The sequence below is a fragment of the Cucumis melo genome, chromosome 9 (genome assembly GCF_025177605.1).
Source record: "Cucumis melo cultivar AY chromosome 9, USDA_Cmelo_AY_1.0, whole genome shotgun sequence".
Classification (NCBI taxonomy): Eukaryota; Viridiplantae; Streptophyta; class Magnoliopsida; order Cucurbitales; family Cucurbitaceae; genus Cucumis; species Cucumis melo.
Window position 1 is genome coordinate 5,707,755 of NC_066865.1, and position 72,089 is coordinate 5,779,843.

At 33.5% G+C, this 72,089-nt stretch overlaps 4 protein-coding genes across 8 annotated transcripts in view; 2 read left to right on the forward strand and 2 right to left on the reverse strand.

The window, feature by feature from the left end:
* Positions 1–21,295: 21,295 nt before the first annotated feature.
* On the reverse strand, positions 21,296–21,928 carry LOC103501634 (dolichyl-diphosphooligosaccharide--protein glycosyltransferase subunit 4A). Of its 2 annotated transcripts, none has more exons than XM_008465245.3 (2): positions 21,810–21,928; positions 21,296–21,579 (listed from the first exon to the last, which is right to left on the reverse strand). In XM_008465245.3, exon 2 carries the CDS (start codon positions 21,577–21,579, stop codon positions 21,466–21,468), a length of 114 nt encoding a protein of 37 aa, XP_008463467.1. In that variant the 5' UTR covers positions 21,810–21,928; the 3' UTR covers positions 21,296–21,465. The 2 variants fall into 2 exon arrangements, with proteins under 2 accessions (XP_008463467.1, XP_008463468.1); XM_008465246.3 differs by having other exon boundaries at positions 21,296–21,584; positions 21,810–21,892.
* A 15,285-nt stretch (positions 21,929–37,213) lies between these two features.
* Positions 37,214–38,350, forward strand: LOC127151018 (uncharacterized). The gene is made up of 3 exons (XM_051090229.1): positions 37,214–37,372; positions 37,461–37,650; positions 37,754–38,350. Exons 1-3 carry the CDS (start codon positions 37,214–37,216, stop codon positions 37,831–37,833), a joined length of 429 nt encoding a protein of 142 aa, XP_050946186.1. The 3' UTR covers positions 37,834–38,350.
* A 25,649-nt stretch (positions 38,351–63,999) lies between these two features.
* LOC103501690 (uncharacterized) lies at positions 64,000–64,676 on the reverse strand. The gene is made up of 2 exons (XM_008465359.1): positions 64,215–64,676; positions 64,000–64,155 (listed from the first exon to the last, which is right to left on the reverse strand). Exons 1-2 carry the CDS (start codon positions 64,674–64,676, stop codon positions 64,000–64,002), a joined length of 618 nt encoding a protein of 205 aa, XP_008463581.1.
* Positions 64,677–70,732: 6,056 nt separating this feature from the next.
* The window catches only part of LOC103501635 (UDP-glucuronic acid decarboxylase 6), a 3,751-nt gene continuing 2,394 nt past the window's right edge, over positions 70,733–72,089 (forward strand). Inside the window, exons 1-2 of one of the 4 annotated variants that reach the window (XM_008465247.3) lie at positions 70,733–70,955; positions 71,535–71,648. In XM_008465247.3, coding sequence (XP_008463469.2) covers positions 71,559–71,648 — 90 coding nt within the window. In that variant the 5' untranslated portion in view covers positions 70,733–70,955; positions 71,535–71,558. Of the gene's footprint in view, positions 71,078–71,101; positions 71,315–71,534; positions 71,649–72,089 lie in introns of those variants that run through there. The other 3 variants (XM_051090372.1, XM_051090371.1, XM_008465248.3) reach the window with 3 other exon arrangements.

Here is a 72,089-nt window from a genome sequence, read left to right on the forward strand (position 1 = left end):
AAGGGAACTAAAAAAGGAGGCAAATCAAATAAAAAGATTTTTTTACTACAAATGCAGAAAAGAAGGACATTATACCAACAAATGTCCCCAAAGAGGAATCCATGAGATAAATGAAGAAGAATATTCTTCAAATTTCGATATTTCTGACTTTAATTTGCAGGAAACTGTAGAATCAGAAGTTTCAAGCCAATCTTCCTCAGATGAAGGGCCAAGAGCATGCGATTGTATCAAAGACCCATGTAAATGTGTTTTAAATGAAATAAATGTTTTAATTTCCGAACATGATTTGTTATTTCAAACTATTAACCAATTTTCAAATGAAGAATTAAAAAGAAATATTTTAGAAACACTTAGAGACTCTCTAACAAATGAGTCATCTTCAAAATCATTTCCAAAAAGGAAAACAATTCCTTAAAAAAGTCTTTCTGAAATTTTAAAAGCTCCAAAAGAAGAAACACAAGTTTCTATTGGTGATTTAAAATATGAAATCAATTGCTTAAAAAGAGAAATTTCTCAACATAAGTACGAAATTTAGAAATAAAAAAAGAAATTTCTCAAATGAAACAAAATGATAATTTAAGAGATTTATTTGTAGGAAAAGATTTCTTAAGTAATTTAAATTATGAAATCAATTTAATTTCAAGAATAAGTTTTCAAAAATGGTATTTTCTAATTACATTAAGAATTGAAGATTTCAAAATTACTTTAAAGGCATTAATAGACTCAGGTGCTGATCAAAATAGTGTTTAAGAAGGTTTAATTCCTACAAAATATTTTGAAAAAACCACAGAGGTTCTTACCGGAGCAAATGGAAAAAGATTAAATATCAAATTTAAACTTTCAAAAGTACATGTTTGTAATAAAGAACATTGTTTCAAAACTTCTTTTCTTTTAGTTAAAGATCTTCGCCAAGAGTTAATTTTTGGAACACCTTTTATTACACAATTATATCCTTTAACAATAACAGAAAAAGGTTTAGTAACAAAGAAATTTGGAGAATAATTAATTTTTTAATTTATCACTCCAATTTTACCTCATAAACTTTTAGAAATTAATGTTTTGAAAAGTGAGAAAATAAATAAAAAAAAACAAAAACAAATTAGTTTTCTAAAAGAAGAAATTGATTACAAAAGAATTGAAGAAAATTTGAAAGAATTTTCAATACAAAATAGAATAAAAGAAATTCAATTAAAAATTGAAAAATAAAATTTTTCCAATTTACCAAATGCATTTTGGGAAAGAAAAAAAAACATATAGTTAATCTTCCATATTCAAAAGAGTTTAAAGAATCAGATATCCCAACAAAAGCTAGACCGATTCAAATGAATTCAGACACACTAACACATTGCAGGAAAGAAATTCAAGATTTATTAGATAAAAATCTAATAAGACATTCAAAGAGTCCATGGTCATGTGCCGCCTTTTATGTGAACAACGTCGCCGAAAAAGAGCATGGAGTTCCAAGGTTAGTAATCAACTACAAACCTTTAAACAAAGTATTGGAATGGATTAGATATCCAATTCCTAATAAACAAGATTTACTCAAAAGAATTGCAAATGCAAAAATATTTAGATAAGGAGATGAGGTGAATGAATAAAGAAAATAGAAGTTTGAAAAATTAAAAGACAACATTACAAACAACAGTGGGGTCGCAAGATGAATATATTAAAGATTTAGAAAGTAGGAAGGAATATTTTCTTGAGCTTGTCAATGATTTGAATACATCAATTGGAAAACGAGAAACACAAATAATGGATTTGGAAGCACACAATCATTCTTTGCGTCAAACTGTTGATAGCCTACATATGAAGATGGTCAAGCGCTCTAAAGAGTATGAGATACTGAAAAATTATGTCGATTCCTTACACTATCAACTTACTGCATTTCAAAATTCAATTGAGAGGATAGTGCAAGAATGTGAGTCATCGAAGACAGATTACATGCAAATGAAGTTTGATTATGATCTGCAAACGAGAGATTTCCAAGTGCTAGTGGAACGTGTAGATTAGACGATTGAATTTCTCAACATGGTGTCCAAAAGAGCAAATGGTTTTGCATAATGGGCAGCTGGTTTGAGGGTTAATTTTTTCTCAATGCAACCTCATGCAGATGATCTAAATAGATTCTTCAAGATGATATGCAAAGAACTCAGACATTTTGGTTGTTTTCATTAATTGTTCATTTTGCTATTGACAATAGGAGCGGTGTTCATTACGTTTTGTTTGTTTCTAGTTTTAGTTTGTTTTCTTTTATTCTGTCAAGTTTATATTACGTTTGTTTGATTTTATTAATGTATTTGAATTTTATATACTAAGATTTCTCTCTCTCTCTCTCTCTCTTTCCCCTATTCTCTTTTACTTTAATTTTTTATTTTATTTTTTATTTTTATTTTTTTAGAAAAAGAAAAATATAGCTCGTCCTACTCCAATTCGCCATCCTTACAATACTAGGTATAAAAGTCGAATCATGGAAGAACAAGATAAGGACATGGATAAAATGAGACAAGAGATTAATAATCTTAGGGAACAAGTTTCAAAAATACTAGAATTGCTTTCAATGGGAAAAGGAAAAGTCGTTGTAGATACAACACAGTCAAGCAATCCAGTTCAAGACACTGATGATCCCATTTATCCTCTAGGATTCACTCTATGCCACATGAATGTTCTGCAGTCTCAAACCACTTAACACTATGTTGCTACGAATCTGTTGTATGCTATTCCACCCCTTTTTCCAGGTATAGAATATTTGAAAGCTCAAGCTAAAATTCAAGACATGGGACAAAACGACAACGCTCCGGCTAAGCAAAAGCTAGATATTTTTTAAGAAAGGTTGCGAGCAATTGAAGGAACTGTCTATGGAAATATAGATGCAACACAGTTGTGCTTGGTGTCAGGATTGATTATTCCAGCAAAGTTTAAAGTTCCTGAATTCGATAAATATGATATCATCGTGTCTAAGGAATCATCTTATAATGTACTGTAGAAAGATGGCGGCGTATACTAATAATGATAAATTGCTAGTCCATTGCTTCCAGGATAGCTTGATTGGTCCAGCTAGTCAATGGTATATTCAATTAGATAATGCACACATTCATGTTTGGAAGGACTTAGCTGATGTATTTCTAAAGCAATACAAACACAACATTGATATGGCTCCAGACCGTTTAGACTTGCAACAGATGGAGAAGAAGAGTTCGGAAAGCTTCAAAGAATATACTCAACAATGGAGAGATATGGCTGCCCAGGTTCAACCACCATTAATAGACAAAGAAATGACATCTATATTTATGAATACCTTGCGGGCTCCATTCTATGATCGAATGAGTGGTAATGCATCAACAAATTTTTCTAACATTATTGTTATTGGCGAAAGAATTGAATATGGTATAAAACACGAGAAGTTAGCAGAAGCTACAACTGAATATGGTGGAAAAGAGAAAGGAACAATATCTAAGAAGAAAGAAGGAGAGGTTCATGCAATTGGTTTTCCTAATTCAGGGAAGTACAAATCAATTTTTGGTCAGAGAAAATATGAGAAAAACTTTCTGTCATGTATAAGCAATGTTTCTCATATCTCTTATAACAGCTATGTATCAACCCATACCTTCTTTGAAACTCCAAAACCCGTTAACTCAAATTCTCCTCAACCATTTGTACAGGGTCAAGGTAGCAAAACCAATTCAGATACATGGCGGTTTGATCCAATTACCATGACTTATACAGAGCTTTTACCTTAGCTAATTTAAAATCGACAGTTAGCTCCTACTCCAATGATTCCTATACAACTTACTTACCCAAAATGTTATGATTCAAATGCTCAATGTGGTTATCATGTTGGAGGAGCAAGACACTCAACTGAAAATTGTTTGGCTTTGAAAAAAAAAGTGCAATCTTTAGTTAATGTTGGATGGTTAAGCTTCAAAAAATCTAGTGAGAAGCCGAATGTCAATGAAAATCCACTACCTAATCATGAAAATCCAAAAGTGAATGTTGTGGATGGCCTTGTTGAAAAGTGCAGAAATGAAGTCCATGACATAATGATGCCTATGGAAGCACTTTTTGAAGGTCTTTTTGAAGCAGGATATGTTAGTCGGGAATATCTAGACCCCGACATAAGATATGAAGGGTATGATCAAAGCAGATATTGTATATTCCATAAAGAAGTTGCAAGCTACGTTGTCTAACAATGCCAAAAATTTAGATCCAAAGTACAATAACTTATGGATTCAAAGATACTCACGGTATATAGAGAACAAGGGATAGACGAGATGAAAGACAATAAAATATGTGCTTTAATGGATGAAGTTTCAAAAAAGGAAGATTCCTTTTCACCAAGACCTTTGACAGTCTTTTATTAAGAAATTTGTTATTATTCAAAACTCATGGTATTATTTGAAACGTTACATCTTTAAATTCCATAGTCTTCACAGATGACGAAAATCCTCCTGAAGGCTTAGGCCATACGAAAGCACTGCATATTCAAGTAAAGTGCAAAGACTACGTCATTACAAGAGTTTTAGTGGATAACAGATCAACTCTCAATATAATGCCTAAATGTACACTATTGAAGCTTCCCGTGGACATGTCACACATAAAATCAAGTACTATGGTTGTGAAAGCTTTTGATGGGTTACGTAGAGAAGTAATGGGTGACATTAAACTACCAATTAAAATTGGCCCATGTATTTTCAATATAGTCTTTCATCATGGAGATAACACCCACACTCATTTTTTTATTTGGACGTCCTTGGATTCACTCTGCAGGAGTGGTGCCATCCACGTTGCATCAAAAATTGAAATTTATTGTTAGGAGTAAGTTGATTTGCGTGATGGGAGAAGAATATTTCTTAATAACAAAATCGATCTCAACCCCATATGTTGAGGCGACAGAGGAAGCATTAGAGTGTTTTTTTCGCTCTTTTGAAATTGCTCATGCAACTATGATTGAAACAACTGTAGGTGAAATGATAAAGCAACACAAGTCTAAAGTTGAAGTTATGACCACTAGGACAATGGGAGGTGGAGGATATTCTTTAAATCAAAACTTAGAGACACTTTTAAAAACACCAAGCAATGATGGCAGGTTTGGTTTGGGCCATAAGTCATCCATATATGACAAGATTAGACTCTATGAGGAAAAGAAGAAAAAGTGTTTGGTAAAGCTGGAGATGAGAGAGTTTGATCCAAGTATAAAACTTATACCAGAATTATATGATACTTTCAAGATTGTTGGTATAAGTTACTCATCACACAACTCTGATTTGAAGGATGGTTTGTTAACGAAGATGGAGAGTTTATCGATTGCAGCAGTGACACAAGAAGCATCATTTGAAGACAACACAATTTACGCATGGCCTGATTTTGAGCTTAACAATTGGGATATTATAGATCTACCTACATTTTCAAGAGATTTCAAGAGTAATTATAAAGCTTTTATTTGTTTAAATTTTTATTTTTCGAATGGTTCTATCCAAGACCATAGTATTTATTGCTTTACAATATTGATGTATTGCTTTCTTGTTATTTAATAAAATTTTCGCATTTTCATTTCATTCATTCTAATTTGTTCTTCCCTCTACTTTCTTTATTGCATTTGCAAATTAAACATAAAAGTCTAAACCCTTTCATGGACAATATTCATAAGAATGAAGATGTTAGTAATTCAAGTTCTACCCTTAATGACTTAATATACACTATGGAATCTGACAAGGAAAGTGACGATGAAGATGTTGTGGGAATATCCTCAGAATTGTTAAGAATGATAGAAGAAGAAGATAAGATTCTAGGTCCTCACCAAGAACTAGTTGAAGTAATCAATTTAGGTTCTCAAGAGGAATCAAAAGAGGTAAAAATTGGCACATCATTGACCAGTGAATCTCGAAAAAAAACTGATCAATTTGTTATGTGAGTACTTAGATATTTTTCTTTGGAGTTATCAGGATATGTCGGGATTAAATACAGATATTATAGTACACCGAGTTCTTTTAAAACCAAAATGCAACCCAGTGAGACAAAAGCTACGTAAAATGAAATCTAATGCACTGATTAAAATAAAGGAGGAAGTACTGAAGCAAAGTGAAGCAGAGTTCCTCACAGTCTCCAAATATCCTGAATGGGTTGCAAACATAGTTCCAGTGCCCAAAAAGACAAAAAAAAGTGAGAATGTGTGTGGATTATAGAGATTTAAATCGAGCTAGTCCAAAAGATGACTTCTCTTTACCTCATATCGACATGCTGGTAGATAACACTGCAGGATACTCAACTTTCATAGACAATATAATCATATCAAAATGGCTGAAGAAGATAGAGAAAAAACGAAATTCATTACCCTTGGGGAACATTCTGCTACAAAGTAATGCCTTTTGGTTTGAAAAATGTTGGGGCGACATATCAACAAGCAATGGTTATACTTTTTCATGATATGATGCATAAGAAAATAGAGGTGTCTGTTGATGATATGATTGCAAAATCCAAGGCAAATGAAGATCATACAACCAAACTCCAAAAATTATTTGATCGGTTAAGAAAATATCAATTGAAATTAAATCCATCCAAATGTATATTTGGGGCAACCTCTGAAAAGCTATTGGGATTCATTGTCAGTGAAGAAGGGATCAAAGTAGACCCAGATAAATTGAGGACTATCATGGAAATGCCATCTCCTAAAACAGAAAAAGAAATTTGAGGTTTTCTTAGAAGATTGAACTACATATCCAGATTTATCTCACATTTAACACCAACATGCGAACCAATCTTCAAGCTCTTACGTAAAAACAACCCAAGAAAATGCAATGAGGATTGTGAAGAAGCTTTCAACAAAATTAAGCAATATTTGCAGAGCCCACCAATACTAATACCTCCAACTCTAGGGCGACCGTTAATCCTGTATTTAACAGTATTAAAAAGTTCCATGGATGGTGTTCTAGGACAACATAATTTATCAGGGAAGAAAGAGCATGTCATTTATTATTTGAGCAAAAAGTTTACCAATTATGAGCCTAGATACTCAATGTTAGAGCGAACTTGTTGTGCTTTGGTATGGACCGCTCATCGTTTGAGACAATATATGTTATACCATACGACATGGCTTATTTCAAAAATGGATCCAATAAAATATATTTTTTAGAAACCATCATTAACTGGAAGGATTGCAAAATGGAAAGTTTTGTTGTTAGAGTATGATATTGTTTATGTTACTAAAAGAGCAATAAAGGGAAGCGCACTTGTTGATCATTTAGCTGCCAAACCAGTAGCAGATTACAAGCCTATAAGGGTTGATTTTCCGGATGAAAACATATTTCAAGTTGAAAAGAATGCTACAGATCATGAGACATGGATTATGCTTTTCGATGGTGCCTCAAATGAGTTGGGACATGGAATTGGAGTTGTACTAATTTCTCTAGAATGAAAGGTTTTCCCCCTAACGACCAAGTTATGTTTTGAATGCACTCACAATATCACTGAATATAATATGAAGCTTGCATTATGGGACTTCAAGCAGCATACGATATGAGTATTAAAAAGTTAAAAGTTTTAGGTGACTCAATGTTAGTGATACACCAAGTCCAGGAAGAATAGGAAACAAGAGATGCTAAATTGGTGCTTACAGCCAATACGTTACAAAATTATCTCAAAATTTTGAGAATATTTCATTTGACCATGTTCCTAAGGAAGACAAACGAATGGCAAACGCATTAGCCACCCTGGCAGTGATGTTTGATTTTAATCTTGAATTTGAACTTCATTCAATTCAAATTACAAAGCGAGATGTGCCAACATATTGCATGAATGTTGGGAATTATAACAAGCCATGGTATTTTGACATTAAGCAATAAATAAAGTGTAGAGAATATCCATATAAAGCTTCAGAGAATGACAAACGCACAATAAGGAGGTTGACCATAAACTTTTTCTTAAGTGGTGAAGTTCTTTATAAAAGAAACCACGATATGGTGCTCTTTTGGTGTGTTGATGAGGATGAAGCAAAACAAATTATGATAGACCTTCATGAAGGAATATGTGGAACACATGCTAATGAACATATGATGGCTAGACAAATACTTAGATCTGGTTATTATTGGACAACGATGGAATCAGACTGCATAAAATATGCAAGGGAATGTAAAAAGTGTCAAATTTATATGGATAAGATCCATGTGGTAGTATCTCTATTGCACGTCTTGTCAACACCCTGGCCATTTTCTTTATGAGGAATGGATGTTATTGGACTCATTGATCCTAAAGCCTCGAATGGCCATCGTTTTATTCTTATGGCCATTGATTACTTCAGTAAATGGATAAAGGCTGCATCTTATTGCAATGTTACAAGGGGAGTAGTGCTCAAGTTTATCAAGAAAGAGTTGATATGTCATTATGGTCTCTTAGAGGGTATTATTACGGATAATGCCAAGAACCTTAATAACAAAATGATGGAAGAAATTTGTGAGTAGTTCAAGATCAATCATCAAAATTAAACTCCATATCGCCCAAAGATGAATGGGGCAGTTGAGGCAGCAAACAAAAATATTAAAAGAATCATTGAGAAAATGACAATAACATACAAAGATTGGCATGAAATGCTACCGTTTGCGTTGCATGGATATCGCACGTGAATTCATACTTCAATAGGGGCAACACCATTTTCTTTAGTTTATGGTATGAAAGTTGTCTTACCTTTAGAAGTTGAGATACCTTCATTGAGAGTTCTCATGGAAGCTAAGTTAGATGAAGTTGAATGGATACGAGGTCGTTATGAGTAGTTGAATTTCATTGAAGAAAAATGGTTGGCACCATTAAATCATGGGCAACTTTACTAAAGAAGACTAATGCGAGCATACAATAAGAAAGTGCACCCTCGAAGTTTTCGAGAGGGAGATTTGGTATTAAAAAGAATACTTCCATTTCAAAAGGATCATTAAGAAAAATGGACTCCTAATTATAAAGATCCATTCATAGTGAAAAAAGTTTATTCAGGAGGAGCTTTACTTTTAACTAATATGGATGTCGTTGAGTTAAAAAATCCTGTGAATTCATATTATGTTCGACGATATTATGCATGAGCCTTTTTCTTAGAGGGTTTTGTAATGTTGAAAGAAGTCAAGGGTTATTTCTAGGAAACTTACATTTAGTTCTTAGAATTTTATTTCCATATGTGTAAACTTTCTCTCACCCCTCTCTTTGTACTCCTATTCCAAGCATCGTTGTCACATATTTTTATTGAACATATGTTTATTTGCAATTCTTTTCTTTTATCCTTTCTAAAAGATTATCAAATTATAGTAAACATTCATGATTCATCAATCTATTATTCTACATTTTGTTAATTAGCAAGGATCCAATACAACTTATTGTATTTGCAAACCAAGTAAAAGCTATGATTTTCTTTTGGTAAGACTTAAGGAAATATAGGTGCCTACAAGTCCAGACAAATTTTGCTATGATTGAAGTTATCGTAATTGGAAGTCTAAATCTTAAAGGGATTCACATTTTGTGATGTCTAAGGAATAAACAATATTGGATCTTTACAACATAGTGCAGTCTTTTGGAGTTTTGATTTGAAGAGTGGCGAATTTGGCAGCTTAAAAGCTTTCATGATATAAGTGTTTTAATCTATCCGATTGCCATGCTAATCAATTGGTAATAGGATTGATGAATGGAGCAGTGAGCTATTTATTTCTTTAAAAATCACAATATTTATTTTCAAAATTAAATCTTTACTCAGTCCAAAAGTAGGACAAGTCCAATTTTTATCAAACCTAGCTCCTAGAGCTAAGGTTGATGACTTTTTGAATTTGGTTAAATCGAGCCCAGATTTGAAGCTGAGGCCAAAGCCTGTCTATCAGGTCCTTTATTTATCAAACCTAGTCCTAGAGCTAAGGTTGATGACTTTCGAGTTTGGTTAAATCGAGCCCAGATCTGAAGCTGAGGTCAAAGCCTGTCTATCAGGTCCATTATTTATCAAACCTAGCCATTGAGCTAAGGTTTATATCTTTTCGAATTTGGTTAAATCGAGCCCAGATCTGAAGCTGAGGCCGAAGCCTGTCTATCAAGTCCTTTATTTGTCAAACCTCTGAAGCTAAGGTTGATGTCTTTTTGGATTTGGTTAAATCGAGCCCAGATCTGAAGTTGAGGCCGAAGCCTGTCTATCTAGTCCTTTATTTATCAAACCTGACCCTAAAGTTAAGGTTGATAATCTTTTTTAGTTCTCTCTAAAAAAATAAAAATTTGGCCCAAATACTTTCTCTATTTTTTTTTTTTTTTTTTTTTTGTCCACCTTTAGATATTTTCAGGAAAGACAAAGGGGGACAAACTGTAGATACCATATTTTGGCCATTTATTTTTATTTTTATATTTACTTTATTTTATTTTATTTCTTCATTTTATTAATTAAATTCAGATGATTTGAATTTAAATTTATTTATTTATTTTAAAAAAAAAAACAATAATTAATTCTCATATCTCCTCCCTGTTTTCTCTCAATCACATTCTCCACAAGTCCACGATTTTCTCCCTCTCCCTTTCCACGATTCTCCCTCTTCACGATTCTTCCCACCTTCCCACTCTCATAAACACGATCCTCACGATCCTGCCTTCTTCTCAGCAGTCTAAAAAAAAAAGCTACCATCTAAGTGCCCTATAAAAACAAATGAGGAGATTTTCTTAGATTTTCTGGGAAGAATGGAAGATCAGTTAAAACGGTTAAAAGAAAAACGAAAACTATTCTGCCAAAAGGTAAGTTTTTGTTTTTTTTTTCTTTCTCTCTTTCCTTCTTTTCCCTTTTGATTATAACGTAGATTGTTTTTCCTTCTTCAAATTTGTTTTGTTTTTAATTCGTTGAATTGATTTTACCATGCCTTTAATTTTGTTAGGTTAGACCAATTGAATCTATTCCTTCATCAAATTTTTGTCTATGTTTTGTTTTAGTTTTGTTAGGTTTATGGTGTTTTAATTTTGTTAGGTTTAGACCAATTGAATCTATTTTTCATTAAATTATGACTCTGCTTTGTGTTTTAGTTTTGTTATGTTTAGGCCATTTGAACATTGTTGCATCAAATTATGTTTGTTGTGTTTTAATTTTGTTAAGTTAAACCAATTGAATATTGTTGCATCAAATTTTTGCCTAGATTGTACTATGTTTAATTTTGTTAGTTTAGGGTGTTCTAATTTTATTAGGTTTAGGTCATTTGAATGTTGTTCCATCAAATTATGCCTCTGCTTTTTAATTTTGTTTTGTTTAGGCCATTTGAATACTATTACATCAAATCTACTTTTGTATTTTAATTTTGTTAGGTTTAGGTCATTTGAAAATTGTTTCATCAAATTACCTATGCATTGTGTTTTAATTTCGTTAGGTTTTTTTTAGGTTTAAGCCATTTGATTTAAATTTGTTAAATTTAGGGTTTAATTTGGTTTCTTTTACTATTTATTAAATATGTTAATATTAATTGATTAGATTTGTTGAATGGCAGAATGTTTATTTCAGCACCTACATATTATTTACTTTCCAAACATTGTTGGTGTTATAATTTACCACATTTGCTAACTGCTTATACTGTATTCTTTTCCAACATGTAATTCTCCTACTTCCTATTATTATTATTATTATTATTATTATTATTATTATTATTATTATTATTATTATTATTATTATTATTATTATTATTATTATTATTATTATTATTATTATTATTATTATTATTATTATTATTATTATTATTATTATTATTATTATTATTATTATTATTATTATTATTATTATTATTATTATTATTATTATTATTATTATTATTATTATTATTATTATTATTATTATTATTATTATTATTATTATTATTATTATTATTATTATTATTATTATTATTATTATTATTATTATTATTATTATTATTATTATTATTATTATTATTATTATTATTATTATTATTATTATTATTATTATTATTATTATTATTATTATTATTATTATTATTATTATTATTATTATTATTATTATTATTATTATTATTATTATTATTATTATTATTATTATTATTATTATTATTATTATTATTATTATTATTATTATTATTATTATTATTATTATTATTATTATTATTATTATTATTATTATTATTATTATTATTATTATTATTATTATTATTATTATTATTATTATTATTATTATTATTATTATTATTATTATTATTATTATTATTATTATTATTATTATTATTATTATTATTATTATTATTATTATTATTATTATTATTATTATTATTATTATTATTATTATTATTATTATTATTATTATTATTATTATTATTATTATTATTATTATTATTATTATTATTATTATTATTATTATTATTATTATTATTATTATTATTATTATTATTATTATTATTATTATTATTATTATTATTATTATTATTATTATTATTATTATTATTATTATTATTATTATTATTATTATTATTATTATTATTATTATTATTATTATTATTATTATTATTATTATTATTATTATTATTATTATTATTATTATTATTATTATTATTATTATTATTATTATTATTATTATTATTATTATTATTATTATTATTATTATTATTATTATTATTATTATTATTATTATTATTATTATTATTATTATTATTATTATTATTATTATTATTATTATTATTATTATTATTATTATTATTATTATTATTATTATTATTATTATTATTATTATTATTATTATTATTATTATTATTATTATTATTATTATTATTATTATTATTATTATTATTATTATTATTATTATTATTATTATTATTATTATTATTATTATTATTATTATTATTATTATTATTATTATTATTATTATTATTATTATTATTATTATTATTATTATTATTATTATTATTATTATTATTATTATTATTATTATTATTATTATTATTATTATTATTATTATTATTATTATTATTATTATTATTATTATTATTATTATTATTATTATTATTAATTTGAGATGGGAAAGAGTATTGTTCATTTATAGATTTTATGGTTAAAATTCCATAAATACATAAAATTTCTCAAATTTTAAAAATTAATTAGTAAATTATTTTTAAACAAAATATATCAACAATTCTATATTTTAAAATGGGAATGAGTAGTGTTTTCTTTAGAATTCATTAATTCTTTAGATACATGAAATTTTCCATTAAAGACCTATGATGGAGATCAAAATATCAAAGTTTAATATTTTAATATTCTTGAGGTAAATAAAAGGCAGAAATGAAGGACATTATGCCAACAAGTATCCACAAAGAGGTATCCATGAGATAAATGAAGAAGAATATTTTTCAAATTCATCCTATATTTCTGACTTTAATTTGTAGGAAATTGCAGATGAAACTAATTCAGAAGTTTCAAGTCAATCTTCCTCAGATGAGGGGCCAAGAGCATGCAGTTGAATCAAAATCACATACAAATGTGTTTTAAATGAAATAAATGTTATAACTTCCAAACATGATTTATTATTTCAAACTATTAATCATGTTTCAAATGAAGAATTAAAAAGAAATATCTTAGAAACACTTAGAGATTTATTAACAAATTAGTCATCTTCAAAACCATTTCCGAAAAGGAAAACAATTCCTGAAAATGTCTTTCTGAAATTTTAAAAACTCCAAAAGAAAAAACACCAGTTTCTATTGATGATTTAAAATTTGAAATCAATTCCTTAAAAGAGAAATTTCTCAACATAAGTATGAAAGTTTAGAAATTAAAAAAGAAATTTCTCAAATGAAACAAAATGATCACTTAAGAGATTTGGATTTAGGAAAAAAAATTTAAGTAATTTAAATCATGAAATTAATTTAATTTCAAGAATAAGTTTTCAATAATGGTATTGTTTAATTACACTAAAAATATAAGATTTCAAAATTACCTTAAAATCACTAATTGACTCAGGTGCTGGTCAAAGTTGTATTAAAAAAATGTTTAATTCCTACAAAATATTTTGTAAAAACCACAGAGGTGCTTACTGGAGCAAATGGAAAAAGATTAAATATCAAGTTTAAACTTTCAAAAGTACATGTTTGTAATAAAGAACATTGTTTCAAAACATCTTTTCTTTTAGTTAAAGATCTTCGCCAAGAATTAATTCTTAGAACACCTTTTATTACTCAATTGTATCATTTAACGATAACAGAAAAATGATTAGTAACAAAGAAATTTGGTGAAGAATTGATTTTTGAATTTATCACTCCAATTTTACCCCATAAACTTATAGAAATTAACATTTTAAAAAGTGAGCAAATAAAAATAAAACAAAAACAAATTAGTTTTCTAAAACAAGAAAAAGAGTACAAAAGGATTGAAGAAAATTTGAAAGAATTTTTAATTCAAAATAGAATAAAAGAAATTCAAGTAAAAATTGAAAAAGAAATTTGTTCAAATTTACCAAATCTATTTTGGTAAAGAAAAAACACATAGTTGATCTTCCATATTTTAAAGAATTCAAATAATCTGATATCCCAACTAAGAGCTAGACTAATTCGAATGAATACAGACTTGCTAACACAATGCAAGAAAGAAATTAAGGATCTATTAGATAAAACATCTAATAAGACCTTCAAAAAGTCCATGGTCATGTGCTCCCTTTTATGTCAACAACGCCGCCAAAAAAAAGTGTGAAGTTCAAAGGTTAGTAATCAACTACAAACCTTTAAAAAAATTTGGAATGGATTAGATATCCAATTCCCAATAAACAAGATTTACTCAAAAGAATTGCAAATTCAAACATATTTTTAAAATTTGATATTAATTTCGGATTTTGGCAAATTCAAATTTCCAAAAAAGATAAATATAAAACTGCTTTTAATGTTTCATTTGGACAATACGAATGGAATGTAATGCCTTTTGGGCTAAAAAAATGCCCCGTTAGAAATCCAAAAAATTATGAATGATATTTTTAATAATTTTCAAGATTTTACAATTGTTTATATTGATGACGTTTTGGTTTTTTCTCAAAGCATAGAAAAACATTTTAAGCATATAAATATTTTTATAGATATTATAAAAAGAAATGGTTTGGTAGTCTCTAGTGGAAAAATAAATCATTCTCTACCATGATGCATGAACGTGGTTAAAAATTATTTAAAATTTTTATTAACTTTTAAAGGTTTGCAGCTGTTGTCAGAGTTGGTGGTCGGAAGTTCGCCGGCAAAGTTGTCAGAAATGACACCCAATGGTCGACAGACAATGGTCACTAAGGGTGGTCTCCTAAGTTGGCCGGTAAATTTTCTAGATTGAATTGGGAAAAAAAAAGTAATCCATTGGCTTGAATAGTGTTTACTATTGAAACCCATGAGAAAGAGGGTATAGAAAGCCTTGGTGAAGACAGGTGTTGATCAATGGTGAAGACGAACAACGATCGCCAATGTTTAAGACGATTGGTTGGTTGTCGACCATCATGAATATTGATTGCCAAGGATCATGATATTGGTTGTTAACCATCACTAAGATCGTTTGTTAATACGATATGAAATCAATAATTAATGGTAATGATTGGTTGTTGTAGATCAAGATGTTCATCTGAAGACAATAACGTCCAAAGTTGTAGGTTACCAACGATAATGATGATTGGTCACCGATAATCGATAGTCGATGATCGATTCGAAGGCCAAGATCAAGATGATACAGAGATGATGGTTAAGACGATCGGTCATCTTGACCGTCAATCGATCATGATCGGCTATCATTGTTGATCATGAAGTTGGTTAACGTTTGTTGCCACCGGTCATCAATGATATAAGTAGTTGAAGTGAAAATTTTTCTAAAACACATGACCATAATAAAATATATATATATATATATATATATATATATATATATATATATATATATATTTCTGAACACATGGGTTTGGTTTTTTAATCCAAGAATTTTATTCCAAGTGTCCAAACATGAGTTTGACTTCAAATGTCAAACCCACCTAATTCCAAGTCCATGGCCCAAACACTTCCAACGGGTTCATGAAGTAGGAGTCAATCATTGCAAAATGATTTAAGAAGGGTCTTTTATATGCGTAAGTCATTATTAATTGTAAATTGTACTAAGCACTTGTTTGATTAAATTTTTTCCTAGGTTTTCGTCATGGACAAAGTTGGTAATCAAAACCATATAAAAATTGTTTTGTTTGATTAGTGTTTTATTTTTTTTCAAGAGTATAAGTAACTTAGTTTATAAATATTAATTTAACATTTTAGCACGTATGTAAATCTTTCGCGTAAAATATAATTTAGTGATAATCTTCGCATATGTTAATGAAACCATATTCATGATATTTAAAGTTTTTAAACTATCGGAGAAAATAGAAACTATGTCGAAATAAAAATATTCAAATTAAGACTTCAATAACTAAAGAAAATGCATTAAAGCTAGCTTTTATTATTTCACTTAGTATACAAAATAAAATGTTGAAGCTCCAATAATATGAATGTCTAACTTTATTCTTTTATAATTTTTTCACTATATATTTTCATTTTATATTGAATCCAATGAATTGGGTATTAGTGATTATTCTAGCAAGAGGGGAGGGTAATTCCATATTGAGAGATGATTTTTTTGGTGGCAAGAATTGTAAATAAGATTGGAAGGTTGGATTTTTTTTGTATTGACAATAACATGTTCTATGCTTCCTCAGCATGTCACAACAAGATGATGATGGTGCTGTCGACATAGTGTTTGCCCATAGACATACTCTCATCTCATCTGGTTCGCATGCTGCTGCATTTGCCAACTGAGCTTCTTTTACAAATACGATCAACAACAGTACTAAAAAGAAAAAACTTGTGATGGAAGAAATTTTACTCATTCTAGATGGTTTTAAAGCAACACTAATATGTTGTGAAAGGAAAAATTATTGAATTGTACTGGGTAAATGTTTCAAAAATTATTTTATAGACTCATATCCAGGAATGGTCATTTTTCTTTTTAAGGAAAACCATTTGCTCCAGCTTTTTGGCTATTTATGTGCTATGTACTTTTGGAGTATTTGTTAATTGTTTTGTTTTTCTAGACAATTAGTATTATTTTTTAGTTGTTAATTAGCTTATTTTAGTTATTTGGTTATAAACATTGCACTATCCACATCAATCTTGATTCATTCCTAAAACCTAATTGTTGAACACATACTCAACACATAGACTACTCCACTACACCATAGTCACACTATCAGCATCGAAGTGAAAACCCAAGTTTAGTATTAGATGCTAGCGAATTAGCTTGAACGGAGACCGTATCCCATATTCAACTACAACACTAGGCTTCAGGTGTTAACCACATCATCACCTAGTATGACCCTCACTTAAGTGTGTACATAGAGTCAGCTTAGTATTAGGAACAACGCCAATGGTTTGCATGCAACAAAGCTTATATAAATTAAACAGTCATAATACTGGACATACTTTGCTATCATGCTTAATATCTCTATAAAGATGCTATCGTGCTTTCATAGGCCATAATAATATAACATTCATGTGGTATATGTATCGTGCTTCATAGCTTAAGAAAATGTAACATACTAGTGCGCAAGGCATATCTCATAAAAAAATATTTTTTGAAAACTTAAACTTTTTCGATCGTTGAATATACAAAGTTTGGTTCCTTTCCCCTTTCTAACGCCTACTCCAAATTTCAAAACACATGAGTCCTCAATACGCCTAATGATAGAAAAATTTCATTGCCCAAATCTGTGCCAAATAAATTACCCAATCATACACCAAGCACTAGTCTACCGATAAATTTCATTATTATGTTGATAATTATTGTAATCGTTTGGTATAAATTTATTATCTAAATTATATTTTAAAAAGTTAATACCTAAATATTAAAAATAATTGTATTATATAATGATCATTTCAATCTCTTCAGACTCTAACACATATGCCTAATAAAACTAGGTATCGAGCTTAGGTATTTAGCAAAAAAAAATTAAATTCAATTATTTTCTTTAAATGAGGACCCTTGTTGATCAATAATTTATTGATTATTCTTTTTTATTTTTATTAATTATCAATTATTAATTTATTTGTAAAAATACCCATCAAATTAGATAAATAATTAAAAAATTATTATTTTAACAATTAATGCAGATATAACATATAAATTTATTACTTGAATATTAATCACTTACCATACGTGGGATATCTAATAAATCACTTATCAAAATACAATTAATCACTTACCATACTTCACGTCTATAACGCCTATGCACATTCCTTTTTTACTTTTAATTTTTTACTTATTTCGTATGGGTAATAAGGTAAATTGGGTCGTTTATTTGTGAAATTTTATAGCCCATTTAGGACTTTTCTGAAATTTATTAGTGAAAAAGACCCATTATGTAAAATGATATACCAATTTATGTTATTCTAATTGAAACTCCTATTAAAAATCATGATATTAAATTCTAACGGTTTCAATCCCATATCATTTCTATTGAAATCGTAAAATATTCCTCGTAAAATTCTACTTGAGTTATATAAATATAATTATGTAATTAGAAACACTGGAAATCTAATTAGCCAAAAAGCTACCGTTTATATATATGCATATTACACTTAACTTCTCTTTTTCTTTCTTGCACATTTCTATTTCATTTGATTTTTTGATTCTTTTTTTAAAGATATGAGATGAAAATAGTTAATGCTCAGTTTTTCTCTTATAATACATTATTCTCTTCACACAATCAAAAGTATAATATCATATGACTACGTTTTTTTTTTTTTTTTTCCGTTTTAGTTTTATGAGATTGCTATAACCCAATAATTTCCCTCATGTATTGTCAATTTTTCTCACCAAAATAAAAATTCAACTGCATAATTTAATTTATTTTTCTTTTGGTCCATAATTATATTGACCCATAGAGAAAACCAAACCAATTGACTAATTTCACCTATATAAGATGATGTAGGTGAATAGAGATACTAATGATACACATAATTTTGAATGATATATAATCCATGAATAATTCTCAAAGTAATAATATAGCTGAAGGTGAAAAGAGCTGAGAATAAAAGCATATGAAAATGAACATGATTTTGCAAACATGTACACAACCCACAATTTTGTTTTGGTGTTCATTCTTTATTATATATATATATATATATATATATTTCATTAACAAACCATTATTTTTCCAAAAAATCGCCAAACTCTGGTATAATTAGTTAATTAAAATTAATAATAAAAATACCGTTATCTTTTAAAAAGTGTTTATTTCATTGTATAAAGATCGTAAAAAAAAATTATTTAGTCTAACTTTTTCACACTTTGATATTCATATTAGATTTTTGGTATTTTGTAAACATATCTATTACAAATATATTATTGAAGAATTATAGAGGGACATGGATCTGTTTATCTTTTAACAAGTTGATATTGTTTTTTAAGTTAAAAAACTCTACTAAGGAAAAATTTTCAAAAGTCTAAAAATTCAAAAAATTGTACTTGAGTATATGCAACATAAGAATGTATTACTATACAAATGAGTAGATATAAATGTCAATTTGAATTAGTTTTAGGGGCGTTTGCAAATAGCAAACAAATTTATGATAATAGGATCTATGTCACTACATTTTGTAAATTGTAAAAAATTCTAAAATTTCAAAAAATTGTACTTGAGTATAAGCAACATAAGAATGTATTACCATACAAATGAGTAGATATAAATGTCAATTTGAATTAGTTTTAGGGGTGTTTGCAAATAACAAACAAATTTATGATAATAGAACTCATTTCACTACATTTTGTAAATTGTAAAAGTAACAAATTTGAAAGCAGATAACCCTCAACTTCTAATATCATTAATTACTTGTCATATTTGTCATATTTGCAATATGCAAAAAAGATGTGCTATAGGCTGCTTTTTTCTAAATTGTGGTTTCTCTTAGTTTTAACTATAAGTACTTTATAATATTTTATCCAAATGTTAATATATAATTAAAGTTAAAATAAATATACACCTTCAATGCACGTGGTAATAAATTAGTAATAATAAAAAAGGTGAGGAAAGAAGAGGAGGAAAATGTTATATATTCTTTTAACTAAAATTTTAATTTAAAATGTCATGTTAATATATAAAATTACTGGCTTGGTAAATGATGATCTTAACCTTTTGACCCACATATCTATGGTCTCCATATTCCTTAAGTTGGATGTCGATCTAAAGTACTAAGCTTTTTTAGTATCCCTTATATCCGAACTAACTTGCACCACAATGAGAAGATGAACGTTTTCCATTTTTCAATGCTCCTTTTCAACGTTAGGTCAAAAAATGATTTTGATCACAAACCTTTCAAAGAAGGACCAATTTAATTTATTCATGAACTACGATTGATTGATAAAGATTTAGTTATTCTATTCTCAAATTTATAACAATTTAACTCTTAAACTTAATAATCCACAATTTAAATCCTATACTTTATAGAATTTGTAAAGAGTAAAAAGTCTTTCAAAATTAAGTATATAAACCCTACAATATACAAAACAAAAGAGTCAACTTTACTACACACAAAACAACTTAATCTTTTTACCATAACCAAGAAAACACTTGTACACTTAAACACTACGATCTATATGTTTCTATTTCTAATAGAAATAGGCATTGATAGCATGTATCTTCGTTTATCATAATTCACTAGATGTGATATTTTGCTATATTTTAGATCGTTTTATTATATTTAAAAATAACACCTAAAAAATTCAAATGTTATGAAAACTAAAAAAAAAAAAGTTACAAAAAAAACTTGTTTTCATTTGAATAATTTGATCATTAATTTCAAGTGTTTCTTCAAATTAATTAATAAGTAAATAGAAATTATAAAATGAAATTTAGAAGGAGAGTTTTCAAAAACCAAAAACTATAAATAAAACAAAATTGTTACCATAAAGGACTAAGATTTCTTCAAAATAATATCCATCCAACAATTCTAATGAGATATAGAGTGCTTATTTCTTCAACCAAATCATAATATAACAGCTTCTCTAAATTGAATCCAAACCATCATGAATGGTATTGTAGAGTAGAAATTTTCTCCACATCCATTCTTGGGATTTTATATCATTGAAAAGAAAAGAAAAAAAGAAGTTTATGTTAAGCATCCTAACGAAACAGAGTAACCAATATAAAGAAAAAGGTTACGGAAAGGAAATTACAAATTGCTGATTCTTTCTATGCAATTTGAAAGGAACTCAAACGATGTTGAAGGAAGAAACTCAATCAAATACATATAACTAATATGAGATCACAATCAAAGAGCCATGAAAAAATCATGAGAATAAGTTACGATTTCATTGTTAAAAGGTTGCTTACATTGATTAGAAAATCCTCAAAAAAAAAAAGGGAAAACCTAACATACAGATAAAAAAACGGTATACACCTAACAGTAATGCATTTTACCGATTGACCTAGGGATCTGATTCAACGACATCTCAGTTGCCTTCATATTTCGGATCAGCCGTAACGTAATGGTAGGCAATCACTAAAGCAAAGATAAAAATGCCGAGGAAATTGGCAAGAAAACCTAACTCCTGATCGTCAATCATCTGCGCTGCGCCATAATGATACAACCGAAATTAAAAACTTCAATCGATTACAGTAATTTCGTTCCAGAAATCTGAATATTTTCAAATCCTTCAAAAACTAATGATACGGTTCGGAAGACCGATTCAAAAATTCGGTAAGAAAACGAGAATCTACCTACTACTGGAACTAAGAAGGATTGGCAAAAGATCTTAGAATAAAAAATTGAAAGAAAAGAGGAAGAGGAGTGTACCTTCCGATCTGATTGATTGAGAGAGAAACAGGAAGTGAAAGAGAAGATCCGATCCGACGACGAAATTCTTCGAGATGACGGTGTAGGATACGGAAAAAACCTCGTTTCTATTCTATGCAGCTTTCTCAAACGGATGTTTGGGCCAGCCTTGGCCCATTAATTTTGGTTTCGTTTATTGGGCCTCCGTACTTCATTTAGCCCAACAAGATTTCATGAAATTTGTAAGGATGTCTAAAATATGCCAAAACATGCATGCAAATGAGATATTATGCACTTATTAAGAAAGGTTCTTCACTATACTTGTAACAACCCAACTTTTCAATCTAAGCTAAGGTCATTACCTACTGCTAAGACATAACATCAAAACATAAAAACTCAATAAAGAACTTGTTCAAAATTCATTAAAACTTCAAGATGTAATAAAATCGTTTTCAGACCCTATTTCAAATCAATTTCAAAAGTTCTAAAATATAGTTTATGCCTTTATGGAATCTTCAAACAAGACAAACGAACAAATATTCTAACTAGAACTCAAATTAAAATCCCCAAAACGAAAACAATAAATATAATGAGTGGAAGCATTAAAACTAGACATTCCCATATGGCCTTCACGCATCCTTCTTGCCCCTTGCTGATTTGCCTCGTACATTACCTTTATCTGAAAAAGTAAACATAAAAAGGGTGAGTATAAAATATACCAAGTAAGAGACCCACTACTCGTCCCGTTAGGGTAATAACAATTAGCTTCCTATTAAGGGGTGCCCTGCAACATAACAGTCTAGTGGTCTCGTAGGACGCACACACCAATCAATCTAGTGATCCTGAAGGATACACATATCAGTCTAGTGATCCCATCGGATGCACACATCAGTTTAGTGATCTCGTAGGATACACAACATGTGGTAATCCTATAGGACCCCATGTTTGCAAAGTACACTACCCCATAGATAAAGCTAACTGTTACACTTCAGTTCATTTTAAATAGTCTACAACAGTCACATCACAATATAGCTCAAACTAACAATATAGTCTCTAAGCATAATCAGTTAGACAATCTAGGTTCAGTCAACAATATATCATCTGTCACTATACATATATCCAATCCACATAATACAGTCACACTACTTGAATCCAGTCAACAAATGAACTCATCACTATGTAATTACACCTGAAAATCACATCATCTCGGCCCAAACAATAGCACAAACTACAAGTGATCTATATACTGTGCATATCATCTATATTCACTCTGCAGTATAGTCCATCAGTAAATATACAACCTACACATGACGGTCCCGAACCCTTAGTCTATCAACAGCACAACTCAACAATATGCATAGACTACACAGAACATTCAGATATCAGTATTCCATCAACAGCACAACCCAACAATATATCTAAGTTACATATAGCAGTTAAATCCTCATCATTTATATTCAGTCAACAGCATGACCGATCAATATATACAAACTACACTTAACAGTCATGTCGTCTAAAAACAGTTAAGGATATATCATTACTACCTTCTATATGAGCACATAACCATTAATCTAATGCAATCTCTAAAACATACTTTCGTATCATTTACTACGTTTAAATCTCAAATTTTAGTATAGTAGTAGGAACCCTTACCTGAGATTTAGCTATGCTCCTTAACCAAACTAAGATCCAACGAACCAACCTAAGCATAACATAAGGAATTTAAATACTAAAACAAGCAAGTTGTCCAATCAAATTACCCAATTTACAAGATCTACAACTTACCCAAGCAAATGGAGAATCAAACTCCAAATAAATCCGTCGTAGAATCCAAGAATTCGAATTCCAAACCTTCAAAAAAATCCATGGTAATGAACCCGATTAATCCAATATTTTATTCCAACAATTATATTGAAATCAGCTATGGAAACAACTACAAAATTCACAATTTCTCTCTTACCAAACACTGGCTCAAGTGTCTGCAAGAAAGGGAAGCTAGTGGGCAGCTTGGCTTGGGAGACAGCTCGGTGCACGCGGCTGAAGAAGGCAGACGGTTGGCTCGAACGAATAGAGATCTCGGCTCGGGTCTGGTGCACGGCTTAAAGAAACGCGGCGACAGACGAAGAGAGAACGAGTATGGCCGACGGCTGGGTTCTTGGAAATACGAAGGTCGGACGACAACAAAGAATCCGCCGGAATGAACGCAATGTTGACAACGTGTGACAGAACTCCAATGCGACGAACAGCTACAAGCTTCACGCGAATCAAACAATGAGGTTCAGCTCACCTTGACGAAGCGAGGACGCGCTGGAGGGATGCGCAGTACTGGCAATTTGATGGGGAGGAGAAGAAGATGAGAGTGGGGAGGGGTTACGACTAAATTTTGAGGCATTACAACACTTTAGTTAAAACTAACTAAAATTGCCAACATGAACCCTAGATTCAACATTTTCCAGAAGTAAAAATCCTTCTTCTTATTATTATTTGCATTAGTTGCTTTTAACCTTTAACGGCATGCATGAGCAATGACAATATTCAATTACGATGTGAGATGACAACATTCTAAAGTCGTTTACAAGCCAACTAGTCCACAATAATTGGTTACAACAAGTGACATCAATCTTGAAATCTGAGAAGGAGAATAAGAGAGATGACTCATGCTACTTACCAATGATTGTCGAAGCTTCGAATTGATTGTATATTGGGCTAGCGTAGAGTTAGTCCTTTCATGCAAAATGAAACCATATCGAAACACATGACATGTCATTTTAAAATAGTTTCCATGGTTCAAGTTTAGAGAATATGTTTAATTAGTTGGGTTAAGATAATTATTATTTTCCACTTGGCTTATATGAAACCTACAAATGAATGAGATAAAGAAGCTTTGCCACTTTTCACTGTTGTAGTCATTTGTGGCATTTTGCATGTGATTGTGATCCACTTGCGCATTTCAAACCCAATGACGTGGCTGCCATTGTCATAATTCTTCTACATTTTCTTCTTTCAAGGTAAAAAAAATATGCCACAATTTTTTAACATGACTTCGTCTATTTGAGCTCTTTCAAACACCTTGACCTAACCTTAATAAAAATGACTTAGATCCATTTTTGCTCTCAATGTATAAAATAGGTGAAGAGATCAAGCATAAACCCAATTAGACAAAAAGGAATTGGATTACAAAGTTTACATGTAACTCGATACTATTTGAGTTAAATTTTTTCGATAAAAAGAAAAATGTCACGAAAAAGAAAAATGTTACGTTTAAAGTGTGATTTTGACCCTCATTTTCATATTATTAAAAAAGTTAAAATTTTACGTTTTGTTAGCCTGGATTGTATGAAAAGAATATTCACCTCTTCATTTTTAAAATGTACATTTTATACTTACCGATGTTTTAAAATTGTATAGGTTTTAAAAATTTATGAATTTAGAGAGTTTGGCATTTGAAACAAAGCTCATTTTTGACACTTAGCATAAAATTCTCAATATTCAAATACCAAAGTCATAGGATTTTTTTTCTTTATTAATTAGAGAAGGTTATGGTTTTGAGATAAATCTTCATTCATCTCATAGCTTTTATTAGTGAGTGTTAGTGGCCGTTGGCATTAACCATCGGTTGACTGACCATAGAACTATCGATGACTTATTGCAACCAATACTAACTAGGCATGATCATTGACAATTGCTCGTGGTCATTGGCTCTGAGAGAATTTGTTCCCGTCTCTTTCCCACCTCCTTCCTGATCTCTTCCTTTTGTTTCTAATTCATTTCTAATCCTTCATTTCAAAAAAAAAAAAAAAAAATCCTTGCATGGGAGCTTCAACGCTTAAACGTGGTGTCAATTGCCCTAGTCATAGATCACTTACCATTGGATTTTTTTTCTTTCCTCCTTCATCCTCACTCTTCCCTTTAATTTCTTCTTCTCTTCCCCCTACCAACTAATGATTATTAACGCTGTTAAATATAAACCTCAAGGATAACATCCATTTCGTGGCATAAAAAAGCAAAAGAGATCAATTAGAAACTTAAAAGCAAAACTAAAATTTAAAGTTTTGTTACTTTCAAAAACCGAAAGCTAAACTTTGTTATAAAAAGAATAAATTTTCTCATTCCTACGTCATGAAACGAAAATAGAGCAAAGAGATCTAATATAAATTTCATTTTGAAATGAATAAACTTTAAATGTTCATTCAGAATTATCATAATAACTGATCCACAAACACTAGAGTTTATAAAGTTATAAAAGAAACCACTGAAAATTAGGAAACAAAAAGAAAGTACAAATCAAATTCAATGGAGCTTCAAAACTCTAAACAAATCACTCAAATTCAATTGAGCTTTAAAGCTCTATCCTCCAAACATAGACATTTGTAATTCTCAAATTTAAGAACCTCTTAGAAAAGTTCTCGTGCTTTTATTTACAAACCTATACACCAAGAACGAGTACTCCTAGTACTTTTTAAATCTATACTTAAATTTAAAAACTAAAAAGATAATTTAAACAAAAAAGAATTTGTACACATTTATAGTCTTTTTAGAAAAGAAAAACACACAAACACATAGCTCAATACATTAAATTGAAAGAACATTTTCCGCCTTTTCCAACTCAACTTAGGGATGTTTGAAGTCAAGCGTGAGTTATTATAATCTTAGGTTATTGAAGTTAAGTTATAATAGTTTGTGTTTGAGGTATATATTATTTTAATTTAAGTTATAATAGTATATGCTTGTGATATAAATTATTTTAGTTTGAGAAGGAATTAAATTCACACCCCTCCTGGGGGCCCCTTTCTCATTTACCTTAAAAGAGGGTGTGAGGGGCTAGCACGCATTGTCATACTTGACAACACTTCCCAACCAACTAAACTAACACAATAGCCACTAAACTAACACAACAACCTCTAAACTAACACAACAACCTTTAAACTAACAATGCATGTTAGCAAAGACCAACATGAGCTAAATGCTTAAACATTCATGAGTATTTAATACAGACATACAGTGGAGACATAAATCTTACTATCTGGGCTCATGACTTCTAACTTACGCTCACTATAAGGAGAATAACCTGAGTTCACCAATAGTAGCTGTAGAGCAAGCTAGGCACGATGATCACTACCTAACAAGTGAGAAAGCATTTTGAAAGGACGAGTCAAGAAACTCAGTCAGTGACTTTTTTAATCAAACATGTTTTTCTAAATAATTATGCTCAAAAGTTTTATCTCTTGGAAACATGCAAGCTGTTAAATAACATTACGTTACCTTTAGCTTGTACATTACTCTATAACATAACATAAGTGATGTCTCACCTCATAACTCTCAAACTATAGGCACAGTTCTAATTGTAGCCTTCTCCCTTACGTACAATATTTTGTATCTTCACTGATGTACAAGAAACATAGGTCATATTGCCTTGTAAGGTCTTACTACCTTTACATTAGTATGGAAAACATATGTGCACAACTTAAGTAAAGAGAGTAACCATCAAGTATAGATTCATGTAAAATATACTTGAAATCTTAGCTTGAACACATACTTGATTGAAAACTTGCTTTACTCAAATCATTTAATAGCTTAAAAATATGCTTTTGCTTTGAACACTTTAGAATCTAGCTTTCAAACTCATGTTTATAAGTCATGCTTGAAAATAGCTTATAAAACATGCTTAACATAAACTCGTGCTTTAAACTTGTACTGTTAAACTTATACTTAAACTCATGTTTTGCAAATTATTTACTAAATCACTAAAAAATATTATTCAAAATTCTCGTACCATGCTTAGAAACATTTAGTTTTAAACTCATGTTTAAGATTAAACATTTGAAATTCATTTTGTCACTCACAAGCTTGTAGCTCAACTCCTTAGCTTAGAAATTCCTCCCCCTTCTTCTTGGTTTGAAACAAATGGTCAGTTAATGAAATATTAACTTCCTCATACTTAGAAAATATCAAGAAACCAACCAAAAGTCACAAAACTTCCAAAAATCCATTTTTGCACCAAACCATAGCACATGTCATGACACTGTCATGGGCATGCCTCGCGCATAGAGGCAGGCCATGGCAAGGCTCTGGTAGAGCTGCCTAACCTCACAACCGCATGCCTCAAGCACCTGCCTTGCCTGACTTGCTCAGTTGCACCCTAACTAACCTCTCAAATGGCCAAACACAAGCCTAGCTCACCTAGCCTTACCATCCAACTTCAACACCCATGTATTCACATTGAATGAAACTTTAAAAAGAAAAAGTCATCACTATTTATTTTGGCTCTTGACTATAGACTGGGGGAAAATCTCTATTAATATATTTATTTTAAAAAATTATTCAAAAATTATGTTAGATAAAATATTTTTAAAAAAATATCTCTAATAACTACTTCACCTTACCTAAAAAACGACATATTAAAATTTTCATTAAAAAATTATGTTAGATAAAAGATTTTCTTAAGAAAAAAACATCTTTATAACTTCAGGATATCTTAGTTAATTTCATATTAAATCATTAAATAATGGTTCATGAAAATTGAGTGCGCCTGTGTTCATGGTTTACCTTCACTAATTATCTATCAACTCATGATTTAAGATGGTATAAGTGGTATTCAAAGCAAGTGGTCCAAAGGTCATTTTTTCATATTGCTAGAATATGATGTTACTTCCATCCTAATTAGTTTAATCTCCATTTGTTGAAGTAATCTTTCATATATTTCAAGCCTTTTCCATCCATCTATAACTCAATAAATCAAAATGCATTGGAAGCAAACCAATATTAGAGAAGTGAAAATTGAATTATGAAAATTTTTTCCTTATAGTTTCTTTGCCTATTAAGAACATAGATAGATCTCTATAGCAATAACTGTTCACACAAGATTTTTGGAGAAATTTGGTTCGTGGAATTGAACTTGTGTTGATGTTGTATTTATATTGATTTGATGCGATGTGGTTCGATCTCTAGAATTTGATCCTCTGATTCTCTCTCGGTTGGATGCTTACGTTTGATTTGAGGAAGCGGAGCACGTCATGTTCTTGAAGTTGCTTGTATCTTCAAAGGAGCTTCAATCTTCAAGGGGAGTCTTCTAGTTATTGGGAGAATTCTCTCTACATCTTCTAGAGTCAAAAAATTTCAACTCTCGTAAAAGAGAGAACTCCTCTATTTAATAGAGTTCCCTGGTGGGCTTTTATGGACTTAGGCCTGGTCTATACCCATGGGCTCAATCATATGGATTTGGATCATATTTAATATTGGGCTAAATAGAGCTTATTTTTTGGTTCAATTGAATTTTAGCTCAAGTAAATAATATTTAATTGAACCAAAATAATTAATTTGATTCAATTGTCGTAATAAAGACATGTGACATCATTAGAATTGTCCAATTTGTCTTTACATTTAATTTGGGACATATGTCAATTTCTAGTTAATCCTAAATACAATTATTTTAGTAAATGACGTGTTAATTTATAATTGGTTCCAAAATTTCTTATTCAACAAATACTCCTCTCGAGATTTATGCACATGTATGGGTGAGTGAATCTTGAAAAGATAAATTTAAAGTCCAAATACGATTTTTTTTTTTTTTGCTCAATTTGACGTATCAAATTAATCAAACTATGAATTTAGTACCTGAGTTGGTTGGTGTTTAAAACAAAAAAAAAACATTTAAATCTTTTCTTTAAAAGAGATTAAAAAAAATGATTTTCATTTTAGTTGGTGTTTCTGTTTTCGTATCTCTTACTCAAAAGAAAATAAATAAAGAGGATATCATATTAAATGTAGAATAGAAACCAGCATCTCTACCCAGTCCAAGGAAGAATGTTGAAGAGAACATATAGAAACATACATGAAGAAATTGAAGACATAACAAATCCAACATATAATAACTTAAACCATATATTGAATAAATATAATCAATTAAAAATTTAAAAAGGTCAATACTCACGGATATTAATTAGAGATTAACAACCATCAAAACTACCCTAATTAAATTAAATTAGGGTTAAAGGAATACATACTTTTGAATACTTCTATTCTTTCATAATCTCCTCACAAACTCGAACAGGGGACCACCACTAGAGTTCACCCACTATTCTCCAGACTTAGAACCGGATTGTGAGATTCGATTAGGTAAAGGAAATTGAGAGAGGGATGGAAATTAGAGGTGGAGCTTAGGTTTGAAATTAGAGAATTGAGAGAAAAGAAAAAACTTGGTATAATAATCTTTCAGGATAAAAAAAACCCTAAATTGAAAAAGTTTTCTCTCAATTGAATTGATGCCTATTTATAACCTAATTACTATTAGTTTATAAAATCTCGAAATCAAAAATTCCACTTACCATTAGTGGAACTTAGTGGGATAGGTGTCTACATCTCATGTAGCTACTTATCCCACTAAGTGTTAGTGGGATTATCCAACAAAATGTTGAATTTTTCCACTAACTTAGTTCAAGGGCAATATAGTCATTTGATCATTCAAGTCAACATCAAACTTTGACTTTTTTCAAGTTAAAAGTCAACATTTTGACTTACCATTTTGTTCGTCTTGATTAATTCCGACCTCCCGAGCATGAATCCGCATTCATTTTTCCAAAATTTAAATCACATTTGAATATAAAGCTAGTCAAAGTTTGACTTTTCAAAGTCAAAAGTCAACGTTTTAACTTTTTACAATGTTGACCATTTCCATCCATTTCAAGCTTGCAAATATGAATTCGTATTCATATTTTTAATATTTAAATCACATTTAAACATAAAGCTCTATCTAAAACTGATAACTGACGGCTATATCACATATGTTCGTCGGGTTCTCTCTCTTTACCTAATTCAAACAATTCGGATTATTCCATTATATTATTCTAAGTTACTTATGTTGGATTTTATGTCCTAAAACTCGTAGATAATAAATATAATCCATTGACCATTATAATAAAGTGTTATTATTATAATTTCAATAAATGTTATTGATTATATTATTAGTTGTCTTTATAACCTAAATCCAATAAACTAACATCCAAAGTTGTTTGATGAGTCTTGAACAGTATGTAGAGACATATATACAAGGATGAATGCTCGAGATACATCTTAAAAGATCTATAGTATAGGGTTAAGGCGGGTACTTTATCCTGACAACACTATGGATACAGCTCATTTTGTATTTTGACACAAACACAATGATCCAATGCGTTCGTGTAGGTACATGCAAGTGAGAGTATCCTATGCAATGAGTTTGTATAAGACTGGACCACGAAATAGTAACCACCAAATGTAACTCCGTTAACTAGTTAGGTTTATTTCATTAGGATGGCCTAGGTAACTTAATCTTAATCCTGATTGTATTATGAACTACTGTCCGCGAGGGATTATCCTTTGATTTATACGGGTGAGAGTGGTCAGATTGTCGACTCAATATGCTTATCATTTTGGGGACAAGACCGAGTGGGAAGCTGGAAAAATAATCATACAAGATGGAATTCACTCCTTCCCGACTTTAGAGTAAGTAAACAAGTGTTCTCTTAAATGGTGTCTATGGGACTTGAACAAAGAGTCCTAACCTCTCTATGGCACGAGAAAGGTTTCTATTTAGTGGTTGAACCATAAATAGGTTGTTCATTAGAGGAGTACTGGTATTTAAGGACTAGAAGTAACCCAACGGTAAAATGGTAATTTGATCCAGTTGGTGTTACGAATACTTGTGAAGGACTAACTTACTGGTATTAGTTTACATCCATGGACACAGAAACATATCTACAGTGAGAAGAGTTCAGTTGTGAGTTTTTAGTGGAGTGTACACACAGTTAACGAAGATTGATTAATGTGGTTAATGAGTTTAGTCAATTAATCTCATATCGTTGTAGCTTCTGATTTGTAGGTTCATTAGGTCCCCTGATAGCTCGTAAAGGGTAATGAGATTTATTTATATTGGTTATAGCTTGAAATGTTCAAATCTACTTTGCGAATTAATATAATGTATGCTGATACATTATAATATAAAATTTATATTTTAATTAAACTTTATTATATAAATTTAATTTTGGATATGATTCAAAATTAATTTATGAGAAAATAAAATATTTGAAAATTTTTAAATATTAATTTAATGTAAATTAGATTCATATTCAAACTATAAATTAAAATTTAATGTGTAAATGATACACATTAAAACTATAGGTTTTGAGAGAAATTTATATTTGAACATGATTCAAATTTGGATTAAATTAAATATATGATATTTAATTTAGCAATAAATTAATAGTTTAGTTTAATTTAATTTAATTAAATTAAAACTATAGGTTATGGGATAGATATTCATTTAAATATGATTTAAATGAAATATTAATCAAATATGATTTAATTAATTATTAATTAAATTAAATTAAAAATAATTATTAATTAAATTAAATTAAAATTAATTATTTTAATTTTAATATTAATTTAATTGGTTAAATTAATAGGAAACGTGGGTGGTTTTCTCACATTCTCCGTTTTTCGCTCCAACTTCAGTGAAGAAGAGGGAGATACTAATATGCTACATGGTGGGCAAAAGAGTTTTGTGATTTACGGATTGTGAATTCTCCTAAGAAATTCTCTCAAAACAAAATTTTCTCTTCTCTAATTTTGGTTCCCGCAAATAAAATCTCAACCCAGAGAATAGGAAGGTTTCTGAGTGGTGGTGCCCCAATTTGGCGTTTGGTAGATTTACAGTCGTTAACGTGCGTAAGTTTGCTATTCTTCATTCTTTATAATTTATTTCAACCATGCTTAGCATCTAGAAAATTAGTTTCTATATCATTTTACCAATGTATTAGTAATGGTTTGGTTAAATCTTCCACTGTGCAAGGGCTTTTATCCCTTCAAATTACATATGAGTTGGCATAGGAACCTAATGGACCTATAGATCATGGGCTCCAACGATCCGAAATTAACTAGCTAAACAGTTTTATACCGAGCTAATCAACATTCATTAACTAACAGGTCATTCTACTATAGATATATTTATGTCATCTGATCAATAAGTTAATCATTCACAGGTTGTTCGTAATCTCGGTTAGGTTAAAATACTATTTTTTACCCCTAGACTACACATCTTGCTCCTTAAGTCCCACTAATCCACTATTGAACAATTGGTTTTAGGTCCAACTTATAAACTGAATCCCTCTCGGGCCAATGAGAACGTGGGGCCCCTTGTTCAAGACTTGGATTCAGTCTTTAAGAGAACAACCTATCTACTAACCATAAAACGGGTAGGAGTGAATTCCATCTTGCACCCAATGTCCTTAGCCATCCACCTAGATTTACCTCTAAAATGAGAGGCTCTTATTGGGCCAGCGCCATTGAGCTACCCTCACCTATGCACATCTAAGGATTATAGTATTCTATATATTTTCGCTAATAAGTCCTCAACGACCACTTTATTGAATAGAATATAATTTTAAACTACAAACTACGAGTTTTATGATATAAATTCCAACAAAATCATATATGTGAATGATAGTTTTACACTGTTGGATAAATAAGAAAACAATGATAAATAGAATATGGAATCGTAAAATCAAGATGTGGAAGCTAAGGGTGTGAATCATCCATTTCTACAGTGTTCTTCAGTCTCACATCCTCTTTGATAACCATTGGTTGGATCTCCTATTGTTTCATCTTTACCATTATTGCATGCCTACCTACATCCGCACCGATGGCACCATAGCTAATAAGGGTTGCGTTTGTTGGGTTTACCATTAATGAGCAAACCATCATTATAGCTATCAAAATCATAAGTGTTTTATTGGTGTTGTCTGCTATTTTGTTTTTTTTTTTTTTTTTTTTGGTATTGATCATTGGCTTATTCAAATTTTACTTTGGAAGAAGGGTGAAGAGAACAAGGGAACGAATTTTAAATTATATTTGATTTTTCAAACAAACTATACCTCACCTATTGTTTTAACTTGATCTATTTTTAGCATTCTTTGGGGATTTTTTTTTCCTTAATTTTCTTGTTTGTGGTTGTTATTATGACTAAGGAGGGTGTTTTCTCAAAAATGAACACACATTACAATGTTTTCCCCTTCCGGTACTTTAGACTTGCATGTGATATAAAATTAAAAGTTCATATGTGAATTTGTTAAATTTTCGTTAGTTATTTAATCCATTTAATTTAATAAAGATTAATTACATATATAGAACAAAACGTGAAAATATTTATTTCTCCTTCTTCGTATTCTCATTTTCACTTCTTCTTGTTTGTGATTTATAATTCATTTCCTCTTCTAGAATTTCTTCCTTCTTCATCTTCTTTTTTTCTTCTTTTTTCACTATACTAACATGTACCAAAAATCTAAATGATCAGTCGTTTATCCTAGATACACATAAATATATCACTATTTATCCAAAATAGATAAGTGATAGATCTAAGTGATCGATTGTTTACTAAATCTAAACAATCGTGTACCAATATCTAAACAATCTTGGTACAGGATCGTGCATACCAAGACGATTCAGACTTTGTACAAGATCATTTACCAAGATCGTTTAGATTTGGTACAAGATCGTGTACAAATATTGTTTAGATTTAGAACAAGATCATGTACTAAGATCGATCGTTTAGATCTGGTAATCGTTTAGATCTAGTACAAGATCAATCGTGTATTAAAATCGTTTAGATTTGGTACAAGATCATGTATCAAGCACCAATATCTAAATGATCAGTCATATATCCCGGATAGATTACTAGCACTGTCTATCCTAGATAGATAAGTGATGGATTCAAACGATCATTTACCAAGAACTAGAATGATCATTTGCCAATGTCTAAACAACCTTTTAGACTATATTTTACGATTGCTTAAATTAGAAGCTTTTCACACGTGTGTATGGATGATTAATCGCAGGGTAGTTTTGTTATTTCATGTTGTGGACTTGTGGGTTTTTCCTTTTTCAAAATTATTTTATACGATGTCAATATTTTTGCATTTTGTTCTTTTTTTAGAAAACCTTTAATAAATTTAATAATATCTTTATATTTGACCATTAATAATTCTTAAAGGAGATACAATAATTTTCTTGCTTATTTTAATGTTTTATTTTAATTTCTTTAATTTTGAATATTTTTTAATTTAAAAAATAAATATATATTTAAATTATTTTATAACCACAATTAGATAAAAAAAAAAAGTCTTAAATCTAAAACCTAATTGAAAAGATATTTCCACACAAATTAAAATAGTGTAAAAATCTTAAATAAACTCATTTAGTTTAATTTAAATACAAGAAAGTTTTTGTACAAAGCTAACAAATTTATCTATTCAATTTTTTAGGTTATTTTAAATTTTGAATAGTTTTTTGAAGAAAAAAAAGACTGTTTTATTAACCACAATTATTTATGTGTACCTTGGGGATGTCGGTAGTAGTCTCAAAATCACAAGCAATTTACTCAATGTGATAATTAAGAAAATAATTCAATTATTTATAATTTGATAAATAAATAACACTCATTCTTAATGAATAAGAAAATCAAACTCTTAATAGAAATAAACAAAAATAAATAAAGATAAAAAAATGGCCAAAAGAAAGAAAAAGTGAAACAAAAAGGAGAATTTTGAAAGAAGAGTTGGAAAAAGACGTAAAGGCATACGGAGAGAAAAATCACATATTGTGAATTATTGTAAATATAATTATAGATATCTATAATTTATATATTGGTTACCAATTTTCATATAACTCTCTTTTCATTCCATATTATAACATTCATCTCATTAAATTCCATAATATAACATATACCATTATCTATCCTATAAATAGAGGTGTGTGGTGCCTTTCATTACAAGAAATTGAGGTTCTTCTGATGAGCAAAAGGCGTCAGAAGAACAAACATCGGGAAAGACATATTATCTCAACGTCAATTTTCACACGTCGAGCGAATGTCCTTTTCCCGATGTCGTGATATTGACGTCGGAAATAATAACTTATCCCGACGCGGTATGCAAGCGTCGGGAACTATCAGTCGGAAATTATCGAACATTAATTGTGTCAAATAGATACTCTCGACGCATCTGCATGGCATTGGGGACTTCGTCGGGAGTAAGGGGATCTCTTGGCGCTATTTTTGTGTGTCGGAAAGAGCGTCGGAAGTAATGGAGATCCCTGACGCCATTAGTTATTCATCAGGAACGACGTCAAGAGTAAGGGGATCTCCCGACGTTTTTCTGCTACGTTGGAAGTTCCTCTATAAAATTGATATTTCAGCTCTGTGAAACACAGAACCGAAATGAAAGAGAAACAAAACGAGAGAACGATTCCACCAACGATCAAAGAGAAGTGTTGCTCAGTTGTCACCACTGTTGCCCTCGCAGCCATGAGTCTGTCGTCGTCCCTCTCCCGCCGTCTACCATTGCACATTCCTATTTGAGATAAGTTTAGAATCCTAAATCTTAAAAAAAATGTTAGTTTAGGTTAGGTTTATTGAAATAGTTTTGGTTTTTATTTTTTAAAATTAATTTTAGGATTTTAATGATGAATTAGTTGTAGGATATTGTTTAGGAATAGATTTTATTTTTTTAAATGAGAATTTTGAATGTGGTTTGAAAGGGGGAAGGAGTATTTGAGAAATTGATTTGAAGAATTGAAATTTTGAATGTGTGGGTTGAATTTGAAGAGGAGGAGTGGGGTTTAATTGAATATTTGAGTGGGGTGGGTTGAAAATTAGAGGGGAGGGGGATTGAATTGAAATTATTTGGTGGGGGGGGGGGGGGGATGATGGGTTGAATTGAAATTTGAGGGAGGTTGAATTAAAATTTTGAAGGGGGTGGGGAGTTTGAATTGAAAATTTTAAGGATTAGGGTTGAAAATTTGAGGGGGAGGGGGGCAATGGCTATTATTGTGTTAAAAATTTTGTAATATGTATTAAGATTCGTTTTAGTTATCTTACTGTTATGGTAGCCTTTAGTTCAATTCTAATAGTTTATGTTTTAGTAGTTTTGAATAATTTTGTTGTTAATTTGGGATAGTTATCCTGTAGTTATGGTAGCCTTTTTTGTTTTGAATTTGTTTGTATTTCTAAGGGTTTGAAAAGGTGGTAGTAGGATAGCTTGTAAGGTAGCGTTGTTAAAAGACGTGCGCAGACTCGACTTTTAGAGCTGGAGGGCTACATTGCAGCCAATGGATGAATTTCGATGAAGATCGCCCCTGGTGCGGAGAAACCTATTTCTCCACAGGTGATAGGCGTGTGTGTGTGAAAGAAATTTCTCGTCCGCTGCCTTAAGTAAGCGGACGTAGGCAGATAATACATCGAGGTCATCAAAGGCGACCTCTAGGTAAGTCCACTATAAATTTATTATTCCATTTAAAACATATTTAAGTTAACCAAGCAAAAGTGTTGTTTTTGTAATGTGTAGCATTTTTTTGTGATTGATTTCAATGATCAAGCAATGAATAGGTTCATTGAGCATCAGATGCTCAGCACCTTTAAAGAGTTTTGGGACGACTATCACAGGCACATCAAAAAGTATAGCGGTCCCAAGGAGGCTCGTGTCAACCCACCACACTTATTGGTGAGATGTGATGAGGATTGGCACGTCCTCTGTGACCACTACATGAGTCGTGCATTCCAGGTGAGCAACTGAACCCTTTGTCATGGTTAATTATGATTTCAACTTTTAATATATATAAGAAATAAACAATATAATTTTTTTCATGCAGCAGCATTCACGAATGAACAAGGCTGCTAGACAGCCTTCCAATCATAGCAGCAGATCAAAGTCGTTTCTACAACGACAGCACGAGCTCGCTGAGCAAAGAGAGGAGTCGATCGACCGTGTGGAGTTATTCCGAAAAACACACGTTCGAGACGAGACATTCGTCTCCCATGCTGCAGAGGATGTGCATATAAGTTATCCAACCAACACTTCTATTTTTATTTGTCCTATTTAACATATAATATATTTTTTACTTACTAAGATAGTTTCTAAATTTGTTACAACATCAAATTCTAGAACTCCAGTCCCGACCTATCCTAGGGGGTAGTCAGCCACTCTCTGGGGATGAGATATGCGAGACACTGTTGGGTAGATGATCGGGCTACTCAAAAGGCCTTGGTTGGGGACCTAAGCCAAAGACCCGCAAAACAAAGAGTGCAAGCAGTTCTACGATGTCATGTTCACAATCCACAGTAGAGCTTCAATTACAAGCTAAGCTTGATCAAGGTATGAAGCGGATTGAAGAGCAGACAAGAAATCATGAAGCATTAATTTCATAAGTGAAACGAATACGAAAGCTGATCAAAGAGATGACTAGGGCACAGGAAGGACCACCACATGATCCCTAGCTTTGCGATACGTATATATGTTTCCATTATTCTTAAGTTTCTGAAATGACAGTATACAATATGATGATATGCATATATATGTACTAAACTTAGCCACTCTTGTATTATTGTAGAACCCACGGTGTAGAATGGCGTACGAGGCTCATTAGGAGACGTACGGTTTTCTTTGCGCTTTTTTGTATTATGAACATTAAATTTTTTGTATTATGAACGATGTTACATTTTTTAAACTTCCTTGTATATGAACATTAATTTTTTTGTTGAATTTTTGTTTGTATTTCTTAATTTACTAATTTATTTTGAATTTTTTTTAATTTAATCAAAAACGAATGTGAATATTTTAGAAAATAAAGAGTCGATTGAAAAACATTACAGGAAAATATTTCAGAAAAAATAAAAATTACTTATTTAAAATATAAAAAGAATGTATTAAAAATATTTTTCGACGCAATAAAACGTCGGGAATATGCTGCAAACATCACGTTGAGGATAGTTATTCCTGACACATGGACAACATCGGATATAAACATGTCGGGGATAGTTATTTTCGACACATGTACGACATCAGATATAAACACGTCGGGAGTAGTTATTCCTGACGCACAGATGACGTTGAAACAGTGGACGACGGGGATTACCTATTGTCAATGCATTGAAGACGTTGGTAAAGAAGACGTCAGGAGAAAATTATTCTCGACGCCTTGTTGGTGACGCGTCGGAAATCGATCCCCCGATGCATTTCTTCCTACATTCCTTTCTGCGTCGGGAATTTGTTTCTCGATGTCTTTACCACTTCTATCGACGTTTTCATGTGTCGGGAGTCTCCCCACTTCTTGTAGTGTTTATAAGATACACCATAATTGAGTTCAATTGTTCTGTTCTTCATCTCTTATCTATTCTTCCATTTGGTTGTTTCATTGTTCTTATTTAGCTTCTTTGTTCTCTATTTTATAACACGTTATCAGCCTATAATTTTGTCATTCGCAAAAGGTATGCTATAATATTAGTTTGTTTTTTTTTTTTTTTGTATTTGTAAGCATTGCATGAAATATTGCATGTATACATTATGCATAGTCTGAGAATGTAGAATTTTTTATACCTGTTGCATGTTGTAATTTTACATATATTATGTTTACAATATTATTGTTTGTTAAAAATATTGTTAGTTCATAATAAGATTATGGTTTGGTTCATCTTAATTTCTTTATGATTTATCTGATTGTTTATGTTTAGTTCTTATTTAAATTATTTAAAGATTTATGTATAATTTATGTCGAACAATTTATGTAATTTTTTGTATGATATAAATGTTTTTATCAATTTACCTAAGCATGTTCTTTTAACATGTTATATGTATAAGGATGTTGTAAAATTAATATTTTTGGTCTGTATTGTTGTTAATTTTACATAATATGTATATATGTAATTTTTATTTGTAACTTTAATTATTGTACATTAACATGCATGTTTTGAATTATTATATCTTGGTCCCATTGATTTTTGTATCATGTGCATAGAGTATATTTATCTAAGTTTTCTTAGAATGCATGGTTGACATGTTTATTAAATTTCTAATATAAGTAAATTTCTAATATAAGTAAATTTCTTTGTGATAGTTCTACCATGTCAAGTCTTACAAAATTAGAATTTCTATGTGGTTGGACAACATAATGAGTTATTAATAAAAAACTATGAATCTCGACCAACTTGAGCAATACCATTTCCTGAAACGAATGTTGTATTTTTAAATAATAATGGTCGAGATCATGGTCGTGGTCGTGGTCGTGGTCATGGTCGTGGTCGAGGTCGAGGTCGTGACTGTGGTAAATAATAATGGTCGAATATTGTATTTTCAAATATTACTTTTCGTGGTAATAATCATTTAGATTTTAATAAAACTACAAATGATGATCATAGATAGAAGACTCCACAAAATAAGAAATTTAAAAGTGGTGAAAATCAATGCTTCCGTTGTGGTATGAATGGTCATTGGACTCGTACTTGTCGTACATCCAAGCACTTAGTCGACCTCTATCAAATCTCATTGAAGGAAAAAGGGAAAAATGTGGAAGTAAATTTTTCCTATCAAGATGATCTATTTGACTCTTCCAACATGACACATTTGGATGTTGCTGACTTCTTTGAGTCTCCTGAAGAGAAAAATGATGTTAATGAAGGAGTAGCAAATACTTCCTTTAATTATGATAATGTCCAAAACTAATATTTGCATTATGTTCTAGTGTTTTCTCTATTCAACATTTACATTATTTACATTTCAATGTTAGTTTTTTTTTTTTAACCGAGAGACTTATTGTAATCATTTTTTTTATGAAGAGTTATGGACATTTCTCATATTTTGGTTGACTCAGAGATGAATAATGATGATTTATGTTTGGTAGAAAGTGCAACTACGCTCACAATATTTAAAAGTAAGAAATATTTTTCTACATTGACAATGCTTGAAACAAATGTAAATACAATATTAGGTTCTACAAACTTGATTGAAGGTTTTGGTAAAGCAAACCTTATTTTGCCTAGAGGAACAAAATTCACAATTAGTAATACTTTGTTCTCTACTAAGTCAAAAAGAAACCTATTGAGTTTCAAAGATAAACGTCAAAATTGTTATCATGTTGAAACTAAGAATAAAAATAATATAAAATATCTTTATATTACATTTATTGTTTCACATGAGAAGCGTATATTGGAAACACTGCCTGCTTTTTCTTCTGGATTATATTATACTCATATACGAGTAATAGAAACATATGCAACCATGAACCCGAAGTTCATGAATTTAAATATGTTTATTATTTGGCATGATCGATTGGGTCATCTTAAGTCAATAATGATGAGAAAAATTATTAAAAATTCTCATGGCATCTACTAAAGAACCAAAAGATTCTTCAATCCAATAAATTGTCATGTGTTGCTTACTCTCAAGGAAAATTGATTATTAGGTCATCATCAGCCAAGGTGGGAGTTGAGTCACCTAAATTTTTGTAACGAATTCATGGTGACATATATGGACCCATTAATCCACCAAGTGGACCATTTAGATACTTCATGGTTTTAATTGATGCATCAAGTAGATGGTCACATATGTGTTTATTATCAAGTCGAAACCTTGCCTTTTAAGATTGCTTGCTCAAATAATCAAATTAAGAGCACAATTTTTGTAACGACCCAACTTTCCGGATTAAGCTGAGGTCACTACTCAATACTAAGACTCGACCACACAATACAAAATTCATAATAGACCAGTTACAATTTCTTAAAACGTTAGGAATAAAACAACAAAACAGTATCGGGCCCTATTTCAAATCACAGTTACAAAAGTTTTGAATAAAATCTCAAATCATCAAATCCAAAATCCTCAAAACAAATACTCTAACCAAAATACATCAGCGGAAGCGAAAATAAAATCGGACACGTCCATATGGCCTTCATGCATCCTTTCTGCCCCTCGTCGGTCTGCCCCTAGCCGTGCCCTTACCTGAAAAGTTAAGAAGAGAAAGGGTGAGTATAAACATACCTAGTAAGGGACCCACTACTGGGCCCGTTAGGGGACAACAGTTAACTTCCTATTCGGGGGTGCCCTACATAACAGTCTAGTGGTTCCGTAGAACGCACATATCAGTCCAGTGCTCCCGAAGGATGCACATATCAGTCTAGTGCTCCCGAAGGATGCACACATCAGTCTAGTGCTCCCGGAGGATGCACCTATCAGTCTAGTGCTCCCGAAGGATGCACATATCAATCTAGTGCTCCCGAAGGATGCACATATCAGTCTAGTGCTCCCGAAGGATGCACCTATCAGTCTAGTGCTCCCGAAGGATGCACACATCAGTCTAGTGCTCCCGAAGGATGCACATATCAGTCTAGTGCTCCCGAAGGATGCACACATCCGTAAGGCACACTACCCCATAGATGAAGCTAACCGTTACCCCTCAGTCCATACTAAACCGTCCACAACAGTCACACCCCAACGGCATTCATATTACAGTTCCGCCATAGGCTTTGTCAGTCAGATAGAATAGGTTTAAACAACTACCCCCTCAGTTGCTATACGCGTCACCAATTCGCACACCATTAGGGAAAACCCTAGACCCAATCAACTAACCAACCAAAACCGGACTCACTGTCCTTCCCCGTCCAAAGTCCATGATCAACATCCAGACCAATGATTACTACATACTGAACCGTAACTTCAAGGTCTATCAATATAGAATCCCAATCTACAATTAGCAGTCACAGTACCTTTACATCAGACAAAATATAATAACAGTGCTTAACAGTCAACACACATACAGTTATTCAATACAGTCACTAACGTGTAATCCCCTGTGGATTACTACGTTTCCAGCCTCGATCTGAGGTCCAGTAGTAGGAAAACCCTTACCTGATACTCGGTTATGCCCCTCGATCGAATCCACGCTCAACAGATCCACCTAAACGAAACACGAAGGTTTTAGTTGATGACTTTAGTAGAAGTCGTTTTAAAAGGTCAGAAGCGACATCCGTTGACTTACCCAAGGAAAGGAAAACTACCTCCAAACAAGCCTACCGCGAGACCCGAGAACTCAAGCGTCAACTCTGTACTACCTTCAAGGGAGAAAAGTAGGGCCATATCTTATTCCAATATTCAAACTCTAATCGGATGTAGCAACATTAGGGAATTCATCGAAAACAATCCTTACCGAAGACTCACCGTGACCCGGAGCGGAGGAAGGAAGGCTTAGGTGGCTTGGTGAAACAAGGAGCTCGGCTCGGCTTGAAGGCGTTCGGCTCGGCTCGGCTCGGCTCCACCTCGGCTCGGCTCGGCTTGGCCTCGGCTCACAGCTCGGCTTGTGGCTCGGCTCAACTCGGCTCGCGGCTCGGCTCAACTCGGCTCGCGGCTCGGCTCAGTGCGGCTTGCGGCTCGGCTCGCGGCTCAGCTCACTCGGCTCACTCGGCTCACTCGGCTCACTCGGCTCCAGCCCACGGCTTGCTCGAATCGGATCCGTGGCTCGGGTCTGGTTTTTGCTCCACCCGACAACGCTCGAGTGAGAGACGTCGACGGCGGACGTGGGTGGCTCTCCTCGGCGTTCAGAGCTGCGTCGGGAACACAGACTGAAGTGGAGCCGTCGACGGTGACAGAGACGGAGGAAGAGGGAGAGCTATCGGCTGCCGGCGGTTGGAAGCGAATCGGGAATGGATGGGGAGCCGCGGCGGACGAACACGATGAAGCTGACGACGCTGGAGGCGGAAAAGGAGACGGAACGTGGCGGGGAAGGTGGAGACGCGGCGTGCACGGAGAAGAGATGGTGGACGGCGGCGCTGAAACGGAATAGAGAGAGAGAGATGGCTGCGGCGCGCGAGGAAGGTGAAAACGAAGAAGACGATGCTGGGGGGAGGAAACGCGCGCCTCTAAGGTTTTTTTCTTAAAAAAATTTATTATTATTATATATATATATAACCTTTTAATAATAATAATAAATAGAATATTATTATATATATTTATATATATATTAATTTTTAAATTTTAATTAATAATAATAATAATATATAAAATATTATTATATATATATATATTAACTTTTAAAAATAAATAAATAATAATAAATAATAATAATAATAATAATAATATAATTACTATTATATTATTATTATATAAATTTACAAATATAAATTCAGAATTTCAGAAATTAATCCAAAATTTAACATTCCCGAACAATTATATAAAACGTAAGAAAAGTTTACCTCGAAAATTCGGGGCGTTACATTCTTCCCTCCTTAGGGAACTTTCGTCCTCGAAAGTTTTATTCCTCGAACAGTTCGGGATATCGGGACCTCATGTCGTCTTCTCGCTCCCATGTAGCCTCTTCCACCCGGTGATTCCGCCATAAGACTTTAACCAGAGGAATTTCTTTATTCCTCAACGTCTTCACCTCTCTAGCAAGCACCTCAACGGGTTGTTCAGTATAGCTCAAGTTTTCATCAATCTCTAGTGGCTCGTAATCCACTACATGGGATGAATCTGGCACGTACTTCCTCAACATAGAGACATGAAACACATCGTGAACTGTCGAGAGTGGTGGTGGCAACGCCAAGCGATAAGCCACAGGGCCAATCCGCTCCAGAATCTCAAACGGCCCAACAAAATGGGGACTCAGCTTTCCCCTCCTTTCGAATCGCAAGACACCTCTCATAGGTGCTACCTTTAAGAACACCTTGTCCCCTACCTCAAACTCAAGGTCCTTCCGCCTCACATCCGCATAACTCTTCTGCCTACTCTGAGCGGTATGCATGCGTGATCTTATCTTCAACATCGCTTCGTTAGTAGACTGAACTAACTCAGGACCCATCAATCTCTGCTCACCCACCTCACCCCAGCAAACCGGGGATCTACAACATTTGCCGTACAAGGCCTCAAATGGTGCCATGCCAATAGTAGCCTGATAACTGTTATTATAAGCAAATTCCATCAAATGCAAGTGGGAGTCCCAGCTACCTGGAAATTCCAATGCACACGCCCGAAACATATCCTCTAAAACTTGGTTCAGACGCTCAGTCTGACCGTCAGTCTGTGGATGGAAGGCTGTACTAAAGTCTAACCTCGTTCCCATAGCAGTCTGCAAACCCTTCCAGAATTTGGAAGTGAAACGGGCATCTCTATCAGAAACAATCGACACTGGCACTCCATGTAATCTCACTATCTCCGACATGTACAGCTGTGCCCACTTACTAGCAGTATAGGTGGATTTACCCGGAACGAAGTGCGCTGATTTGGTAAGCCTGTCCACCACAACCCAAATCACTGTAAAACCCCTCAAAGTTCTCGCAGTCCTGTAATGAAATACATGGATACGTTTTCCCACTTCCATTCCGGTATGCTCAAGGGTTGTAATAAACCCGCTGGTTTCTGCCTTGGTGCCGTAACCTGCTGACACACCAAGCATCTACTAACAAATTCTGCTACCTCCCTCTTCATGTTACGCCACCAATAAACCCGCTTCAGGTCCTGATACATCTTCGTACTACCCGGGTGCATGGAAAATGGGGAACTGTGAGCCTCAGATAATAATTCTGTCTTAATCGCACTCTCTGACGGCACACAGAGGCGTCTCTCAAACACAAGTCCACCATCAGAGGATATGGAGAATCCCTCCGCTTGCCCTGCCTCTGCTAGGCCACGTTTCTCGACCAAATAAGGATCGTTACTCTGAGCATCAATGATCCTTTGCCTCAAAGTCGGCTGTACCGTCAACTGGGCTAACTGCATAGTAACTGCCCCCACCGACACTGCAATCTCAGCCCGCTCGAGATCCCGATGCAATGGGGCCTGTCGGGTAATAAGTGCTGCTGAATGTGATACCTTTCTACTAAGAGCATCAGCTACCACATTTGCCTTGCCTGGATGATACAGTATCTCACAATCGTAATCCTTCACTAACTCAAGCCACCTTCGCTGTCTCATATTCAATTCTTTCTGAGTAAAGAAGTATTTCAAGCTCTTATGATCCGTGAATATCTGTATCTTTTCACCATATAAATAATGCCTCCATATTTTCAAAGCAAAAACCACCGCTGCCAACTCTAAATCATGTGTAGGGTAGTTCTGCTCATGACTCTTCAACTGACGAGACGCATAAGCGACCACCTTACCCTGTTGCATCAAAACACAACCCAAACCCTTCTTGGAAGCATCACTATAGATCACAAAACTGCTAGAACCATCAGGTACAGTAAGAATCGGTGCGGTAACTAGCTTCTGTTTAAGGTTCTGGAAACTGTCCTCACATGCCTTGCTCCAAACAAAAGGAGCTCCCTTCCTGGTCAACTGAGTAAGAGGAGTAGCTATACGAGAAAAGTTCTCCACAAACCGTCGATAATAACCTGCTAAACCCAGAAAGCTACGAACCTCACTGACTGTGGAAGGTCGGGTCCAACCGGTGACTGCCTCTATCTTAGCTGGATCCACAGAGACTCCAGCCTTAGAAACCACGTGGCCCAGAAAGGACACCTGCTTCAGCCAAAACTCGCATTTCGAGAACTTTGCATACAACTTATTATCCCGAAGTGTTTGCAGAACTATACGTAAATGCTCCTCATGTTCGGCCTCCGTCTTGGAGTATATCAAGATATCGTCGATAAACACGATCACAAAAGTATCTAGGAACTCCCTAAACACTCTGTTCATCATGTCCATAAACACTGCCGGAGCTTTCGTCAAACCAAAAGACATCACAATAAACTCGTAGTGTCCATATCTGGAACGAAATGCTGTCTTTGGTACATCCCCATCTTTAATCCTCAGCTGATGGTATCCCGACCGAAGATCAATCTTAGAGAACACTGTGGCTCCCTGTAACTGGTCAAATAGATCGTCGATCCTAGGCAAGGGATATCTGTTCTTTACGGTTACCTTGTTCAACTCCCTATAGTCAATGCATAGACGCATCGACCCATCCTTCTTCTTAACAAATAAAACTGGCGCACCCCAAGGTGACACGCTCGGTCGAATGAATCCCTTATCAAGCAATTCTTGCAACTGCACCTTCAGTTCTTTCAGCTCTGCGGGGGCCATTCTGTAAGGGGCTCTGGATATAGGAACCGTGCCCGGCTCCAACTCTATGGCAAACTCAACCTCTCTGTGCGGAGGTAACCCTGGAAGTTCCTCAGGAAAGACATCCGGATAGTCCCTCACTACTGGTTCTGATGACAGGGATACATCGGCCTCTCTAGTATCCACCACGCTCGCTAAGATACCCCAAGTACCCTGACTGAGCAGTTTACTGGCCCTGATGGCTGAGATTACCTGAGGCAACGACCTTGACCCTTCTCCCTTAAATTTAAAACTGGCCCTCGAGGGAGGGTTAAACGTTACCTCCTTACGGGAACAATCTATGCTGGCGTGGTTAGCGGCTAACCAATCCATACCCAGGATTACATCAAAGTCGAGCATATCCAGAACTAACAGCGTTACCTCAATCACATGGCCTGCTATCTCAATCTGGCATGTTTTCACCTTTTCCTTCGACAACATACACTCATCGGAAGGAGTAGATACTGATAGAACATGGTGTAAGAGCTCTACCTCTAAGCGGGCATGTAACACAAATGTGGACGAGATAAAAGAATGTGACGAACCCGAGTCAAACAAAACTAAGGCGTAATGCCCCAATACTGGAAGCGTACCTGTCACCACCGTGCCTGCCTTCTCAGCCTCAGTCTTGTTGGTAGCAAAGACTCTGCCCTGGTGTGGAGCACCTGCTCCCTGATTCTGTGCGTTCCCTGTAAGTCTCAACGGGCATCTGTCAGCTGTATGACCCTCTTGCCTACACTTAAAGCAAGTCCGGGTTCCGAATAAACAACGGCCTAGATGGTACTTTCCATAAGTGGTACACAACGGCTTCCCTCTGGCAGCTTCCCCTGCCTCAAAAGGTTTCTGCTGGAAGCGGCAAAACTCACCACCTGATCTGAAGTTCCGCTGTGGCACTGGAACAGGCTGCTGCTCAGCCTTCCTCTTCTGTCCCGATGTTGAACCTCTACCAGCGGTCTTAGACGAATTAGCCCTCTCCTGTAAACTGAGATCCACTGCCAGGCGCAGTGCATCCGCATGAGTAGTAGGTCGGAAAGCTCGAACCAAACCCTGAATGTCCAGTCGGAGGCCTCTAACAAACTTATCAGCTCTGGCCGCCTCAGTCGCTATCATCTCGGGAGCAAAGCGGGATAACATGTCAAACTCCGCATCATACTGCTCCACTGTCATGTCACCCTGCTCTAAGTTCAGGAACTCCTGCCGCTTGGCATCTCTCAAACTAGCAGAGAAGAATTTCGCATAGAAACTCTCCTTAAACTGTTGCCACGTGATCTGACTCACATCACCACCTAGCATTCTCACTGTAGTCTCCCACCATGCAGTACCTCTGTCAGTCCACATAAAAACATCACACTGAACTTTCTGATCCTCAGGGCATTTCATGTATCGGAATATGGTCTCCAAAGACGATAACCACAGCTGAGCCCTGGTGGGGTCCTCCAAAGACCCATCGAATGTCGTGGGATTATACTTCCTGAAATCCCTTAGGTGCTTAGCCTCTGCTGACAACTGGTCCGGCACAACCTGGGGCGCAACTGGTACTGGAGCCGGAGCTGGAGCAGGAGCTGGTGCTGGAGCTGGCGGGGCAGGCTGCTGCTGCTCCCGCATCTGCATAATCAAATCTCTAAACCTCTGCTCCATGGCAGCTAGATACGCATGAGTAACTGGTGCAGCCGGGTCAGTGGCTTTGGCTTCGGGTTGCACCTCAGGCTGAACGCGTCCTGCTCCTCTTCCTCGGCCTCCTCGGCCACCCCTACGTGCACCTCTCCTTGGCGGCATTTCCCTAATAACCACCAGTGATCCCTTTAGTCATAAATGGTAATTAACCTTGCAGTTTAACTTAGGTAAGGTAATGCATATAGAGTTATACATATACTTTCATGAGAGCGTACCTGACGAGTGGCAAGGATCGTTTTAGCCATAAGGACACAAAACACAGACTCACATTATAAGTCAGTCTACAGAACCTAAAACTTAGGCTCTGATACCAACTGTAACGACCCAACTTTCCAGATTAAGCTGAGGTCACTACTCAATACTAAGACTCGACCACACAATACAAAATTCATAATAGACCAGTTACAATTTCTTAAAACGTTAGGAATAAAACAACAAAACAGTATCGGGCCCTATTTCAAATCACAGTTACAAAAGTTTTGAATAAAATCTCAAATCATCAAATCCAAAATCCTCAAAACAAATACTCTAACCAAAATACATCAGCGGAAGCGAAAATAAAATCGGACACGTCCATATGGCCTTCACGCATCCTTTCTGCCCCTCGTCGGTCTGCCCCTAGCCGTGCCCTTACCTGAAAAGTTAAGAAGAGAAAGGGTGAGTATAAACATACCCAGTAAGGGACTCACTACTGGGCCCGTTAGGGGACAACAGTTAACTTCCTATTCGGGGGTGCCCTACATAACAGTCTAGTGGTTCCGTAGAACGCACATATCAGTCCAGTGCTCCCGAAGGATGCACATATCAGTCTAGTGCTCCCGAAGGATGCACACATCAGTCTAGTGCTCCCGGAGGATGCACCTATCAGTCTAGTGCTCCCGAAGGATGCACATATCAGTCTAGTGCTCCCGAAGGATGCACATATCAGTCTAGTGCTCCCGAAGGATGCACATATCAGTCTAGTGCTCCCGAAGGATGCACATATCAGTCTAGTGCTCCCGAAGGATGCACATATCAGTCTAGTGCTCCCGAAGGATGCACACATCAGTCTAGTGCTCCCGAAGGATGCACACATCAGTCTAGTGCTCCCGAAGGATGCACATATCAGTCTAGTGCTCCCGAAGGATGCACACATCCGTAAGGCACACTACCCCATAGATGAAGCTAACCGTTACCCCTCAGTCCATACTAAACCGTCCACAACAGTCACACCCCAACGGCATTTATATTACAGTTCCGCCATAGGCTTTGTCAGTCAGATAGAATAGGTTTAAACAACTACCCCCTCAGTTGCTATACGCGTCACCAATTCGCACACCATTAGGGAAAACCCTAGACCCAATCAACTAACCAACCAAAACCGGACTCACTGTCCTTCCCCGTCCAAAGTCCATGATCAACATCCAGACCAATGATTACTACATACTGAACCGTAACTTCAAGGTCCATCAATATAGAATCCCAATCTACAATTAGCAGTCACAGTACCTTTACATCAGACAAAATATAATAACAGTGCTTAACAGTCAACACACATACAGTTATTCAATACAGTCACTAACGTGTAATCCCCTGTGGATTACTACGTTTCCAGCCTCGATCTGAGGTCCAGTAGTAGGAAAACCCTTACCTGATACTCGGTTATGCCCCTCGATCGAATCCACGCTCAACAGATCCACCTAAACGAAACACGAAGGTTTTAGTTGATGACTTTAGTAGAAGTCGTTTTAAAAGGTCAGAAGCGACATCCGTTGACTTACCCAAGGAAAGGAAAACTACCTCCAAACAAGCCTACCGCGAGACCCGAGAACTCAAGCGTCAACTCTGTACTACCTTCAAGGGAGAAAAGTAGGGCCATATCTTATTCCAATATTCAAACTCTAATCGGATGTAGCAACATTAGGGAATTCATCGAAAACAATCCTTACCGAAGACTCACCGTGACCCGGAGCAGAGGAAGGAAGGCTTAGGTGGCTTGGTGAAACAAGAAGCTCGGCTCGGCTTGAAGGCGTTCGGCTCGGCTCGGCTCGGCTCCACCTCGGCTCGGCTCGACTTGGCCTCGGCTCGGCTCGGCTTGGCCTCGGCTCACAGCTCGGCTTGTGGCTCGGCTCAACTCGGCTCGCGGCTCGGCTCAGTGCGGCTCGCGGCTCGGCTCACTCGGCTCACTCGGCTCCAGCCCGCAGCTTGCTCGAATCGGATCCGTTGCTCGGGTCTGGTTTTTGCTCCACCCGACAACGCTCGAGTGAGAGACGTCGACGGCGGACGTGGGTGGCTCTCCTCGGCGTTCAGGGCTTCGTCGGGAACACAGACTGAAGTGGAGCCGTCGACGGTGACAGAGACGGAGGAAGAGGGAGAGCTATCGGCTGCCGGCGGTTGGAAGCGAATCGAGAATGGATGGGGAGCCGCGGCGGACGAACACGATGAAGCTGACGACGCTGGAGGCGGAAAAGGAGACGGAACGTGGCGGGGAAGGTGGAGACGCGGCGTGCACGGAGAAGAGATGGTGGACGGCGGCGCTGAAACGGAATAGAGAGAGAGAGATGGCTGCGGCGCGCGAGGAAGGTGAAAACGAAGAAGACGATGCTGGGGGGAGGAAACGCGCGCCTCTAAGGTTTTTTTCTTAAAAAAAATTTATTATTATATATATATATATAACCTTTTAATAATAATAATAAATAGAATATTATTATATATATTTATATATATATTAATTTTTAAATTTTAATTAATAATAATAATATATAAAATATTATTATTATATATATATATATTAACTTTTAAAAATAAATAAATAATAATAAATACTAATAATAATAATAATATAATTACTATTATATTATTATTATATAAATTTACAAATATAAATTCAGAATTTCAGAAATTAATCCAAAATTTAACATTCTCGAACAATTATATAAAACGTAAGAAAAGTTTACCTCGAAAATTCGGGGCGTTACAATTTTCTAGTTATACAATAAAAAATATTCAACTTGATAATGCTGATAAACTTACATCCTAATCATTTAATAATTATTGCATGTCAATTGGGATAAATATTGAACATCTTGTAGCTCATGTTCACAATTGATTGTCAGACCATTACAATTGATTGTCAGACCATTATTTATGAGACCATTACTTATGAGAGTAAAACTTCTGTTATCTATATGGAGTCATGCTATTTTGCATGCAGCGTCACTTATACGCATAAGACCGACATCTTATCATAAGTACTCCCCAGTACAATTAGCTTATGGCCAATAGCCAAATATTTCTCATTTAAGAATTTTTTGTTGTGTAGTATATGTTTCAATTTTTCCACCACAACGTACTAAAATGGGACCTCAAAGAAGGTAATTAGGAATATGTGTCGGATTTAAATCCCCATCAATTATCAGATATCTTGAACCCCTGACTAGGGATGTTTTTACTGCACGATTTGATGATTGATGGGGTTCAAGATATATTCTAGCATTATTAATAAGGATACAATTATCATATATTCAACTAAAATTAATAAGTTGGGATTGTATCAACTGCTTTATTTGAATCCCCATCAATTATCATATATTCTAGCTGCAAAGGCTTCGTTTAAAATTGAAATCCCAACTTAGCAAGTTGATACAATTAATGAATCAGCGTTGCACCAAAAGCGTGGTAGGCCAATAGGTTCAAAGGATAAAAATTCTCGAAAAAGAAAAGTGATCAATAGTCGAAATGACTTAATTGACAATAGAAACATTCAAGAAAAAGTCCTGGACACGACTAATGGTAAAAATGTTAAAGAGATTCAAGTGTATGAAAATAACAATGAGATCTCGATAAATTATACCATGATAGAAAAAATATATGGAATAGAACTGATGCCGTTGTGGACAACATTTTTGCGTATAATGTTGTACATAATATCATTCATGAAAATGAAGATTATGAAACTAAATCTATTGACGAATGTCATAATAGAAAGGATTAGCCCAAGATGAAAGAAGTCATCCAAGCAGAATTGAACTCACTTACGAAACGTAAAGTTTTTAAACCTGCAGTTCATACACCTAAAGGTGTAAAACCTGTGGGATTTAAATGGTTATTTGTGCGTAAAAGAAATGGAAATAATGAGGTCACTAGATATAAAGCACGACTTGTTGCACAAGGATTTTCTCAAAGATCGATCATTGATTATGAGAAAACATATTCTCCTGTGGTGGATGCTATTACATTAAGATATTTAATTAGTCTAACTATATGTGAAAATCTTGAAATGTATCTTATGGATGTAATTACAGCATACCTGTATGGATCTTTGAAAAATGAAATCTATATGAAAATCCTTGAAGGATTTAAGTTACCTGAATCATATAATTCAAACTCTAAAGAATTATGTTCAATCAAATTACAAAGATCATTATATGGATTGAAACAATTAGGATGAATGTGGTACAATCGCTTAAGTGAATATTTATTGAAAGAAGGTTATCAAAATAATCTAATTCGTCCATGTGTTTTTATTAAGAAATCACAGTCAGGATTTATGATTATTTTGTATATGTTGATGATTTAAATATAATTGGAACTCCTGAAGAGCTTTCAAAGACAATAGAATATCTCAAAAAAGAATTTGAGATGAAAGATCTTGGCAAAACAAAATTTTTCCTTGATTTCCAAATCGAGCATTTAGCCGATGGAACTTTTATTTATCAATCGACATATACAAAAAGGATATTAAAAAGATTCTACATGGACAAAGCACACTCATTAGACATTTCAATGGTAGTTCGATCACTAGATTTAAAGAAGGATATCATGAAGAATTACTTGGTCCTGAAGTAGCATACCTTAGTGTAATAGGCGCACTGATGTATCTTGCTAATAACACGAGACTAGATATAGCATTTTCAGTAAATTTATTAACAAGATATAGTTCTTCTCCAACAAAAAGATATTGGAATAGAGTTCAGCAGGTGCTTCGTTATCTTCGAGGGACGATTGATATGGGTTCGTTTTATTCAAACAAATCAAACTTTGATCCAATTAGTTATGCAGATGCTGGATGTTTATCTAATCTACATAAAACAAGATCTCAAACAGGTTATCTGTTTACATATGGAAGAACTGTTATATCTTGACGATCTGTAAAGCAAACCATTACGGCCACTTCATCAAATCATGCAGAAATTCTTGTAATTCATGAAGCTAATAGAGAATGTGTATGGTTAAGGTCAATGACTCATCATATTCAAGAAACATGTGGTTTGTCTTCAAGTAAAAATTTATCAACAATATTATTTGAAGATAATATCGCATATATAGCACAAATCAAATGAGTGTATATAAGAGGAGATAGAAAAAGCATATCTCACCAAAACTCTTCTATACACATGACCTTGAAGAAAATGGTGACATTAGTGTTCCACAAATTTCTTCAAAAGATAACTTGGTGAACTTATTCACAAAGGCATTACCCACATCAACATTTGAAAAGTTGGTGCACAACATTGGAATGCAACGACTTAGGGAACTCAATGATGTATTCATAAGGGAGAGTAGAAATATTGCCCTTAAGGAATAGAAATATTGCACTCTTTTTTCCTTGATTATGGTTTTTCCCATTGGGTTTTCCTAGCAATGTTTTTAATGAGGCAGTTATTAATGTATAAAAATGATGTACTCTTTTCCCTTTACTAGGATTTTTTTTCCCATTGGGTTTTTTTCTAGTAAATTTTTAACGAGGTATTTATTTTTATACAATATGGATATCTAAGGGGGAGTATTGTAAATATAATTATAGATATCCATAACCTATACATAGGTTACCAATTTTCGTATAACTCTTCTATCATTCTATGTTATAACATTCATCCCATTAGATTCCATAATGTAACCTATATCATTATATATATTATAAATAGAGATGTGTGGTGTCTTTGTAAGATACACCGCAATTGAGTTCAATTGTTCTCTTTATCATCTCTTATCTATTCTTCTTTTTGGTTGTTTCATTATTTTTATTTAGCTTCTTTGTTCTTTATTTTATAACATGAATGAATTTTTATGAAAAAAGAAAATAGAGAAAAAAAATAGTGGTAAGCACAAATGCTTACTTATAGAGTAGTAAAGTATATTTTTTTAAATTATTTATCGAAGAATATAATAAAATTGTAATTATAAGAGATAGTCGTTGACGTGGTCTATAAATAAGAAAACACCGCCAAAAAGTGAAAATGATGGTTAACCAAATTTTAATATATATACAATGCTACAAAAGGAAAAAAAACAATTAAAGAATAGTTTAACGAAATTAAAACCAACACAAAAAAATATAAAGAAGAATGAGAAAATTAAGAAATATACATAATGGAAAATTCTAAGTTTATTTAGAGGAATATATAACTATTCATAGAGCAACTTTAGATTTGAATTCTAATTTTATTTTACGAGAAACATATATATCAATACCTAGTTCTCATAGACAAACCAAATTTTATTTTGTAAGGTATATAATATATCTTGATAGATTTATTAATCAACAAACTTAACCTTTCCTAACTTATAAACACCAATAAGTAAAAAAAAAAAAAGGTTGATTGCAACACTTGGAGAAAAAGAGAGAAAAAATAATAAAGAAAAAAGAGATAAAGAGACACTTGTAAAAAATTGAGACCTTAATTAAAGAAAATAGGAAAAAATAAGGAAGAGATACCTAGTGAAAAAAGGTGGTCCTAATTCAAAAAATTAAAGAACATGTACATTTAAAAAATAGAAAAATATTGAAAACTATTTATTAAATGGAGCAAAATTCATCTAACTTGTTTAAATATTTTTTGTCCAAATGCTTAATTTAAATTTCAAAAATAGCAAAATATTGAGTCCTAAAATAGACTTAATTTAGTCCAAATGCTAAATAATGCCCAAGTCCATATAGATGGGTTCAGGGATGGAATTAATGCCCAAAAGTTTCGAGGTACGTTCTCAACATAGTTGCTTTATGTTATTGAGAATTTAACTTGTTAGGTGTTAAGCTATTTAAGTTTGAAGAGAAAAAGAAAAGAAAAAGAAGAATATAAGTTTTATAATAATATAATATAAAAAAATTATATTACTTTTTTTTAAACCCTAAATTCTTTCTCCTTCTTCTTCATCCCAACAGACAATCCCCCCCTCTCAATCTTCCTCCTTCTTCGTTTCAGCCGACCGCCACATTTCGCCGTCTGCCTCCGTCTCGTTTGCCCTCCGTGCGCAGCCCCTCACCCTCTTCTTCTTTCTACGTTCCTTCTTGTTCTAAAGTCGATGCCTCACCACAATTCTTCCTCCCAATCCGTTGTCAGCTCAAGCCGTCAACCCAAGCAGTTCCTCCTTCTGACCGTCATGCGTCTCTTCGTCCACGCAAGCAGCCATCGATCGTCGTCTCCGTCTGCGCGTCCAGTTCGCCGCTGCCCGTCGAATTTCAGAACTCAATGCCTTATACTCATCATTAGATTCAGTTCGTGCGTAGTTTTTTCTCATTGTAAATCTTGTGGTCAGGATAAATGGTGGATTATTTTGATTGTTATGCTTCGTATCTTTTTCGAGTTGCAAGTGTTGGATTAATTAATTGGTTAGTTGTTTGTTGATCCTTTAAGGTGTTGTTAGGTTATAGCGCTCGAATACCTTAAGTTCCAACTAGTTTGATTGAAGTTCAATTCTCCATTACTTTGGTATGTTTGTGGCATTTACGCTTAGGTGAATTAAACAAGGGACTTTATTGGTGAAAGTGTTTGATTTTGTCTTGCCATCATGTTTAGGTTGATTTTACTTTACCATCATGTTTAGGGCCCGAAGATAGTTTTTTTCTATAGTTTTGGATGTTATTTGAATTTAAACATGATTTATGAAATGATTTTTCGTTTTGATAACGTGTCTTGGTAGTAAAATAATGACCTCAGCTTAGTTTGAAAAGTTGGGTCGTTACAAGGGGTCAAGTCCATAGATCAACCAAGCCCATCTGAAAACTATACAAATATAAAGGAGTTTTCACGCAAGGTTTAGAAAATTTTACAAAGGCTTGGAGAGAATTCTCCAACCAGAAGACTATAACTCTTAAAACTGACCACTCGTGCAAGCCTCTCTTGATGATATATAGGCTCACTCATGCAAGCCTCTCTTAAAGACAAGACAATACTCCAGTTTGACTCACTCATGCAAGCGCCTCTTGAAGATACAAAGACAAGACAAGATTCCAGTTTGTTTCCATACATCAAGCATATGCATTCAATCGAGAGAGAATTAGAGGATCAAGTATATTTCTCCATAAACCCCATATATATGTGCATGTGTGTGTGGGTGCATGCGTGTGTGTGTGCGTGTGCGTGTATCTGTGTCTATGTCTGTGCGTGTATTATCATGTTAAAACTCTTATTTAGCTTATTTTAAATGCAAACATGTTATTTCAACTAGTATTAAAAAAATGAGTTGAGTTTATAACATAAAATATTATATTTCTAAATTTTTTTATATGTATTTAATATAATTCTACATTTTCAAATTTTTGAATGTTCTTCAAAAAGAAAATTTGAATTGTCTGTCAAACGCTACTAAACTAATTAATCAAAGAACATAAAACATAATTTAGATTCTCTACCAAACATCTTCATATACCCACATTTATTGAACTAATAATAAAAAACTTGATTCATATAAAAAAAATTCATGAACTTTGTCATTTATTTTTACATTAGTCATTATTTTAAAAATAGCAATGAAAAAGTGAAATAGTTGTAAATTACCTTTGGTGTTATTTAGTTAACAACTATAGAATAGTTGGAAGAACAGTAAGAACAAATAACCCAAAAAGCTTTGTTAACCTAGTTCGGTAAAACCCGCCTATGTTTGGATAGCTTTTAGTAGATATTGTTAAGATTCAAATGAGTAAACACAAGAATCTAATGAAAATAAATCAAACTCCCTTGAAGTAGATGACCCGAAATCAACTGATTTAATCTTATTTTTATCTCTTATAAATAATATACCAGAACCACTAATGAAGATATCATGTACTCTTCATAAAATATTAAAGAAGGTAAAGAATTACCTTGGTACAGGTTTTTTCCGCAATGAATAAATCTTCTGAAACTAGTGCGAAAAGAACTAACTTGATTGGTAAGGATCTTCTTCTTTTATAGCGCCAAGAAGCAACTTGAAACCGGTAGATCTTTTAAATAAATTCATGTATGGCATTTCAATTCATGTATGGCATTTCTTTTAAAGATAAAGGATATTTAATTTAAAAAGATAAAAGATCTAAAAAGATTCAAGGAATATCTTTTATCTTTTCTTTAAATGCCTAGAAGATCATTTATCTTTTTTTTAAAATAAAAAGAAACTAATTTAAATATAGGGGTCTTTTCGAAAATATAACAAAGCGGCAAAATATTTATACTGTATAGAAAAATTCCAAAAATGGAAAAAACCCATAGGCCCACAATGGAAAATACAATTATTGTCCCGTCAACCACGCCGTCAACAATGCACGTAATATATTTGGTACACGATCGTTTAGATTTGGCTATTGTTTGGAACACAATCATTTAGATTTGGTCATTTAGATTTGGATAGCCAAATCTAAACGATTTATTTTTTCAATTCTATCATTTAATTTGGTTACATGATCGTCTAATTTGGTTACACGATCGTTTAGATTTGGCTACCCCAAATCTAAACGTTTTTTTTTTTCAAAATTTGGTACACGATCGTTTAGATTTGGCTAAACGATTTTTTCAAGATTCTTTTGCTACATGATCGTTTATGATTATTTACACAAACCTTTATTTTTTCAAGATTCTTTGATACACGATCGTTTAGATTTGGCTAAACGATTTTTTTAATTCTTTTGGTACAAGATCATTTTTTTACACGATCGTTTAGATTTGGCTACTTCAATCTAAACGATTTTTTTACAAGATTCTTTATACACGATCTTTTAGATTTGATTACCCTAATCTAAACGATGTAAAAAAAGATGAGGAAAAGAAGAAAAACAATGGAAAGAAATCGCAGCGAAAAAAAAAGAAGAAAAAAGAACGACGATAGAAAAAAGTTGCAAAGAAGAGAAGAAGAAAAACGAAAGGGCAACCCTGAAATATTTAAAAAAAAATGACTAATTTTATGGGCTATACAGACCATAAATATTTTAGTAATTTGTTATATTTATAAAAATTTCCCTTAAATATAATATTAATTTTTATTTTCTACCACAATCTTTCAAAACTAGAAACGAAAAGCAGAAGGTTCTAAAACAGTAATGAGTTTGTTCACATGGAAATTTATCATAATTTTTCTTAATCTTTAAGGGTGCGTTTGGGGGAAGGGTTGAGTAATGGAAGGGTTAGTGTTATGATAAAAACTAGGTAAACCCTTGTTTGGGGAAAGGGTTTAGAAATGTAGTTTTATGATAAGAGGTGTTTGGGGGAAGGGTTATGTGGGAGGGTTATGATAGTGTTATGAATAAGATGTATTTGGAGAAAGGGTTAGGTGGGTAGTTTTATGAGAATTTTATGATAAGATGTATTTGGGGGAAGAATTAGGCGGGTAGGTTTACGTGGAATTTATGATAAAATTTATTTGGGGAAAGTGTTATGTGGGTTGGGTTATGAATTTTTTTTTTATGTAGTAATTTTTTTTAAGTGACATTGTAAATATAATGTAACGCCCCGAACTTTCGAGGTAAAATTTTTTTTTTCGTTTTATATAAATTTTCGGGAATGTTAAATTTTGAATTAATTTCTGAAATTTTGAATTTATATTTGTAAATTATATAATAATAATATAATAGTAATTATATTATTATTATTATTAGTATTTATTATTATCCTTATATATAATTTAATATTAATATTTTCTATTATTATTATTATTATTAGTATTATTATTATTAATTAATTTTTTTTAAAAGTTAATATATATATGTATATAATAATACTTTATATATTTTTATTATTATTAATTATGATAAGTAAAATTAATATATATATATATATATAATAATATCCTATTTATTATTATTATTAAAAGTTATATATATATATATATATATAATAATAAAATTTTTTTTAAAAGTAACCCTAACCCGCGCGAGCCCCCCATCCAAATTTTTTTCTTCTTCGTTTCGTCTTCCTCAGCGCCGCAGCCGACTCTCTCCCTCTCTCTCCTTTCCGTTCAGCGCCGCCGTTCGCCATCTTCTCTCCGTTCAACGCCGCCGCCCGTTGTTCTCTCCTTTTCCTTCCGTCGCGCACGTCTCCGTCTCTTCCACGTCGTCAAAGCTGTCCGCCGCGGCCTCCCTCTATTTCGGATCTCCTCTCGGACTCACGACGCCAGCCACCGACTTGCGCCCCACCTTCCGCCGACGCCCAGTCGCTCTCCGTCGCATTGAAGCGAAGCTTTTCCGTCGTCGGACGCCGGAGGCCGATGTTCGTGGTCGCCCCGGTTCCAAGCTGACCCGACCCGAGCCACAAACAAATCGAGCCGAGCCGCGAGCTACCCGAGCCGAAAACCAAACCAACCCAAGCCGTAAGCCGCAAGCCGAGCCGAGTAGCGATCCGAGCCAAGCCGCGAGGCGCGAGCCGAGCCGAGTAGCGATCCGAGCTGAGCCGCGAGCTGCGAGCCGAGCCGAGGATCGAGCCGCGAGCCGAGCCGCGAGCCGAGTTGAGTCGAAGCTGAGCCGAGCTGAGCCGAGGATCGAGCCGTGAGCCGAGCCGCGAGCCGAGTTGAGTCGAAGCCGAGCCGAGCCGAGCCGAAGCCGAGCCGAGCTCCTTGTTTCACTGAGCCACCTAAGCCTCCCTTCCTTCACTCCGGGCCACGGTGAGTCTTCGGTAAGGATTGTTTTCGATGAATTCCCTAATGTTGCTACATCCGATTCGAGTTTGAATATTGGAATAAGATATGGCCCTACTTTTCTCCCTTGAAGGTAGTAAGGAGTTGACGCTTAAGTTCTCGGGTCCCGCGGCAGGCTTGTTTGGAGATAGCTTCCCTTTCCTTGGGTAAGTCAACGGGTGTCGTTTCGGACCTTTTAAAACGACTTCTACTAGAGTCATCAACTAAAACCTTTGTGTTTTCGTTTAGGTTGATCCGTTGAGCGTGGATTCGATCGAGGGGCATAACCGAGTATCAGGTAAGGGTTTTCCTACTACTGGACCTCGGATCGAGGCCGAAAACGTAGTAATCCGCAGGGGATTACACGTTAGTGATTGTACTGAATAACTGTATGTGTGTTGACTGTTAAGCACTGTTATTATATTTTGTCTGGTGTAAAGGTACTGTGACTGCTATCTGTAGATTGGGATTTTATGTTGATGGACCTTGAAGTTACGGTTCAGTATGTAGTAATTATTGGGCTGGATGTTGATCATGGAGTTTGGACGGGGAAGGACAGTGAGTCCGATTTTGGTTGGTTAGTTGATTGGGTCTAGGGTTTTCCCTAATGGTGTGCGAATTGGTGATGCGTATAGCAACTGAGGGCGTAGTTGTTTAAACCTATACTATCTGACTGACAAAGCCTATGGCGGAACTGTATTATGAATGCCGTTGGGGTGTGACTGATGTAGACGGTTTAGTATGGACTGAGGGGTAACGGTTAGCTTCATCTATGGGGTAGTGTGCCTTACGGATATGTGCATCCTTCGGGAGCACTAGACTGATGTGTGCATCTTTCTGGAGCACTAGACTGATATGTGCATCCTTCGGGAGCACTAGACTGATATGTGCATCCTTCGGGAGCACTAGACTGATGTGTGCATCCTTCGGGAGCACTAGACTGATGTGTGCATCCTTCGGGAGCACTAGACTGATACGTGCATCCTTCGGGAGCACTAGACTGATACGTGCATCCTTCGGGAGCACTAGACTGATATGTGCGTTCTACGGAACCACTAGACTGTTATGTAGGGTACCCCCGAATAGGAAGTTAACTGTTGTCCCCTAACGAGCCCAGTAGTGGGTCCCTTACTGGGTATGTTTATACTCACCCTTTTCTCTTCCTTAACTTTTCAGGTAAGGGCACAGCGAGGGGCAGACCGACGAGAGGCAGGAAGGACGCGTGAAGGCCATATGGACGCGTCTGGTTTTCTTATCGCTTCCGCTATGTATTTTGTCAGAATATTTGTCTTGTGGTTTTGAACTGATAACTTGAGTTTTATTTGAGACTTTTATGATTGATTTAAAATAGGGTCCGAAACTGTCTTTTTGTAATGTTTCTAATGCTTTTAATGAATCGTAACTGGTTCGTTTTAAATTTTATGTTGAATGGTCGAGTTTTGGTATTTGGTAGTGACCTCAGCTTAGTCCGGAAAGTTGGGTCGTTACATATAAGTAAGAAATTATTATTGCATATTTTTTTACGAAATCATCGAACCCCTATTATTGGAAATAATTTTTTCTATGTGTAATGTTATTAAATTAGTAAAGACAGTTGTCCAATTTGTTTACAAATTGTACTAATTTTATTCTAAGTCATTTTTTAGAAATACAAATTATTTATTGCCTATTTGTAATTAGCGATAGTAGCGTACTTTTGGTTTTAACATATATAATTATGTGGTCTAACGCATGGGTTCATATTTATAATTATTCATTAAATCAGTTACTATGTAGCAGTTGAACGCCATATTGCTCAAATTGTTACGATTTTCGTTAATTTTAAAAAACATTTTCAATAGAATTAAAGGGATATAGAAGGGAGAAAAAGATAACATATGCATAAACAGTAAAGTACATACGGAAAAAAAATTGTGTACAATAGGAAAAAAAATAACAGTCAATAACATAGTGGAAGTCAAGTTAAGAAAAAAAACCAAGAGCGAAGTAGAAACATAAACTATTTGGAAATGTCTCGTAGGATGACTCTACAAAAGCCCTTCCTCTCATTCTCAGGCATCAGTACGAAACCCTGCATGTCGTCCATACGAGACAAAAGGTGCCTTTGCAACAACGCCCTATCCGAACTCGTTAGTTCCGACATCTCATGCAATATGCGAAAGAATTCCCGGTGCACATGGTTGTCATTAATAAGGGCGCATGCAAGCCAATCCACAATCGTCCTGAGTTGGTCGTTCGTACACTCCAGTACCATATGTATGATTTCAAGCTCCGCCTCTCGTTGGCTTCCCCTTTTCCTCTTCAATTCGCTCGATCCGACCCTACCCTCAGACGCGCGAGAAGGTCGTGATGCGCGTACATCCTCCTGGACATGTCAATCCCTTGGCTATACATTGATGGGAACTTCTCGTTTCCATCAGGAATGTCAACACCTCATACCCAGCAGGCTCGTTAGACCCCACGTTCGCGAACGTCTCAGCGAAGCGACCCGTCGCTCTATCGCAGCCGAACATATATGCAAGTTCGTCGTAATAGGGAAACAGTTTGTTAAGGAGCCTCTTCGCTGCAGATGCGACTGCATAAAAAAGAGGACCAATTAAAAATACTCATACGAAATTTGTGAAGTAAATGTAGATTGGGCAAGTAGCATGCGTTTAATTTATGTTTCTTACCCTAACCCAGCTATCCAAGATTTCCTTCTCCACAATTATGCATTTTGTGTCGTCGTTCCAACCGAATCCACTGCATGTTGTCCCCCGCATTTCTGCGATGGCCTGGAATGTCCGCTTCAATGTCTTTATTCGACAGTCGATTACAGTGGTTGCAGGGACCTAACATCCTAGTAATTTCTCGACCATCATGCGTACCAATTGTGTAAGGTAACCCGGCCAGAATGAACTGTTGTTCGATTTCCACCCCTTCATGAACACCAAATCTACTAAACACTCTTCAAGAGTGCCCTCCTCCTCCTTCCTCCATACATGCTTCGACGCATACGATGATGTAGCCATACTGAGAATGACAGACAATAAACTATTCATGGAACCCGTTAGTAATTTGACATTTGGACATTTATGAAACAGAAACGAAGAGGAAACAATACTATGACATATAATATATGTAAACAATTCATACTTACATTACATATAAAATAACAGCAAATTAGAAAACAACCGATGGGTTCTAATTTTAAATGCAATTTAGTTAAGCATTACGCAACTGCCATTTTATGAACATTGCTTCAGCTAAATCGTCACGCCAGTTAGACCACTCAATTGTTGTCTCAATGAACAGAATGTCTTCTGTAGCGGTCGTCGTGGCGTATGCAGAGTCCGCCTCGTCAAGTTCGTAAATGTTGTCACAATTTTTCATTACTTTATTTATCAAATTATGTAGCAAGCAACATGCAAGGATGGTGCGACATTGCACTTGGAGGGGATAGTATGACTTCCCACGAAGTATTGCCCAACAACCCTTAAGAATACCGAAAGCATGCTCAATCACATTTCTTGTCGAAGAGTGCTTCATGTTGAAGTATTCCTTTGCAGTCGTTGAGGCATTTCCATCACCACGCCACTCTTGCAAGTGGTAGCGTTGGCCTCTATATGGGGCGAGAAATCCCTCAGCATTTGGATAACCCACATCGCATAGATAATAATATCCCATACCAAAAAGCAATCCTCTATGGGCATTCCATAGGTAACTTCAAAAATGGCAACGAAAATGATAATTCTAAATACCCTTTGGCACTTGAAAGTCATTTTTTCGGGCAAGGGCATTCCAAAGAATTCATGAGTCTGCTCGGATCCTTCTCAACCGGCGAGGACATATACGAAGTCCCCTTTGGTGTCGCAAACGCCGAGTACATTAGTTGCAATTTCTCCCTTCCGCGTTCTAAACGTAGGGCGATCTGTTGCTGGCACGTTCACTTTTATGTACGTCACGTCCAATAATGCCCCAAGGCAATTCTGCAGTTTAGACAAAGCGACTTACATTAATGTGACATATTGATATGTGACAAACTTACCACATGTACTACGCCCACCTCAAAATACTTCCAATGTTGATCAGTGCAGTTGTTTGTTACTAGGACAGGTTTCTTTATCATCTCGTCGTATAGTCGTACCACAGCAAACACGACGAGGTTAAAATGTCCTGAGTCTGTCTCTCCAGATCGTACAAATTTCTGTTGAATTATGCGGTTCTTCACGTTATGCACAAGGACGTACAAGAACATCGCAACCATTTCCTCAACATCGACAATCTCTATCCACGAAAGACCAGCTACAATCTTAAGTAAATTGCATAGAATTATTAATGTTCGCCTGTCAATGCGGGTGATTTCACGACACACAAGATGGGACTTGTGTATCATCTGAAAGTACGCAAGCTGCCTAATTCTATGCCTTGTATTGTAGGGTGTCTGTGGGAGACGCTTATTGTCGTTCATTAGTGCCTCCAACATTAGGAGCATCTGACATTGGGTCATTGTGAACGCAATTAGGACTCCAAGAAGGATTTGTTGATCCATTACAAAGTATGTAATGTTTCTTAAAACATACGTACTAAGTAAATTAGTACAATATCGATATACATTGTGAAAACATCACTAATGAACATTTAAATCCCTAATGAAAGCTTATTATGTACTTAGTAAAACCCTAAACTTAGTTTGTGTAACATACAACAAATAACTTGTTTATAACATTATTTTAAAATACGGGTTGCGGTACAATTTTATGAAATTGTAAGTACAATTCTATGTGTGATAGGTATTATAGAAATAGTATGTGGTAGAAGTACGTACTCGTAAAAATAGTATTTTAAAAATACTATGTTTGACAATTGTATGTGTCAAAGTGAAGGACAAATTTCAATTAGTTAAACACATTTTTACATGTTATTAAATGTGTATTCAATTACCTTTTACATCTACTTAATTTAATGACTATTGAAACTTATGATCATATTTAAAAAACACTACTAATTGTGAAGTTACAAAGTTATTTGTATTACTTAGAATGATTGTTAAAAAATATATAACTTTTTCCACTTAAAAAATTCGTGAAGTTATCAACCCTATTACATACAATGGTTGAAAATCTCATTTTAGCTTATTATTGTTATGATATGGTAGTAGGAAAATTTTTATATTTTTTAAATGAGAATTGTTATGAATTAATTGGATAGTTATAGTAATGAAAATGAAGACATTGGTATGGTCATTTTTTCAAAAAATAGTGTTGCACATGAAAGTTAAAAATAAACACAAATTTAAAACATAGAATGAAAGATAAATACTATTAATTCATTAAATACATGAACTGTCCATGAAAAGAATTTATTACAAACCAATATTGTATAGTCTATAAATAGGCCTTAACTACATAATTTCTATTGTAATGAAATAAAAAAATACATTATCAAAATTTCATGTACATATGGCTAAGCCATAATACCTCTTATAAGGGTTGGATGACCGCAGACGTTCTGAAATAATAAAAATAAAAAGTTAGCATACAAGTAAATCCGAAAACATGACACGTTCTTTTAATGTAACATAATTGAAGAAAAATAAATGACAAAAGGAAGGATAGCATACCTTGTACGTAGAAGCCCTGACCCGACATTCAAACGTAAAGAAAACAACATCCAAAACAAAAAATCAATTTTGAAAACAAATGTTAAGTAGCCTCAGAGTTTACAAATCGGTTCAATAACTTGAACCCGATTTCATAGTTGTAGAAACGTCAATTAAGGGGGATTAAAAAAAAGAAGAAAGGAAAAAAAATATGTGATAAACAAGCCAGAAACATAGTTCAAAAAAATAAGGCATAACATAAAAAAGAGGGCGGAAACATAGGTGACAAACAAGGGCAGAAACCGTGGGAAACAGAAGGCATATAAATGGGGAGAAAAACGACAGAATCATAGGTTAAAAAATAGGACACAAACATGGACAAGAGGGCAGCAAAAGAAGAAAGAAGGGCAAAAACCGTAGGAAACAGAAGGCATATAAATGGGGAGAAAAAATGCAGAATCATAGGTTAAAAAAATAGGACACAAACATGGACAAGAGGGCAGTAAAATAAGAAAGAAAGGCAGAAACCGTGAGAAACAAAATGCATAAACATATGGGAGAAAAAAGTCATAAGCATAGGTCATAAAATAGTGCACAAACATACAAAAGAGGCCACAAACATAGGTGAGAAAGTAGGGCAGAAACTATGAGAGAAGAAGGCAAAAACTATCATGAGAAAAAAGAATGAAAAGCTTAGAAGCATTTACCTACGAAAAATAAATTTGGAAAACAAAGGAACAAGGCAAGCAATGACAAATGGAAGTGGTAAATAATAAGAGGAGATGAGGTTTATATAAGAGGATATGGGGACTAAATATGCACATAAATGACCACACCAAAAAAAGGCAGAGGGAATCTCTGCAAAATCAGCCTAAAAGATAAGTCCAACCATAGTCAAAAGTAGGTATTAGAAGCTAGAGAAGTCAAGTACACCATGAAAAGATAAGACAATTGCTTGAAGGGACAAAACATTATTGAGCAAAAATGAATACATTTTCCAAAAGACTAAAATAGAGATTCAAGTGCAGAAACAGTCATCACAATGCAGAAGGCAGAAGATTTCCATTAATTCAGACAAATATAGTCAATTGATATATGTAAAAAATGAATAAATATATCATCAAGCACATTTGATATAAACCAAATCAATGAATCAAAATCAGTAAAAAAAAAAAAATCAAAATTGTAACATGGATTTAGTACTCATCATCGACTGTGTTTCAAAAAAAAGAGTAATGAAACAGAAGTATACCTCTCTAACATGCTCAAGTAAGACCAATTGCCAGCGAAGACAAAGCGTCGAATCTATTCTACATCAGTCCAGGACAACGTTAAACGGCAAATTAAACACCGAGCGGCAAGGAAGGCTTGCTTCAAGGGTAACATGCACATGCATGTTCACACAGAACACGCAAACAAGAGAAAACAAAAAGCGGTTTAAAGGCAACGTCGATGGAGGGCCGCCTTCAACAAACCAACTTTCGTTTTTTGAAGTGAGAGAGACGGATGAGAGAGATTAAGATCAGCATCCAAATCGTGTATGAAACCCTTTTTCAAAAATAACGTGGATAAACGAGTTTTCGAACAAAATTTTGCCACCGGCCGACCTACCCTTCAACGAGTTGACCAAAATCGAACATACAAGTGAATTCGAAGAAGAACAAACGAAAGAAATCGGAAGTCGAAAAGAAGAAAAAAGATTGACGAACAGAGGCGCAATGATGGAGGCGTAAACACGGAGGCCTAAATCGAACATAATACAGGCAATAATGAAAGGGAGGCAGAAGTGAAGGAAGAAGATTGACGAACGGACCCGTAAACACGGTTGAAGGAAGGCGAAAACACAGGTTGAAGGGAGGTGGCAACACGGGTTGAAGGGAGGCGGAACACGGATTGAAAACAGATTTCGACTAAAAGGGTTTGAGAAGAAAAGATTAGAATTAAAACCAGTTTATGGAAACCCTAACACTAGGGTTTCCATAAACCGTGGGCCAAACGAGGATTAAGGTTGGGCTAACCCAAGCCCACAATGTTAACCCTAACCCCAAACAGCCCCTAAAACTTCGTACTATTTCTAAAACATGTAAATAATAGATAATCTTTTTCTATTTTAAATCATACTTTTTTGTTCAAAACTTTAATAGATTTCCAATTCTTGAATAATTATTGCAATTTAGCCCAAAAAAAAAATAAATCACTGATATTCTATTTTAAATATTAAAATACTATTTTCGTATCTTAATTATTATACTTTTCAAATATTCAATTTTATTTTTGGAAAGCTTTCATAAATATAAGTAAATATACAACTCATGATAACAAAGTTCACGAAGTTAGCCATTTTTTAAATATAAAACACTTAAAAAATGTCGTTTAGAATATAAAATCTAAACGATCGTATACAAAAGATAAACGATCTTGTAGCAAAAGAATCTTGAAAATATCGTTTAGCCAAATCTAAACGATTTTGAAATGATTATGTAGCAAAGAATACCAAAACAATCGTTTAGACAAATCTAAACCATCGTGTAGCAAAAAAATCTTTTTAAAAAAATTGTCTAAATTTGACTACCCAAATCTAAACGATCGTGTACAAAATTTGAACGATCGTGTAACCAAATTAAATGATCGTGTACAGAGAATGTTAAAAAAACTCATTTAGATTTGCCCTTCTGTTTTTCTTTTCCTCCTCGTCGTTGCGTTTCTTTCGTCGTCTTCCTACTCGCTATGATTTCTTTCATCATCTTCTTTTTTTTCCTCTTCTTTTTTTCTGTTGCAATTTCTTTCCATCATTTTCTTCTTTTTCTATTCTTTTTTTACGTAGTTTAATCTTTCCACCGTCTTTCTTATTTTCCTCTTTTTTTTCTGCTGTAATTTTTTTCCATCGTCTTTCTTCTTTTCCTCTTCTTTTTTTACGTCTTTTAAATTTGGATAACCAAATCTAATCGACCGTGTACAAAAAATAGCAAAATCTAAAAGATTGTGTATAAAGAATCTTGAAAAAAATCATTTAGATTGGGGTAGCCAAATGTAAACGATTGTGTAAAAAAAGGAAATCATCGTGTAGACAAATCTAAATGATCGTATACTAAAAGAATTAAAAAAAATCATTTAGCCAAATCTAAACGATCGTGTACTAAAGAATATTAAAAAAATAAACGATAGTGTAAAAAAACAATCACCAAAATAATTATAAAAAATCGTTTAGTCAAATCTAAACGATCATGTAACCAAATTAAATTATAGAATTGAAAAAATAAATTGTAGCCAAATCTAAACGACCAAATCAAAATTAAACAATAGAATTGAAAAAATAAGATGTAGCCAAATCTAAACGATCGTGTACCAAATATATTATACGCGCGTTGTTGACGGCATGGCGTTGACGGAGCATTTTTGGTATTTTTCACGGGGTCTGTGAACTTTTTTCGTTTTCGAAATTGTTTTATAGAGTATAAATATTTTATCACTTTGTTATATTTTCTAAAAGACTTCGTAGAAAATCTAAAAAATATATCAACTTAAACTATATTTTCATGGCAATAAAACACCTTAATAGGGGTATTAAAAAAACAGTAAATTTTAATAAAAGCATGCGAATTCAAATATAAATTTTAAAAGTATTTGATGAAAATATGTGAAAATTACCATGTTTTCGGTTGTTAACATAAAAAATATATATATATATTTAAAAGATTATAATTTTTTTGAATATGTGCATTATTATAATGTGTTTATTTTTAAAAAATTGAAATAAAAAATAAATCATAGCCAACATTATATTAAAGAAATAAATCTGAAACTAACTAATTTCGATATAGGATAAACCAAAACACATACGAATTGTATTCCATAAATAACTATTGGTCTTCTTTACGATAAAATGTAAATATTTGTGCTACGCAAATACAATATATCGTTACAATCGATAACCTGACCAATATAGATTATCCAATCCAATTCTTACAGTTTGGGTTGACCCAACCAGACCCGATTATATATATATATATATATATAATCTAAAAATAGAAGGGAAAAAGTTTTGAAATTCAGGTCAAATTTGTCTCGAGATCACCCGAAATTTGAAACTAGGGGCAAATTTGCTAAATATTTATCCTTATATCTAATATTTCATTAATTCTCAAATGTAGAAAGTTGTCTCTTTTACCCACAAACCAGATGGCCCTTAATATGTGTTCATTTATTCCTTTAATAGGATGAATTTGAACTTTGAAATCTTTATCAACTTTTTAAAAAGGAAAATTTAAAGAAAATCAATCTACCAATTCAATCCGAATTTTTTGGGTTGAGCATTCTTTTTTTTTTTTTCCAACTTGTATACTTTGGATTGGTACATAATTTTCTAATTTTTAAGGTACTCCATTTGCAACTAACTCCACCCCTAATCACAATCAACACTGACATTGAAAAAAAATAGGGTGGAATTACTTCTCGTTTGAATTTCAGAGAGAAAATTGTCAATTGTCTAGACCTTAAATAACAATTATCATCCACATTGTTTAGATGCAAACCACGCCAATGATTGTTACATGACAATTATGAATCAAACAAAGTTAAAGAACTCTCACAACGAGACAACATTTATATTTATCAAATTTCATTGAATGGGGATGAAAGATTACATTTGAGAGGGCATTTTCAAAATATTCATAAAATCTTGTATGTAATTTACCATAACTTTAATGGTTTATTATTATTGCTGTCATTATTTTGCGTATATTATAAACTGAACCATAAAATTTGTTAGACTGAATCCGAACTATGAACAGCGAACAGCCCTCTACTCCCAATGCACAACTTATTCTATAGAACTATTTTTGAAAGAAACGGAGAAAAGAATTAAAAAAAATAGTTCACGTAAAGAAAAATGGTGATTAAGATGGATAAACAATATGAGGTGTAATCTACGGTAACCCATTAATTGTTAATTAATTAATTAATTAATCCAAAAAAATTGACAGCTAATCTCTGCGAAACGTAACTCTCTTCAATTTCAGCTCTCACTTCTCAATTTCCCGTTTTTGGGACCCGCGATTTTCTCTCCTCTCCCCAAAAATATCACTCATCCCTTCAATTTCTATATAAATTTCTACTAAAAAACCTTAATTTTCAATCCAATCCTAACAAATTTAAACCCACTCCAGATTTTGATTTTCCTAACCTAAGGTGTAAATCTCCTCATTTTCCACCTTCTTTTACTTGATTGCGTATATCATTCATCAATTTTCGATTTTTTTTATAAGAACCGTTTTGGTTCTGTTAGATTTAGATCTGGAATTGTTTGGTGGGTTAGTCCTCACTTTCTTTGCTCAAAAGCTTTCTACTTTTCGTGTTTTTGAAGTTTTTTCTTCATTCTCTTTCTCTTCAAGTCGTTGTAATTTGGTCTATTCATTCTTATATTCAATTATTTTGTTCATTTTTTTAATACCCATCTTATAAATTCCTATATAAAAGGCATTGGTAGCAACTTAGATTTTCCAAGCAGCTGGATTGAAGCTTAGAATTTGGGGAATTTGATTTGAAGGGTTGGATTTTTTTTTTCTGGTTGTTTTTGGTTTGACTTTATTGCATCACATTTCTAATGTGATACATTCTTTATTTTGCATCAAATCCTAGTCTCTTATCTGTTTTAGTTTTTGGTTTTTATAATGAAAAATTTGAACCATTTTGGTTGGTTTTGTTTTTTTTTTTTTTTTTTTTTTTTTTGGAATTCAATTGTGATGTTTGATGATCTTGATGATCCAGTGTTTGAAGTGAAGATCTGAGGTAATGGCTAAAGAGGGTTCCAATGGAAATTCTCATATTTCCTCAAAGCCACCACCGACTCCATCTCCTTTGAGAAGTGCCAAATTTTTTCAGGTATCATTGTTTTGTATTTTTCTTTTCCCTTTTTAATGTTTTCGTTTTTGCTCTGTTTCTTTTTGCTGTATGATTTTTGTTTGACGTTATGTTTTTACTTTTTCTGTGTCGAAATTTGGCATATTTCTGTTGTAATGTACAATGGTTTTGTATATTTTTGAACCGACTTGTGATCGGGTTCAAATCTGAGAAAACAACAATGGGAAGAGCCTGTTTATGTTCCGTAATTGTGAAGTCAAAGATTATTCTTATGAAAATTGGGGATCTAAGATGTTTATGAGCAGGATGGGTTTTGGGATATCTTTTATTGAAACAAAGAGAGATGTTTATTAAAGTGGTGCGGGGGAGAAATGTGAACAATGTATAAATCCAAATTGAAGATTTTGCATCAAACTAAATTTGAATCTTATTGGAAGGCTTTCATTGGAATTTTCTATTCCT

Excerpts from the sequence above, each read along its gene's own strand:
- LOC103501634 (XM_008465245.3), bottom strand. The coding sequence starts at position 21,579 with ATGATTGACGATCAGGAGTTAGGTTTTCTTGCCAATTTCCTCGGCATT.
- LOC103501690 (XM_008465359.1), bottom strand. The coding sequence starts at position 64,676 with ATGACCCAATGTCAGATGCTCCTAATGTTGGAGGCACTAATGAACGAC. Across the intron at positions 64,156-64,214 it reads AGGTGGGCGTAGTACATGTG|AATTGCCTTGGGGCATTATT; the intron begins GTAAGTTTGTCA and ends TCTAAACTGCAG.
- LOC127151018 (XM_051090229.1), top strand. The coding sequence starts at position 37,214 with ATGCTCAGCACCTTTAAAGAGTTTTGGGACGACTATCACAGGCACATC. Across the intron at positions 37,373-37,460 it reads ACATGAGTCGTGCATTCCAG|CAGCATTCACGAATGAACAA; the intron begins GTGAGCAACTGA and ends TTTTTCATGCAG. Across the intron at positions 37,651-37,753 it reads TGCAGAGGATGTGCATATAA|AACTCCAGTCCCGACCTATC; the intron begins GTTATCCAACCA and ends ATCAAATTCTAG.